A 72,089-nucleotide genomic window follows, 5' to 3' on the forward strand; every position below is an offset into this window, starting at 1 on the left:
CTCTCAGGGGTCTCCCATCGCTTGTCTTCTACATATAAAACAGGCACACACACACTTTTGTGTAGCACCATGGTAGGAAACCCATCTTATGGGAAGTGCACAGTGCATCAGTTTGGGGAGTCAATTCATCCATCCGTAACTGCCTCGGCTTATTACCTCACTTCAGTTAAAGAGTCTTTCCTTCTGGGGGCGCCTAGTTGGCTGGGTCGATTAAACCTCTGACTTCAGTTCAGGTCACGATCTCGCAGTTTGTGGGTTCGAGCCCCACGTCGGGCTCTGGGCTGACCCCTCAGAGCCTGGAACCTGCTTCCGAGTCTGTGTCTCCCTCTCTCTCTTCCCCTACCCCGCTCCCTCTCTCTCTCTCTCTCTCTCTCTGTCTCTCAAAAAAAAAATTTTTTTTAATATTTTAAAAAGAGTCTTTCCTTCTTTCTTTTATTGCACTCAATCCATCCTGCAGTTACTACCCCAATTATCAAACTTTATTTTATTTTATTATTTTTAAATATTTTTATTTATATTTAAGGAAGAGAGAGAGATAGCATGAGCAGGGGAGGGGCAGAGAGACAGGGAGACACAGAATCAGAAGCAGACTCCAGGCTCTGAGCTGACAGCACAGAGTCTGACGAGGGGCTTGAACCCACGAACCGTGAGATCATGACCTGAGCCGAGGTCGGACGCCTAGCCGGCTGAGCCACCCAGGTGCCCCATCAGACTTTATTTTAATCTCTACCTTTTCCTCTGCGTTTTCATTACCCCATGCCTCTTATTACAATTGCCCCTGAATGTCCTTCTTCTCTTAAACCCACATGTATTCATTAAAAATAAGTGTAGGCATTTGTCTACTTAATTATGCCCTCCAGACACAGGACAGCTGTGTCTGAACATATGCCTATTGAAATACGTGCTATATAATTTTAACTTAATTTCCATTTGTATCTCCCTTATATCCCAACTCAGAGTAATCACATGAATTTGACATTTTATTTGTTTCACACTGTTAGATATTAGCAACTTCGTATACCTCAACCAAGTACTATTATGGCATCATATCGGTTTTATTTTTTTAGCAATTATGTGGGTGCAGAATTAGAGTTCCAAGACTACCCTCACTTCTGATACCACCGGTAGAGTTCAGGGGTCCCCCAGACCACTCTCAGGTTCACCAGTTTACTGGGAGGACTCACAGAACCCACTGAAAGCTGTTATACTCACTGTTACAGGTTTTTTGGCTGTGTGTGTGTGTGTGTGTGTGTGTGTGTGTGTGTGTGTGTTTTACAGCAAAAGTATACAGATTAGCATCAGCCACTGAAAGAGCCACATGGGGCGGGGTCCAGGGGAGATATACACATGTAATTTCCCATTGTCCCCTCTGTGGAAGGGTGGACAGCTCGAACCGCCCCTACGGTGGCACTGTGGCAAGGTGTGTGCAGTACAGCCAACGGGGGAAACTCATCTGAGCTTGGGGTCCAGGATTTTTACTGGGGACAGTCACTGAGACATGCCTGACGCCTGTATGACTCTTGCCCTGGAGAGCATTTTGTTAAGCTCGGGTGCAGCTCTAAGTCTCCTGGTAAATAAAGACACTCTCACCAAGCAGGACATCCCGGGGGCTTAGAGCTTCTGTCCCAGACGCTGAGGGCAAACTCCAGACCATTGTTTAGGCAAGCTGTTTCTTTACCACACAATAGGATGCAGACATTTCAATTCAGCACGACAGTAAAGGGAACATCAAGCATGTTTGTTATGCAAAGACAACGTTGGTCTTGGGACGGGAGGGAGAAGCAGTGGGCAGAGGGGGTGCAGGGGATTATCACTGGCATGCCAGTCCTTGAGTCCTTGCTTACGGTGGCTGTGCTCCCCGCTTTCTCATCTCAGCCTCTCTCAAATTAATTGGTCTTGCGTGGCCTGGAGTTCACACCATGGAACTGTCAAAGTTCCATCCTGAAACCTCGCATGCGCACTGACTGATATGTAAGTACTCGCTAAGCTCCCCGTTTAGTCTTTCCCTCAACACAGAGAAATAACGGGTGTGCTCGCCTGAAGCATGGTGCTGGAGCCTTTCTTTTGCAGAGTCAGGAGCAAGTGTTTTCTGTGCAGATGTCCTAAGTTTCAGAGCGACAGCTCTGAATAAATTTTGTTCTTAATATAGATGATGGGCAACTTTATTCCCGCTTTATTTTTAGAAGTAAGCTCTATGCCCAGCGTGGGGCTCGAACTCATGACCCCGAGATCAAGAGTCACATGTCCCACAGACACAGCCAGCCGGGTGCCCCCAGCAGCAACAAATTTAAGACTATTAGTGATCACCATTTAGACTCGCTAGAATACACTGGATCCCATGAACTATCTGCCCAAGCCTAATGCATCTGTAGCGACTTGATTCTGCTACTCCAGAAAACATGAAACGGGTCTAACTCCATCAAATCTAGCGTGGATACAGTGTACAACGTGCACATGTTTGTAAGACAGCTGATGCTACGACTTATTATTTCTGGGTTGTCATATGTTGAGCTGTTATTTTTTTTAATTTTGCAAATGTTTTATAATAAATACGTATTGCTTCTAGAATTAAAAAAAAATAAGAACTGCCATTTTGCAAGAGAGACAGAGACATAATTAACTTGGTGGAAATGAGACCTCCCCCTAAACTGGGGCTTGGTTCCACAATTCATGTAGAATTCTGGAAAGTGCCAGAAGACATACTTTTTTTAAGTCTATTTATTTATTCTGAGAGAGAGAGAGAGAGAGAGAGAGAGAGAGAGAGAGAGAAAGAGAATGCACGGGTGGGGGAGGATTAGAGAGAGGGAGAGAGAGAATTCCAAGCAGGCTCTGTGCTAACAGCATGGATCCCGACATGGGGCACGATCTCACAAATCGTGAGACCGTGACCTGAGCGGAAACCATGAGTCGGACGCTTAACGGACCAAGCCACCTGGGAGCCCCTCTTTTGTTTACTTAAAGCATGTACTTCTCAGGTTTGTTCGCTGAAATATTTGAAAAGACAAGTCAGGCCAGTGGCAAAATGTGCCTGTCCCCCCTACAGGGAACCAGACTTCCTGGAGAAATAGGCAAGAAATGTCCAAATGTGTACAACTTTCCACTCGGGGCTTGGGCAGGAAGGGTTCAATATGAACGTGGGGCATCATGTTCTGCCAGAAAACAAGCTCCCAAAGACAAACTGACCCCAGATACAGGTGCTAACTTGGTGGGATTCTTGCTGCTAAATACAGCACACCTTGGCCAAGAGAAAGACTATGGTGGCCATGGATTGACAAGTTGGCCGTGTGTAAAATCTGGGGTAACTTCCGGTCTCAGCTCCAATATTTAAGGAGCCTGGACATTATGATTCCCATGGTTACAATGAGAAAAGCCAGACACTAAAAGTCACAGCTTCTTTGGGACCTTTCGGAGAACCAAGGTTGCAGGCCAGGCTACATCCTGAAATTACAGAGACAAACACATCTGGAAAGATAACTGCAGCCGAGACCTGCTTATCGAGAGCAGAACGTGCCAGAACCACAAACAGCTGGGAACACTGATGCGGAAATTTTGACCAATCCCTGGAGGTTGAGTGTGCACTCGTTTGAGGGAGAAAACCCCAGGGCCCCAGGCTCGTCTTCTACATTCAACGGGATCTCGCTCCATGAGCCCAACTCAGTTCCTACAGCCACAGCAAACATTGAACACAGCACCCACCAGCCAGATGTCCATCCCAGCTAAGGTCTATGTACCTCCGTTCCTATTACCTGGAAGGATGTGTCCAGCTTTCAGCAAAGAAATTATAAGGTGCACACAAAGACGAGAAACAACACAGTGTGAAGAGACCAAGCAATCATTAGAACCCATGATTGGGCTAGGGGTCCCTGGGTGGCTCAGTCCGTTAAACATTGGACTTCAGCCAGGTCATTATCTAAAGACTTCTGAGTTCGAGTCCCATGTCGGACTCTGTGCTGACAGCTCCGAGCCTGGAGCCTGCTTCAGATTCTGTGTCTCCCTCTCTCTGCCCGCCCCCACTTGTATTCCGTCTCTCTCTCCTTCAAAAATAAACATTAAAAAAGAAAAACCAAGATGGGCTATAATACAGATGTTGGGATTATGGAATTTAAAATACATAGGTTTACTGTCTCAATGATGCTAAGGGTAAAAGCAGACAATGCACTAAGAACTGATAGCTAATGGAAGCAGAGAAATGGAAATGATGAGAATCAGAAGGAAATTCTAGAAGCAACAGTTATAGTTACAGAAATGAAGAGTTCCCTTCTCAGTCTCATCAGCAGACTCCACGCCGCTGAGTCCAGAATCAGGGAACGTGAAAGTGGGTCAACAGAAAATTCCCAAATTGAAATGCAAAGACAAAAAACAATGCCAGAAAGAAAAAAAAAAAATCACAAGTCAGAACATCCAAGAAGAGTGGAAGAGTATAAAAAGCAGTAACACACATAATTGGAGAACACAAGGGTAAGAAAGAGAATGAAGCAAAATATTTGTAACGATGGCTAAGAGCTTTCCAAAAGAAATGAAGCCATCAAGAAACTAAAAAGGTCCAGAAGCTCACGGAACACAAAACAAGATAAATAAAAAAAACACCCCTAGGCCTATCTTACTCAACTGCAAACGAAACAAAACAAACCCATAGAGAAACAGAAAATCTTGAAAGGAAAAATAACAAAAAACCTTACTTATAGAGAAGCAAGGGTAAGAATTATAGCAGAAGCACATGAACGAGCAAGAATCCCTTGACCAATTTATATTCTAGATCCAGAGCCTGGAGCCTGCGTCCGATTCTGTCTCCTTCCCTCTCCCCCTCCCTAGTTTGTGCACTCTCTCTCTCAAAAATAAATAAACATTAAAAAAATTTTTTTAAACCTGTCAAGGTCATCAAAAACTGGGAAAGTCTGAGAAATAACCCCAGCCAGGAGGGGCCTAAGGAGACCCAACAACCAAATGTGGCATGGCATTTCGGATGGAGTCCCGGAACAGAAAAAGAGCCTTAAATTAAAAAGTAAGGAAATCTGAATATAGTACGGAATTCAGGTTATTAGGATGCATCAGTGTTGTTTCAGCTTTGTCACCCCGATGGAAGACACTAAGGATAAAGGGAACCAGAAGTGGGTAGGGAGATTCTCTCTGTCATCTGTGATGGGTATTGTCATGTCAACTTGGCTAGGCTCCGTTGTTCAAATGTCAGCCTCGGTATCGCTGTGAAGGTAAGCTGGAAATGGGTCAACACCTACGATCAGTCGACCGTCAGTAGAAGGGATCCCTCCCCACGTGAGGGTGGGCTAAAGGGCTTCAGAGCAAAATTGTACCCCCCTTCCCAATCCGTATCTTCTCTGGTCTAAATTAGGTCAAAAGATTCCCAATCCTGATCTGGGAATGACATATGTTTATCCCCAAACTACCTGATGCCTGATGTTATTTTTGTTTCCAGAACTCAAGTGCATTAAAAAAAAAAATCATAACAGATGTTTCCCTGAGGAAATTCTGCCTCAAGACTGCAGCGTGTCCTAGAGTTTTCAGCCTGCTGATCTGACCTACAGATTTTGGACTTGCTGGCCCCCACAATCACATGAACCAGTTCCTTGAAATAGATCTCTTGATGTAGATGATAGATGATAATAGACGATGGATAGATAGAGATAGATAGATAGATAGATAGATGATTGATGGATAGATAGATGATAGATATATAGATAGATAATAGATTATTGATGGATAGATGATAGATAGATAGATAGATAGATAATAGATGATTGATTGATGGATAGATAGATGATAGATAGATAGATAGATAGATAATAGATGATAGATAGATAGATAGATAATAGATAGATGATTGATTGATGGATAGATAGGTGATAGATGAATGATTGATATACAGATGATAGATGATAGATAGATAGATAGATAGATGATCACAGAATTCTAGAAATAGATGGTATAGATTACAGATCTTACTGATTCTGCTTTTCTGGAAAATACTGACACACTGTCTTCACAACTTTTCTGTAGGCCTCAGTATATTATAAAACAAAAAGCTTGTTTTAAAAATAAATCATGACAAAATGATATTTGGAAAATTTTTTTTGCTATTTGCCATTGGTAATTGATAGATGGCACCTCAATGCTCTAAAAAGGTAAAGTAATTGGAAAGAATTAAACTTTTATCTGTTTTTCAGAGTAGCCAACTGCTACATAAAAAATGGTTCTCTCTACCCCAAACTCCGACCAATGCATGCAGAACAAGTCACGGAATTAGAAAACCCTTTAGTCACCTCCCCTGGACGAAACAGGGCCGGTGGATGTGAAATTTTATGTTGGAAAGATCACACTGACACACGATGCTCTCGTGAATCTTAAGAATCCCTGCCAGGGAGACCATGTGGAATCAAATTCCCCATCACGTAACGTGACAGGATGCTCACGACACCATCTGTGAAGTACTGTGGCAAAAATTAATTGGAACGTGATCATCAGCCTGTGTCTTGCGACCCCGGTTGTAGGACACACAGCGAGAAAGAGAAATGGGCATAATGATGCCACGAAGAAGCGACTTATTGAAGTCACAATGCGGGGGTTCTACAGGGTAAGTGGTTCAGATCCTGTCCACCCCCCCCCGCCAAAAGAGCCAATGGGAAAATCTAAGAAGATATAAGAACCAAATACAATTTGTGGATATTGTCTGGATTCTAATTCAAAACATTCCACTGTGGAAAGATAGGGAGATAATCAAGGAAACGTGAGTATGGACCGTATATAATATGAAGAAATGGTTTAATTTTAGGAGTGTTAATGGCATGATAAATACATCAAGAGAAAGTAGATGGTAGCTGTGTGTAATGAAATATTTGCAGCTAAAATGGACTGATGGCCTGGGATCTGCTCTGAAAAATCCCCAAGTCACAAAACGGAAGGGGAAAGTGAGGGCAAGAGCCTGTCCCTGGGCTGATCCGATAGTTGCTGAAGATGATGATGGGAGCCGGGAGGGCCCTTACCCCACAACACCAGCTCTGGATATGTTTGAAGTTTGCCATAGCACAGAATCTGAAAAATTACCTCTGAAGCAGCTAGAATTATGTTCATGTTACGTCCCCTAGAAGAAACGAAAGAAACAAAGATGAAAAAACATCCTTAGTATTTATAAAGTTAATGCTGTGACCCATGACTTTTCTGAAGTGGCAACTTTTTTCTAAAAACATCGGGGCCACGGACAGACAGCGATCAGCCTGCGGCCCCCCACCCCCCACCCCACTGTGGGGTACACAGAGACTGTAAACACAAGAGGGAAGCAAAGGATAAAGAGAACAGAGGGCAGGAGAAAAGCGGGAGAGAATGAAGGCATAGGGCACGAAACCACTGGTGGAGAAGTTTCTTCTTGGGAAAGCGATGCCTCCCGCATTCAATGGTCTATCTATTTTTAAATCTTCCAAAGTCATTATTTTGCCTAGAAGCATCCTAGCAAGAGAGTCTTGCGAAATCACGGTTTCATTTGATTATTTCCTTGATGAGTCTGTACTTGGTAGAAAGTGCATGTAGCTGATGCTAAGAATAACCCTGCCAGTGCCCCACCCCGGCGACCGTCCGCCATCCACGTGGCAGAAATACCGTCAAGTGACGCATCGAAAGTGTAGTCTTCACAACTCTGGCCCCGATTTGATTGGAAAGAGGGGTGTTGGAATTTAACACAAGTGTAGAAGGAACATGGTACTTCGCTCTTCTGGGGAGAAGAAAGCCAGCCCCCCTCTCCGCAAAGGGCCTGCACCCACTGCGTCGCGAGAGTCCCACGTTAGCCAGCGCCCTGCAGGCTCTGAGGACTTCTGGAAGCTGGACCTCTGGAGACGCTGGCAAATTTGTGGCCAGTACGGGTTCATTTGCAAAATGAATTTGCAGAACATTTCACTTGCAAAAGTGATTTAGTTTTCGTTTTCGTTTTGCTTCGAATGGTGGTATTGGTGTTTAAATATATTTCTGCATAGGGGGTCCCCGGGGGGCTCAGTCAGTAAAGCGTCTGACTCTCGATTTCCGCTCACGTCATGAGCTCATGGTTTGTGGGTTGGAGCCCCGTGTCTGGCTCTCTCTCCATCTCTCTCTGCCCCTCCCCTACTCGCTCTCTCTCTCAAAAATAAAAGAAATAATTAACTTAAAAAATAAATGTATTTCCGCATAAAATATGGGTTGTTCGCTTTTCTGTTATTTAAATGTATTGCAGTTTTCTTTGCTACCTTTTTTTTTACTTCAACATAGCTTTAAACACTATACTTCACCCTGTTTGGGCGTGTGTGACAGATTAACTTTCTACTTGACCAAGAACTAGCTCCCTGACCACACTTCAGACAGACTTCCCTGAGCACATTCTGACGCTCATCCGTGGGCCCCGTCCCTGGGCTGCTGAGCCCAGTTTTAGCAAAGACTCTTGCTTAATCAGTTTATCAAGAAGCTCCCCCTGCCTTTGATGCCCCCTCAAGCTTGTCTTCCTCGATCCTTGATATCTAATGAGCCTCCCTCCCCTCTCACCTTCTTGCCCGAACTCTTGCTTGTGGCCACATTCCACGGCTGCCTGCTTCTTTCTCAGGGGGCGCTCACGGGTGCCGTGGGTGTCTTCACCGTGGAGAAGGTCTGTCTGCCCTTGAGTCATAAAGTCATGAGGAGGGGCTTCCCGAACCCCCCCTCCTTGCCCTCAGAACTTTGTTCAATGACCTTGCATGCTGCTCTGGAGAAATCTGGGGCCATTCTGGCTTCTCCTCCTGTTAAGTAACTTGCTTTGTCTGCCGGTGGTTGGGAGAAATCTCTGTTTCTTTCATTAAAATTCACTCACGTGAATAAGATAGGTCGCACTGTTGGTGATTCTATATCAATTTTCCTGGGGCCGGTTGTGCCTTTGTGAACTGTGTGTGCAATTTTTCCTTTGTTTCTGTAAAAATCATTTCATTATATCTCCCGGTAAAATTTTGCTTTCCTTTTGGGGCTTCTTTACTACAAAGACATGAATTACCTTAGGTTTAGATTATCTGTTTGTTCCCTAGAATACCTCGCTTTTCCTTTAACCACTTTAATTGGCTTGTTCCTTACTCTGCATTCATAGTGATTTTTTAAGTCCTCTTTTTCTAAGGCAGTGAGTTAATTCTGCGCTGTTCTCTTTTCTCTTTGCTATTGCTATTTTCTTCTTGTGTTCAATATATTGACTTTGTTTGTTTCTAATCTCTGCAGTCTCTAATTATAGGTACTTTTATTTTAATACCCCAAGCTTCTAGTCCTTTAAAAATAAGTTTATTATTTATAAATTCTTCTGTATAGAGCAAAATATTAGTGAATTATTAGCAATTAGCAAAATAGTTCTTATTAACTTGGATTTAGATTTTTTTCTTTTTTTTTTTTTTTTTTTTTTTTTTTTTTTTTTTTTTTAACATTTTTTAATTTATTTTTGGGACAGAGAGAGACAGAGCATGAACGGGGGAGGGGCAGAGAGAGAGGGAGACACAGAATCGGAAACAGGCTCCAGGCTCCGAGCCATCAGCCCAGAGCCTGACGCGGGGCTCGAACTCACGGACCGCGAGATCGTGACCTGGCTGAAGTCGGACGCTTAACCGACTGCGCCATCCAGGCGCCCCTAGATTTTTTTCTAATAAGATGTTTCATCTTTCTTTTTGTCGCTTTCCTTCCTTCATTTTTTCCTTCCTTCCTTCCCTCCCTCCTTCCTTCCTTCCTTCCTTCCTTCCTTCCTCCTCCCTCCCTCCCTCCTTTCCTTCTTTCCTTCCTTCTTTCCTTCCTTTTTTCCTTCCCTCCTCACTTCCTCCTTTCTCCCTCCCTCCTTTCCTTCTTCCTTCCTTCCTTCATTCCTTCCTTCCTTCCTTCCTTCCTTCCTTCCTTCCTTCCTTCCTCCTTCTTTCCCTCCCTCCCTCCTTTCCTTTCTTCCTTCCCTCCTCCCTTCCTCCTTCCTCCCTCTCTTCCTACTTTCCTTCCTTCCTTCTACCCCCTTGCCTACTCTCCTCCCTGTTCTTTATGTATCCATATTGCATAAATATCATGAAGTCAAAAATGGCCCATTCTTTCCAGAATGTGGTGGATTCTCCTGGACCGTCTCCTCACTCTGCACGGACCTGCGCCACTCTCCCAGCAAAGCAGTACGATGACTGCATGCTTAGAGCCTGCGGTTCCAGGTTGGGGGGGCCCTGGACTCAGAGAGCCCTGCACACAGTGACAGTGGTGTCCCTGCCCTCCTTGGTAGTCATCTTGGTGACCTTGAATTCATGGGAGAACATCCTATTCTGAGTTGCTCTGGAGCTGGTATTAGTCTCACTTGACCTTGCACCCTGTCTCTCTGGGATCAAAGCCCTGCACCTGCAGTCTCCATCCCCCCGGGCGGTCCCCCCACCCCCCCACCCCCGCTGTCTCCCTCTGTCATTGCTTCCCCTGCAGCACAACAGTGTGGCTGGGAGGCGGTTGGGTCCCCCTGCACCGAGCCCACAGAACGTCCCTGACACTGTGTGCGCGTTTCCCACTTACATTCCTGCGTCGGGCTCTGTGCTGACAGCTCAGAGCCTGGATCCTCCTTCGGATCCTCTGTCTCCCCCCTCTCTCTGCCCCTCCCCTGCTCATGCTCACTCTCTCTTAAAAATAAAGCATTTAAAAACTAAAAAAAAAAATAAACAAACAAGTATGTTTGCCTCCATTCAGCGTCACCCGAACATCCAAAAGTTGAGTCTGAGGAAACGCTAGGTTGGCCGGGCACTTCTGAGCCCAACTCACTCAGCGACACACTCTGAAAACGAGCCCTGCGCCTGCCTTGACCCGTCGGCCGGGTGGATGCGGGTCTGTGGGAGGAGGCACAGGAACGTGCGGGCAGTTCACTGGGAGGCTCTCGGCCGCCGGAGCAGGAGGCTGGCCTTCCTGCCTTTGGCAGAATGGAGAGACGGCCTGTGGTTCGCCGAGAGCACAGCCTTACCTTCAAATACGGAAGAGCTGCTCTTTCCCTTCAGCTCTTTGTCTTTCTTCCGCAGTAAGTTATGAAGTGTTATTTCCCAGTCTGCCTCTTCATTGTTATTTGAGCACATCCGATGACACCATCACGCCCGGCAGGCTTCTTAAGGGCAGGCACTATGTCAGAGACTTGATCAACACGGTCTCACGTCACGGGCGTAACAACCCTACGGAGGGGTGTTGGGCGTTTGGTTGTGACGAGGTCCAGCAGCAAGCCATCAGGTCACTGGCCTGGGTCCACGCAGCTCGCGTGGAAGCTGTGTGCCAGCCTGGGCTGACTTTGGAGACCACCACCTCCCCCCTGCGGGCTCTATTCCTAGAAGTCATAGCCCTCAGGACAGCGCGACACAGGTCGGGGCAGGGACAATTGAGGGAACAGGGTGGGATCCGAAGGCCTCGGGGGTCCCCGCCCACAACTCCAGCTGCACGAGATTCCAGCCCATCGTGGCTCCCCACGCCTGCTTTTCCTGGACGAGAAAAGGGACGGTGTGACCATTTTGCAGGGTCAGGGCACAAATTCCAGCCGTGATCTCTGCGGGGTGTCTGATTGTGCCCTGCATCTCCCCGATATTGGCTCATTGACTCTCCCTCTGTGTGGAATTTACGCTGTCTGCATTTTACAAAACTCACAAATTCCCCACCAAAACATCATTACGTGTTTTGCATATGCTACGCAAGGGCGGGTTAGCACCTGTGTGAGTAGAGCCAGCAGAAAATGTTTGCATGTATTTTTTCAGAATAATACTAGAACTTTAATGACACTCAAAAAGTAAAGATACATTAATGTTTTCAGATTGACCTGAACAATGAGTCATCAGCCCGCAGCTCTGGCTATCGATTAGCCGCCCGCAGCCTCTTCGTCCAGCCAAATTTCTAGCGGGTGGGAGCTGGGGATCTGTTCCCCGAGAGGATGAGTCACTTCTAAGCATTGGTGGGGTTTGGCCCCAGCTCTTCCCTTGCCCGTGCACCTAGGATCCTGCAGCGTCTGAGACTGTCCTGTCGGCCCCACCTATCGACAGCCTTCTGGTTAAATTGGGAAGGAAAAGCCCAATGGCCTCGACCACAAGGAACAAAGATGAGGCTCTCTGTTATGGAATGTCACCCCACAAGATGTCGAGATCTTACCCCCAGTACCTACGGACGTGACCTTCTCTGGGATAAGAATCTTTTTACAAATAACCGAGTTAAGATCAGGTCCTTAAGCACAGCCCTCATCCAATATGACCGGAGTCCTTCTGGAAAGAGGACACTTGAACACAGAGACAGACATGCGCACAGAGAGACGTCCTGTGGACAAAAAGGCAGAGGTCAGGGTGATGCACCCACAGCAGATCAAGGAACTCCGAGGGGTTGCCAGCAATCACCTGGAGCCGATTCTCTCCCAAGTCCTCAACAGGACCGGCCCTGCTGACCCCTCCGACTTGTGGCCTCCGGAACCGTGAGATGATACATTTCTGTGGTTTACGCCGTCCCGTGGGTAATACTTTGCTCAGCGGCCCCAGACGCTAATACACGGTCCTCGACAATGAGCTGAGTCTTCCCGCCGGTGTATCTCGTGGTCAGAGGCACTAACGTGCTGTGCCAGGCCCTGAGCTTCCGAAGACACGAAAAGCTTGGGCAGGTCTCAAATGGAGACACGGCAACGGAGCTGAAGGCCGGGGACGGAACTGTCGAGCGGATGGGCTGAGCACAGCAGCAGGGTCCTCCTCGAGCAGCTCCCGCTGACCCGTTCGTGGGGCTGAGAGCAAGGCAGACACCTTCCCCCTCACGCCTGCTCTTCCTGTGGATTAACCGGACTAGATCCGTACCCCATGCAGGAGCATGGGACATGCACAGGGAAGACGGTGCCCCGTTAAAGCCTCCTCTGAATGGCACCACGTCCTGCGTTAAGGTGGGCTTGGAGAAAATTGTGGCAGAGTCGGGCAGGTGGGTGGCCTTTTCCTGATGATGCTGGATTTTTTGTAGCCTTTGGAACATTTTCTCCCCCCAAAGCAGACATCGCTTTTCAAAACAATCAGCGGGAGTTTTTCTTCACACTGTATCCAAAAAACTTATTGCAAGGATAATAAGAGAGTGAGTATGAGCTTATAAAAGATACCTCGTCGGAAGGAAAGAAAACTTCGAATAGTACGGGCAGTGTTAAGGACACGGGTACAACACTGAAGGTAACACCCTGCAGGGAAAGAAAGAGGGAAACTAAGATTGATTGCTGGTAGCCAGGCTCCTGTATAGAATGATTTCTTGGATTTTCATAATAGGAAGAAAGATCCGATAATAGCGTAAGGTAGAATACCAAGAGAAGCATGAAATGTCCCTATTTTATCCCTATTTTATAAGCGAGAAACCTGAGGCTCACAGACCCCACGTGGTCTCCTCAGGTCACCACGCCAGGGAGATTCAAAATGGGACGTGGAACTCAGGCGAGTCTAACCTGAAAAGGCCAGGATTTCGGACCAGGAGGAAATCGTTTGAAAACGCATGACTCTCACCTTTGAGCCAATAAGTCACATTGCACTCCCAGTTCTGTGATTTCTGCCCGGGATATTTTTAGGGCTACACGTCCTGAAGTCCATTTTTGTGAGACAGATGAAATGTTTAAACATGAAGTTCAAAATACACACTGATTCCAAGCAAGTGAGTTCTGAGACATTTCCCAGGAGGGAAAACAAATCCATTCCACTCCAGATCTGACAGCACCTGCCTGTACATCTCCAGGGCGTCGGATGACCGAGTGTTTAAGGCAGGTGCCAGATCACGTGAATTTCAAAGGACATTTCAATCAGGAATAGGCTTCCAAGCATCTGTCATATAGTCAGTCAATGTGATCAGAAGCTGGGAAGGCAAGAGAAATGCCTTAATTCACAGAAAAACAACCTCAGGCTTACCAACGCCAGCGTGGCAAAATGGCGGTGGCCTGGAGACGGGCCAGGCGCGAGTGCATTAAGTCATGATAAAATCCATGGATGCAGTGATAACCATTTACCGAGCACTTTTATGCATGGAGCTGCAATCCTCAGGTCAACAATGGAAGGGGCAGGCTTCATTTATTACTCCCTCTACCTGGAGGAGAAGACTGTCTCAGCTATGAGTCACCTGCCCAAGGACAAACACAGTGCAGCAATCCTTGGGGTGAGGACTTTGGCTCAGCATGGAGACCCAGAGCCACGGAAATAGTAGCTTTAGGTGTCAGTCCACCGATGGCCCTTGGTCTTGGGGGAGCTGGCCTGTGGCAGAATTTCTGGGCTGCAGGTGGACACACAGGTGCCAGTGTCCTGCAGAGTAAAGGACAAATATGCTTTGCCTCGTGGAAATCTCAAGACAGAAGTGAAATGAAACGAAGTAGCACATACACGTGACCTGGCTTCCACAGCTATCAACTGGTGGCTAATCTCAAAGGATGGAGTTTTTAACCAAGAGAAAAATCTGGATGCTCCCGCTATACAGCTTTACAGTGGCCAGTGTTTTTAGGTGTAGATTTAAGGGCGAGAAACTGTTGATACAAGAAGGTAGCGCCTCCTGAAATGAGAGCTAAACTGGCCATTTGTTAGCTTGTAATTTGTTAACGGGGGCAAAAACCCAGAACATTTCCTAACTATGCACATTCCTTTGCTGTAGTTGGATCTGAGGCCAAAAATTGGACTTGTTTTCGGCAAAGAAAATGTCTTTCTGGTTATTTCTTCACTCAGGACTGCATGCATCCTCCTTGGCATCGCAACGAGGACACGGGGCATCAGTGGATCTCTCATCTCATCAAGGATCTCAAGCTGCAGAGTCCGGGACTGTCGGGCGAAGGGCACTGGGGATGTTCGGCGGCACAGGGGCGCGTGGGGACCGCGGCGTGTTGGGAACGCGTGCTTGTCTGGCAGTGTTCCGATTCCAAGCCAAACCCAGTGTGCGGGCTGACCTTGCCCTATCTGTTGCCAGCCCGAAACCCTGCCTTACCTTTATTGCCTCATTTGTTGCTCACGGCTGTGCAGGGCGTATGTTTGATCCTAGATCACAGATGTCCCAACGGAAGCTCGGCCTCAAAGTGGGTAACACGAGTCACGTGTCCTCCCCCTTCACGCCCGCCACCCCCAAGACTGCAGCCCAGGACTTGGGAGCAGCTGGCGTGGAATCACTCTGGCATCGCAACCTTCGTGGCTCCTGCCTCCTGCCCTCCCTCCGAGGATGTGTGTCCGCAGCCTCAGACCTTCGGGTCTTCGGTTATTGACTCATGACTGCATTTACCTCCGAGGCACAGATCCAAGGGTGCCCAACTGTCTTTCCTCAGAGCCTGACTCACACCTTGTCAACTTTGTCCCATGCTGGGCATCTGTTGAGCATCTGGCAGAGTGTCGTGTGACCGGGTGGTTTGGTGGCTGGAGTGACGCCCTCCGTGGTCTCCGACCCCAGCAGATAAGCCAGTCTTGGTGGTCATCCACTCCTCTCTCCCTGGCCACTTCTGGTGGCATTTGAAGACCGGCTGAGGTTAAGTTCATCTTTCGCCCCCCATGCCAGCCCATGACTTTGTCTCTTATTTTCTAGAGGAAACAGGAAAGCTCTTCCTCCTCTTGCCGTCCCTGGCACAAATACAATGCAACACATCACAATACGCCTGCCCTCCCTTTCCTCCAGCCCAGGGGCGCTCTCGGGCTCTCCCTCTGCTCGCACTCTGGGTCTACATGTCCCTTACCCTCTCAAGGACAGCCTTCTACCGAGGAGACCCTCATGCCTGATCTTCAACCCCTCCCTCAATTCCACTCTTTCCTTGCAAGTTCCGTTCCTGTTGTGTTTTGTGGGATTTTGATCAATAAAAGTCCTTTCTCTGTTCCGTGGTTCTTGCGTCTCGACCCATCTCTCTCAGACCCCTACCAAAGGACAGGCAGAACGGTGGCTCCTCAAAAATGTCTATGCCTTCATCCCCCAAACCTGATGAAACAGTAAATTATTTGCCTCGCTGCTGCTATCGAATGCCTGCATTTAACTAGCACAATAGCCGAAAACTGCAATAATTAAATCATTGGCCCTGAGTCTCCTCTTTAGTCTCATCGGAGAGAGGACTTATGTAGCTTTAGGATTAAAGCCTTTTTATTTGATTTGTCACTGTGAGAGCCAGAAAAAGCGGCATCATTCTTTGATTTATTTCTTGGATATATTTCTAATATAATGGTAGACTCTGTTTGTCCTGAGTCCTTTAAACCTGAACCCTGGGCTCATTTCTAGCCAGAACTTCACGAAGCCAAGCACAATCCTTACTTTGAAAAAAAAATGATGACTTTGAGATCCAGTGGAGCTCAAAGTAAGCATCTCACACTAAATACTGTTAGAAATAAAGTGAGGTGCGATTTCGCATATGTTAACTTTTATGGTTGTGGTTGTTAACAGACTATTTGCAGTGATCTTCCAGGTTCGCAGCAAACTCATGCACCAAGTGCAGAGATTTCCCATAAGCCTTCTGCTTCCTCCACCCCTCCCTGACCCCGGCTTTTCGGCATCAACGTCCCCACCACATGGTGCATTTGTTACAGTCCATGAACCTACATGGACACGTCATCAGGGAAGTCCGCAGTTCACATTAGGGGTCACTCTTGGTGGGGTATATCCTGTGGGTCTGGACACATGTATCAGGGTACTTATCCACCATTCTAGTGTCCTACAGAACATTCCCACTGTCCCAGAAACCCTCTGAGCTCTGCCTACGCATCCCTCCCTATCAACCCTGATGACCCCTCAATTTCTACTGTCTCTATAGTTTTGCCTTTTCCGGAATGTCATAGGGCTGGAATCCTATAGTCTGTACCCTTTTCAGATTGGCTTCTTTCCCTTGGTTCTGTGCATTTAAGGTTCCTCCGTGCCTTTTCATAGATTGATAGCTCATTTCTTTTTTAGCGGTGAACGTTATTCCGTCGCCTTGATGGACCACAGTTCCGTTCACCCACCGAACGACGTTCTGGTTGCTCCCAAATGCAGACAATTATGAAAAAAGCGGCTGTAAACATCGCGTGCAGAATTTTGCGTGGACATACATACGTTACCTTTTGAAAAAAAATAGATGAAACCCTTTAGCTTCGTAAGACAAATTGCAGTTACATGATACAGTGTGGATAGGTAGGGAAGCAACGTGGGGGAACTTTTGCTTCAGTTATGACTCACTGGAATCAAGTTCATTGACTATATAAGAACACAAAGATTTGGAACTATACGTAAAAGAAGAAATAGTAAAACAAACAGCAAAAAAACAAACAGAAACCTCGCGGGTCATGATTGAAGGGACTATCTTATTCAGAACTCCTGCCTTTCTGGTACCGGCATATTTCAGGTAAGCAGAGAGTGGCAGTTGCTGAGGGGCAGTTTTTCTATAGATGAATCCAGAGAAGAATTGCGGAGGAAATTGTAGGGGGGAGAGTCGCCACCTTGCATCCTTATCTGACATGCCTCATTGAGGTGACGGTCACCTGACACTGACCAGGGCCTCAGATGACGCTTGACGAAGAGACGCGGTGCCACCACTCCATCCACACGTGGTCCCTGACATCCCTTGAGAGAGGAGATGAGCCAGACGCCTCCCTGCCTCCACGCAGCCTGCATACCCTACCCCACCCGGAAGGTGTTCTTGGCCAAAGTGCTGAACCTGGATGTGATAAAACCTCCAGGAAGCTTCCAGGGACAGGCTGCACAGGGGGCAGTGGAAAAACTTAAGTGATGGCTTGAGGAAAGAAGGCACATCCAGCTCTCACGATATCCTCGAGAACAGTGGACCCAGGTTTTCAGCAAATCAACCTCATAAAATGAGGCAGGAGAAAGAAGCTCGGTTGGAGAATCAAGAGGTTAAACCAAAGGCAATGTGTGTGACTTCTTTTGGTTCACTTGTTGTCATTTTAGTCCACACTTGAAAAAAAAAAAGAGGGGCGCCTGGGTGGCTCAGTCGGTTGAGCGTCCCACTTCGGCTCAGGTCGTGGTCTCACAGTTTGTAAACTCAAGTCCCAGGTTGGGCTCGGAGCCTGGGGTCTGCTTCCGAGTCTGTGTCTCCCCCTCTCTCTGTCCTTCCCCCACTCACACTCTCTGTCTCAAAAATAAATAAAAAATAAATAAAAATTTAAAAAGGAAACGTATGTAGGAAGATAGTTTTGATAGGAAGTCATCTGAGATACGTGTCTATGGAGCTATTCTTATAAGTTGCTCAGAAATTCATATTAATTTCAAACGCTGTAAAGGCGTTGACATTACGAGTTTTCAGAAAAATTTTTTTTTGCCTTTTGAAATACAAGGTGAAGTCTGGCAGGGGTGAGATGACACGAGGTCTTGGTTTTGCTTTAAACTTCAACAATAAGAAATGAACAAACTAGGGGTAAATGAGGCAGGTGGTGCCATATCTTGATTGCCATTAGGTCTGGGGGTGTATGTGGGAAAGTTTTCACCATAGCAACCATATATGGTGTGCAGGATATAGAAAAGCTGGAAATACAATGAACCCGAAAACAACATACCTTAGTTCCCATTGAAAAAAATTGTCCTAAACATGCTCAGATGAGCTACTGAATCCCCCGCCTCTGCCCTCAGGGAATGAGGCTGGGATCATGACCTGAGCCAAAATTAAGAGTCAGACACTCAACCGACTGAGCCACCCAGGCACCCCCTTCCTTAAATGTTTGCTAAAGTTGCCCGTCAGACCATTTAGTCCTAGGCCTTTCTTCATTGTGAGATATTTGATTACTGACTCAGTTGTCTTACTAGTAATTTAGATTTTCTATTTCTTCCTGATTCAGTCTTGGTAAGTAGTGTATTTCTAAGAATTTTTCCATTTCTTCTAGGTTATCTAGTGGTTGGCAGAAAGTTGTTCATAGTGGCCTCTCGGTGTCTTTTGAGGTCATGCTGTACCAGTTGTAATGTCTACTAATTGTATTGAATTGAGTCCTTTCTCTTTTTTCCTTGGTTAGTGTAGTTAAGAGCTTGTCAAGTTTGTTTATCTTTTCAAAGAACCAACTCTCAGCTCTTTGATATTTTTCTACTGCCTTTCTGTTCCCTATGTTACTGATTCCCCTTCTAATCTTTATTATTTCCTTTCCTCTGCTAACTTTGGGCTTAGTTTTTTCTTTTTTTTTCTAGTCTGTTGAATAGAGAGATTCATTGCGTATTTGGTATATTTCTTGCTTCTTAATGGAGGCATTTATTGTTACGGACTTACTTCTCAGAACTGCCCTTCCTGCATTCTAATGTTCTGTATGTCGTGTTTCTATTTTTGTTGGTCTCAAGATACTTTCTTCTTTCCCATTTAACTTATTCTTTGATCCATTGGTTTTCCAGTACAGTCTATCTATCTATCTATCTATTTATCTATCTAATCTATCATCTATCTATCTATTTAATTTTTTTGTTTTTGTTGAATTTTCATGTGTTCAAGAATTTTCCAGTTTTCCTCTTGCTATTGCCATTGTGGTCAGAGAAGATGCTTGGCATGATTTCAGTCTTCTTGAATTTGCTAAAACTTGTTTTGTAGCCCAACATATGGTCTCTGATAGAAAATGTTTCCTGTGTGCTTGAGAAGAATGTGTATTCTGCCAGTGCATAGAATGTTCTGACTATGTCTATTAGGTCCATGTGGTCTGGGATGTAGTTCAAATCTGCTGTTTCCTTAATGATTCTCTGTCTGGATGCTGAGAGTGTTGTGTTAAAGTCCCCAGCTGTTATCACATTACTGTTTATTTCTCTTTTTAGCTCTGTTAGTTTTTGCTTTCTGCATTATATGCTCCAATATTGGGCATGATAAATACTTAAAATTATTATAATCTTCTTCGTGTATTGATCCCTTTATTATTATATAATGACCTTTCTTATCTCATTTTATCATTTTTAGTTGAAAGTCTGTTTGTCTGATGTAAGTATATCTACCCATGCTATTTTTTGGTTATCGTTTGTTTGAAATGTCTGTTTCCATCCCTTAACTCTCAGTTCGCATGTGTCTTTAAAGTAAGTCTCTGGTAGGCCCTATATATATATATATATATATATATATATATATATATATATAGTTTTATTTTTTATTTTTTTAATTAATTTATTTTTAGAGTACATTATTTATTTATTTATTTATTTATTTTTATTTTTTAAATTTACATCCAAGTTAGTTAGCATATAGTGCAACAATGATTTCAGGAGTAGATTCCTTAGTGCCCCTTACCCATTTAGGCCATCGTCCCTCCCACAACCCCTCCAGTAACCCTCAGTTTGTTCTCCATATGTATGAGCCTCTTCTGTTTTGTCTCCCACCCTGTTGTTATATTATTTTTGTTTCCCTTCCCTTATGTTCATCTGTTTTGTCTCTTAAAGTCCCTAAATGAGTGAAGTCATATGATATTTGTCTTTCTCTGACTGACTAATTTCACTTAGCATAATAGCCTCCAGTTCTGTCCACATAGTTGCAAATGGCAAGGTGTCATTCTTTTTGATTGCCGAGTAATACTCCATTGTATATATATACCACGTCTTCTTTATCCATTCATCCATCAATGGACATCTGGGGTCTTCCCATACTTTGGCTATTGTTGATAGTGCTGCTATAAACATTGGGGTGCATGTGTCCCTTCGAAACAGCACACCTGTATCCCATGGATAAATGCCTAGTGGTGCAATTGCTGGGTCGTAGGGTAGTTCTATTTTTAGTTTTTTGAGGAACCTCCACACTGTTTCCCAGAGTGGCTGCACCAGTTTGCATTCTCAGCAACAGTGCAAGAGGGTTCCTATTTCTCCACATTCTTGCCAGCATCTATAGTCTCCTGATTTGTTCATTTTAGCCATTCTGACAGGTGTGAGGTTGTATCTCATTGTGGTTTTGAATTGTATTTTCCCTGATGATGAGTGATGTGGAGCAGTTTTTCATGTGTCGGTTGGCCATCTGGATGTCTTCTTTGGAGAAGTGTCTATTCGTGACTTTTGCCCATGTCTTCACTGGATTATTTGTTTTTTGGGTGTTGAATTTGATAAGTTCTTTGTAGATTTTGGATACTAACCCTTTATCTGATATGTCCTTTGCAAATATCTTCACCCATTCTGTCGGGGGCCTTTTAGTGGTAGGCAGTATATTTAGATCTTTAAAAATCACTCAGTCATTCTATGTCTTTGTGTGTGTGTGTGTGTGTGTGTGTGTGTGTGTATAATGTTTATTTATTTTTGAGAGAGACAGAGCGCAAGTGGGGGAGGGGCAGAGACAGAGGGAGACACAGAACCCGAAGCAGGCTCCAGGTTCCGAATGAGATCATGACCTGAGTGGGAGTCAGACACTTAACCGACTGAGCCACCCAGGTGCCCCTGTAATACTCTGTTTTAAACTGATAACAACTTCAATAGAATTTGTAGAATTTATAGGTTTCCTTCTCCTTCTGCTCACATTTTAGGTTATTGCTGTTACAATTTAGAGATTTATATTGTATTACCCACAACAAGTTATTGTGGATTATATTTTCCCCACTGGAGGAACAAGAGGCTGAGGTGAGACCTCTTGGTGTGGTGCTGTGCTGGCCTGGGGAGGGATGATGTGGTCATCAGTAGCCGCGTCTCTTGCCCTCCCAATGCCATCTGTCTTTGTCTCAGTGGCACAAGGGGTGCTTGACCATCAGCCCTGTGTTCTAGAATTCCTTCGGTGCTGTCTTGTTCTTGAATAGTTGTTCATGGTTATTGTGAGGGGCAGTGGAGCCAGGGATAGTCTTTGTCACCATCTTGGCAATGTCCCAAAGTCCAGACTCAACCAGCTAGGGAGTAAGTATCAACGAGGAAAAGAGGAAGGCCAGGGACAGGTCCCTCAATTACTGAAACATGTAGAGATTGGGCACAGGAAGAGGACCCACTAAAGACGGGGCAGTGTTCTGTGGACAGGAGGAAATCCAGGAGGAACAAGAACGTCGTGAAGAAATCATTCCGAAGAGGACGCGGCTAACTACGTCACATGAACCTGAGAGGCTTGTTAAGATGAGAACTGAGAAGTAGCCGTTCAATTAAGCTAATAAAGAATTTTTTTTCCTCCAAATCCAGTGCCACTCTTCTCCGAAACTTAATCTGCAACCTGCCTAGGAAATGTCACTTCCCCACGGCCCACAGCTCTAGCTGCGTTCTGGTGAGCCCCGAGACCCTATCTCCAGGTTCAGCATCCCTTCCACACATCTGCCCAGACGTAGCATCAGATCTTCGAGCTTAGTGTGGCCAGAGCTGTATCATCCTCTCTGTCTCTTCATTTTTATGCCCTCTAATTCTTGGTGTCTGTTAACAGATGACCCCTTCCCTTCCAGATTAGAAACCCCGGCATCATCCTGCCTCCCTCCTTTGATCCCCCTCCCAAATCTGGCAGTTATTTACCAGATCTTCTCCGTCCTACACCCTGAAAAGAACTCAATGCTTGAGTTCCAACACTTATCTTCTCTTGCTTATATTCTTATAAGAGGCCCTTAAATGATTTCTCTATCACTATTCCCTTCTCACTCTGGTTTATCCGATGCATTGAGATCAGGGTTATACTGATTAAAGGGAGAAGAGCTCACACCTGGTGGGCTTATAATTAAAATCTCTAGGATAAATCTTAATCCCTGAAAATTGTGTGCCTAACCAATTAAGTAACATTTTTAGAAGATGAATTTTGTAGAGGATAACAATTTTAAGTCGTTAGCTTGTTTATGTGAGGTGCCTTACGATCCAGCCTGTCTTACCTCTAACATCATCTCCAGCCTCACTGTCTCTGTTCTTCCCCACATGTCTGTGACCCTGACCCAGTTATGGAAAGAAAAGAGGTGATCTTTACTTAAAGATCTCTGTCTTAAAGTCCCTTATTCTCTCTCTAATTGCTTGGTAACTTGCTTCTCCTCCTTATAAACTCAGCTGGAACAATAGCTCACTTGCCTCCCCCCATGCCTCCGAGTAACTAATTACTCTGTCTTTGTTGTTACGACAATATGGCGACACCTTACTTTGACCACATTCACTTAAGAAGTTGCTCCTTAACACTTCTGCACACTTCATCCTGTCCTCAATGGATGGCAGTAGTTTCGTATTGTCCATCCTTGTTTCCCAATGAAGGCCACAGGTCCTCAATATTATTTACTCATTGAGTGTAATGTCCGTGAATGATATATCTTCTAATGAGTAATAACTATGACATGAGATTCTGAACTCAGCACACACTAGTGATTAGTAGCCCTGAAGGCTAAGTGTAAGGTAGGGACTGACCTTATACAAGCATTCAGTTCATCACTGCTCTTCAACAACAACCCACAAAAGCAGAAACAGCGACATAAGCAAGGCCGCCATACCACTCTGTGGTTCTCAGCAAATCCCAGGTCTGCCTGAGCATCTCATGTCAATACTTGCCTGGATGGCTGGACGCCTGTTTTCCTTCTGGACTCTTTCGTGCCCCTTTAGGGCACGAAATCTTTCGAGGGAATGACAAAATTGTGCCAAACTGTTACCTAACCGTTGTTAGACTTTGACTCTGAAGATAGGGACTGGCCATGAGAAGGTCACTCTTCCTTCCTACGAATTCTTACTCATGACTTTTATTGTAAACTATGTATTTTAATACCATAGTAGGATCAAAGTCAATAGAAATGCAAGGTTGGTCCTTTCATGACAAGATCATTATCATCATGACTGATATATGCTAAACTAATTTTTGGCATATTATTAATTAGTGTTTTGTTAATTATTTCATTTAATCAAATACCAATATGGCCTAATGGTCTAATATCGCATACACACACAAAGATAGGGAAACACACATGGGCATATACGTTGATGGCATTGGTTATGTTGACACTGGTCTATGTCTGAGGTGGGACACAGGATTCCAGCAAGAACCCCCTTCGGTAGGAAGAGTGGTCAGCCTCGGAGAGGAAAGCTCTACATTAGAACATAGACGTTATATGAAACCTCTATATGGAACCTCCTTATATGGAGAGGTTCAGAAAGATGCATAGTCATTGTGCAGATTTAACAAATCCAATGAAATAGGTACATGGTTCCAGATGCGGTGCTCTAACACTTCTTGAAGTTTGGTAACCCTCTCGGCCCATCTCATAAAGTAAGCCTGGGAAGCCTGAAGTGCAACTAATATATGCTTCATTTAACTCTTGGATATTATTAATTCCTTGGTTAATTCTTTCATTTAATCAAAAACGAATCATGTAACGGTTACAAACCAGGCACTGGGGAAACAGGAAGAACGTAACAGAGGCGTCTGTTCCTGCCTTCGTTGCTCCTATGTTCTGGTAAGACGATCTAGATACAGCAACATGCAAATATATGATATATTAGAAAGTGGTAAGTGCTATACAGAACAATAAAAAACCAGCCTGCGTAAGGCAGGAAGGTGAATTCTCGGTGCTACTTGGCCCCGGTCTGGTCAGAGAGAAAATTCAACAAGTTCTCGATAAAACCCGTGATCAGCACCATGATGGGGAGTTGGAGGGGGTGGTGGGCCCCCCACACAGGGACACTCTTCTGAGTGTCCATGGGGTCTACACAGGGGACAGTATTCAGTGGAGACCTGAGGATAAACACACATTAATTAAGAGAAGGGAAGGGCATTGTGGGAAGTCACAGCAGCAGGAAGGAGTCTGTGCCTCCCAGCTGAGCCTGACCATGTTTGGGTATCTGGTGAGATAAAACAAGGAGGTTTCGGTCCACTTGAAAGGGCCTACAAGAGATGAGAACCAGAAGGAAGCCTGGCATGGAGCCATGTTTTGGGAGACAAGGGCATGGGCTAGATGGAGTGCTTCCCAGGGAAGGCATGATGTGTGAGAGGAGGAGAGGAACCAGCCAACCCATGAGTCAGCCCAGCATGTGTGGACAGGAAGCAGTCTCGGCAGAGAAGTCTGATAAAGGGTCAGATAAAGGTCTGATAAAGTGGCAAAAAGCAAACCAGGAGAGTGACTTTACAAGAATACTTGTAGAAGGAGGGAGGTCGGCATTGCCCCATGCTTCTTGGAAGTTAAGTAAGCAACGGAACAGGAAATATCCATGGCATTTACCCCAGCCGGGTCTTTGGTCACCTTGAGGAAAGAGCTGTCTGGATTGACAAGCGCAGTGAAAGCCAGACAACCATTTTAGTGGAAGCTGGGCTCTGAGAAATGGAGCAGACGTCATGCTTCCAAGAAGCGAGGGATGAAGCAGAAGGACAGGGTGGGCAAAGAGGCCAGGGAGCACCAGGGACAGAACACGGGAGCACGGCCCGTAAGATCCCACTCCTCTCTGCGCCGTGCTAATGTAAACATACAACGTATTCTACCCGGGTTGACCAGTCAGATAAGTTCATGTTATCTCTATGCCACGCAATTTACCAAGAAGAAAATTCACTTCAGATGATGGTTAGCTGTTGAATGTCTAACCTAAACGTAATTGTAAAAAACAAGTAATTGAAACAAATGCAAATCAAAGTTTATCCTAAGTTAAACCAAATAACGGATATTCGAGTATCTAAATCGCTTTTATTATTTTTATTTGTTTTAAATTTATTTGTTGATTTTGAGAAAGAGAGAGTGAGTGGGGGAGGGGCGGAGAGTGAGGGAGAGAAAGAGTCCCAAGCAGGCTCTGTGCTGTCAGGGAAGAGCCCAACTCAGGGCTCAATCTTATGAACCAAATGGTGAGATCATGACCTGAGCTGAAATCAAGAGTTGGGTGCTTAACCCACTGAGCCACCCAGGCACCCTTCTGAATTATTTTTAAATCAAATAACATGCTGAGACAAAATAAATGTGTTAAACATATGTGTAAACTTATCTACTTTTGATGTCTTAATTTTTACAGACAGACAAAAGATATTTTGATCTATTAATAAATGACTTTTGCTACATTAAAAAATGTACTATAAAAACATGTCTCTCAAAAGTTTAAGTTTTTCTAACTATGTGTTTATAAATGATGCTAATCTGCTCAGTAATGTGCTGGTTCAAAACTACAGTTTAATTTTCCCTCTGCTAAAAAAAAACCAAAAACCCAAAACCCTCAAATTATTGGTCTACTTTTAGTAAACTATTAAACAAGGTTTTTCTTCTTTAATGGACTCTGCCCAGGAAACAAACATTCTGTGTCTTATGAAAATATTTCCTGTCCTTCATGTTGTCCTTACCCGGTCTTGGATTACTTGGAAAAACTGAGTCATATCAATATAAAAAAAAGCTGAAGCTTTTACAACTCTATTTGCCTTTGAGAACTTTCATTGTCACTTTCATTGAATGGGTGACTAACCATTGTTTGCCAGTGACCTATGCTCCTGTTTGATCGAGTATTTGAAACCTTTGGACACTTTTTACAAACTTCTTAAAAATCAAATTTCGAATGAAGTCTTTTGGACGTTGAACTAAGTTTGGGAACTCCAGAAGGTCTCCAGAAGAGCTTAAAGGATTAACTTCCTCTTATAAAAAGAGAAATGTGTAGTTAGGCTTATTGGATGGGTTAAATGGCATGGAAAACGTCAAATACAAATTAACGTTTAACCTTCTTAGATCATATTTATATGAAATATATATCATGAAAATAAGTAACTCGGAAATTATGAAATTCTTCAAAATCTGTCACGTCCTGGTCTAATGTTATCGGGCTTGATTCCCCGTGTTACCTTAAAATATTGTATGTCACGAAAATAACCAAATTGACTTGACAATTGCATCATTGTCTGTGGGTTTTACTCCAATGCTTTTGATGCCTTTGCAAAAGTTTCCTGCAAAAACGTTCCCACTTCAAAGAGATTTATGGAGAAGACCCCGACAAGTGCCTCAGAACACAAGTTTCTGATAACCCTGGGATCGCAACACTGAACGGGATAAGAATTCCTAAACCTTTAATAGAATACTGATTGATTCAGAAAGCTGCCAACCCAAGAGGAAGGAAAACAAGAATTAATTGCAGGATATTGAATGAACTGACAAAGAATATTATAATTTCTGCAACTTCATTAAATACATTGCTGGATCTTTAATATTTCCTCCCAAATTTAAAGAAACTTTTCTCTTTCAAGCACACTACAAATTACAGCAATTTGGTAAAATGTATGTTTGCAAACAAGGCTGAAACATTTATCTTTTTCTCCCTCTCTTTCAAAATTCTGAAACTCTGATTCAATATTTTTGTTTTTCATGATAATATACATATTATATAAGTTTAACGAGAATCTGTTTTCCTTGTAACGGGACATAATTGGACAAGTCTTTAGTTTGGGTTCTTAGCCTAAAGAGACTTTATAGGTCACGATTAGGCCTTATTACCAGGTAATTTTAAAGAACTCGGGTTGACTTTGTGGAACCAAGAAAGCCCCTGCATATGACCAAGCTTTGGCTTGAAATGTCGTATCTTAGAATATGCAAAACATCACCATTTTATTACACTTTTATACATGACGAGGCCAAGTTTAACAAGGCTAGACTTATATTACAAGCAATAAATATTACAAACAAGTATTTCACTGTAAATATCCTTGATAAAACTGGGATGTCTAGAAACAAGCTTTGTGTTTCAATAGAAATTATAGTGCATCCGTGATCGGATTCTAGTCCTATAAATCCCTCTTGTAAACTTCAGGGAAATCACTGCACAGGCTATGCGTGGTCATCCGTTATGTCTGCCACTATGTGTGTTACTCAAGGAAGTTCAACGGGACACTGGAGGGGCATCTTCAAAGACAGCCAAAGTGCAAACCAGGATGTTCATCGGACGGACTGCTGCCCTCACTCCACCTTCTACACACGCCTTGAACCCACCTCTCGAAATCTCAACGGGCTGCTCTCCAAACTCAGAAACTGAGTTTATAATTAGCTTCCACTATTGACCTTTGTTTTGCTTTTGTTTCCATAGGAATGTTTCTCATTAAATTACCTGATTGCTCACACCCTGCTGAGGCCTCTTGCCAGGCCCCATGCCTCCTGAGACGCAACATCCTCTCATTCCTCTTGTCCCGAGCGATCCTGAGGCTGTGTGATTGCTTCTCCATCATGTAAATAATTCAAAAAAACAAAAACAAAAAAAAAAACAAACCCTGAAACCCAATCACACGTTACCCTCCAAAACTGTAGATTGACTCAGAAAGGTAAAACTCCAAATCTGATTATAACCCATTTGATTTATTCGATTGGTTGAATCTTGGCTCCTGGGGATCTCTGCTCTTGGGAAGTTTTCAATCCTTGGCTAGTCTTCTCCTTACAGCTAGCATAGTAATCTCTCTCGCGTGTCGTGCACTCTCGAAGGTTTTACATGCCTGTTGGCAACCCCTCAGACATGGAATGGTAATCCATCAGGATCAGACACTGGGGGGAACGCGCCCATGAGGACACCCTTGTCTGTGATGACCAGCCAACTGTCGGCCACAGCGACTCCGTGACGCTCTGTCCTGAGGACTCAACGTTGGTGACAGTGAATGTGTCCCCGCGACACAGTCCACGGGAACCGAGAGTAATGCTCTACCAGTCTGTCTCACTTGGCAGGCTGAAAGAGTGGCCGATGGGGGGAGATTGTTAAAAATTAATAAAATTAATTAAGCAGACAAAACCATTTAAACCTCAGAAGCAAAACCAAATCTAGTTTATTTCATGAACGTGAGTGGAACGTAACTTGGGTTATATTTTATAAGTGCCTCTGAAATCATAAGAGGCACTTAAGTCATTGTCTTAAAAATGATATGAGAGGGGCACCTGGGTGACCCAGTTGGCTGAGCGTCTGACTCTTGCTTTCAGCTCAGGTCACGGTTCCAGGGTTATGGGATCGAGCCCCGAGTCAAGCTCCACACTGAGCGTGGAGTCTGCTTGAGATTCTCTCCCTTTCTCTGTCCCTCGCCCCACCCCACCCCTAAAAAAATTTTTTTAATGGCATGAGATCATAACCCTTAGCCAATTCCCTGCCACATGAAAACCCCTACTGTGAAAAGCAGTCATTGTAAGCCTAAAACTCTCTTGTTTTTACTTACTAAACCACCCCGAAACGCCAGGCCCTTCTACTGCATATCACTTTTGAATTTGGAAGCTACAAGTTCACAGACTATTTTTATACTCATAGTAAATACCTATTAAATACTACGTATTGATTTGGTGGTTTTAGTTTTGCTCTATCTGGATTCCTGACCGAGGGGGAGTCCCCAGGCCTAGGTCTGGACCAGCCTCTGGAACGGGCTTGTCCTTTGAATTCTGGCAATCCCATGCCTCCCCTTACCCGGTTTTCCTAACTGGAAAACGAGGAGGGTTGACTAGCTGATCGTTCATGTTCCTTTTGGCCTCAAAATTCGGTGAAGATGTCATTGTGTTACAGCACCTAAGCAACACCAGTACAGAACCACTCAGTCTTCTCAGAAAGATAAGTGAGAACCCATTGCTTGCACTTCAGAAGTGCTTTAAAAAATATGCTTCCAGAGAATTTGAGAGGAGGCAGAACTGGGTGTGTACATGCGTGTTTGTGTGTGTGTTTTAGGAAGACTGGAATTGGGAAGAATAGAGAAAAGATCAAATTAAGATATCAAAAGACACCCATGGAAACATAATTTAGAATAAAATAAAGTAGCAAAGGGGTGCCTGGGTGGCTCAGTTGGCTAAGCGTCCGTCCAACTCTTGGCTCAGGATACGATCTCGCCGTTCCTGAGTTCGAGCCCTGTGTCGTGCTCTGCACGACCCTGTGGCGTCTGCTTGGGATTCTCTCTCTCTCCCTCTCTCTCTCTCTCTGCCCCTCTCCTGCTCGTCCCCTCTCTCTTTCTCTCAAAATAAATAAATAAGTTAAAAAAAAATAAAGTAGCAAAATAAGCTATTGGGCAAATATTCCAATTTCTATAATTTGATTCACTTGTACCTATTTAAGGATATATCGGCTCTGAACGTGAAATATAATTACCAACGCACAGAAGTTCCTTAAAACATTGCATGAGTCTTTGCCGCGGCAAAAACTTATATGTAATAATTTAGCTTACTCTTCTAAGAAAAACAAAAAGCACAGTCTCTAAGATGCATCGATAAGGTGATATTTCTCATCCAAACTTTGTATTGCCTCAGCATTCCAAATGCTCAACACAGGTATTCAATAGTTATTAAGCTTTGATCACTACAAGGTATTTGTAACATAGACAAAAAGCTATTAATATGGTCCAGAACTTCAGGATACAGAATTTTGTAGCCTAACCATGTTTTAACGGTTTTGGGTATTTTTTGTTATCAAAATGGCTGTGGCCTGTTTTAACGGTTTTGGGTATTTTTTGTTATCAAAATGGCTGTGGCCACCAGGGTGGGGAGTGTCACTTAGAAGCATTATTATCTACTGACATGGAGTCCTAGTACAAAGGCCAAGCCCAGTCAGGAGTCCCTGGGGTTTGGGAAGCCTTGCCATCCTGCATGGCAGCAGTCCGTGTGGGGAGGAATTACTTCCACAGCCACGCACACAGTAGGGAGACTGACTAGCGGTCCCAGGTGTCTGAGACCCAGGGGACAATCCATAAGAAGAAGTGAGAACGGTCTGACCAGGTATTATAGAGATTTCTCAAGTTTCAGATGTAAACCTAAATCTCTTGATGTGCAAGTGGAGAACAAGGTCTAACTCTGAGTTCCAGTGCAGTCTTTGGGGCAGGGACACAAGTTCATTGTCATTAGTTCCTCTTAAGTCTCTATAGTGTTCATAGAACGTTTAATCAAGAGTTTATGCCAGGAGCGCCTGGGTGGCTCAGTCGGTTGGGCGTCCGACTTCAGCTCAGGTCAGGATCTCACAGTTCCTGAGTTCAAGCCCCACGTCGGGCTCTGTGCTGACAGCTCGGAGCCTGGAGCCTGCTTCGGCTTCTGTGTCTCCTTCTCTCTCTGCCTCTCCCCCACGCATTCTCTCTCTCTCTCGATATAAGTAAACATTCAAAATCATTTTTAAAAAAATACATAAATAAAAGAGCCTGGCATACACCAAGTCCTCAACAAATGTTAGCGCCTGTCGTGAGCAGGGCTTTGCGATGATTTCTTTTTTTGTTTTGTTTGTATGTTTGCTTTGCTCTGCTTGCTTTTTAGGGACTCATTGTTGTTCCTTTTAAAAAAGATATTCATTAGCTGCAGACCCCTGTGTGGGCATGGTATTCTGGAGATGGACGAAACACCCTTTTCTCCAAAGCATGCAGATATGTCTCTAACTTCCTCTAGCATTGGGTAAACGCTAATGCGATGGACCTCGAGGGCAACCTGTCTTTATCTCCACTTAGGGCGTTCGTTCCATGATGGAAATGTTTGCTTTGGGTAATCTTGAATTGCAGGAAGTTGAACAGGTTGCATTGCGGGATTAATCCTTGTGTTAGAGAAAAATTTGGTTCTACATTTCCATGCGTCGAGGAAATTTTCTTGCTTTCATTTTTAAATACTTTTCTTGGGACACCTGGGTGGCTCGGTCAGTTGCGCATCTGACTCTTGATTTTGGCTCAGGTCATGATCTCACGGCTCGTGGGTTCGAGCCCAGAGTTGGGTTCTGGGCTGACAGTGCAGAGCCTGCTTGAGATTCTCTCTCTCTCCCTCTCTCTCTGCCCCTCCCCTGCTCATTCCCTCTCTCTCTCAAAATAAATAAATAAGTAAACTTAAAAATATAAAATAAACTTAAAAAAAATAAGAATAAAACAATAAGTAAATACTTTTCTTCTCCCAGCATGGTCCTCTGGTGCACGGACCCCTATTGCCCTGCCATTAGGCCCATTTCGGTGTTTGGGGATCTTCCATTTTGTTATCTTGTCAATGCTTCACTTTCTGTCTTTTCCCTTTTCTGCGTGTCGCTGATCCCATTCCCAGGAATGTTCGGTTTGCCCTTTGCGATTTTAAATGCTGGTGGTCAGCGTGTCTCCGTAGCTCCCCGTGATCCTTGGAAGGTCATTCTGTAAATTGTCGCATGGCCCGCAAACCCTCTCGTTCACCGAATCTTTGCTCTCATGAGACTGCTCTCCAGGCTGAAGCCGGGCAGGGGACTCGTTTCACTTCCTCAGGTACGAAGTTCCTGGGATCCAGTCTCCCCTTTGCTGTGTTCTCCTGCGTCCCCTGCCTGCCTCCGGGGCCGTGTAGTCAGGATGCGACTTTCTGGTCACAGCCAGGCGGGGCGTCGGGCTGGCGACCGCTGACCTGGCTTCCTTCATGCTTTTCCCTCCGACTCCCAAGTTCCAGATGCTTTTCTGAGGCCCGAGGAAATGAGGGTGGGGTGAGGAGAGCATAATGGGGGATTTTCATTCCTTTAATTTTGTTTCCTTCACTCTGCAGAAGCTTTGTGTCTTGATGGGGTTCCAATAGTTCATTTTTGCTTTTATTTCCCTGGCCTCAGGTAAGAAGTTGCTGCAGCCAAGGTCAAAGGGACTGCTGCCTCTTTTCTCCTGCAGGGTTCTGACGTCTCACATTTGAGGTCTTTCATCCATTTTGAGTTTGTTGTTGTGTCTGGGGTAAGAAAGTGGTCCAGGTTCATTCTTCTGCATGTTGCTGTCCGGTTCTCCCAGCCTCATTTGCTAAAGAGACTGTCTCTTTTCCATTAAGTACTCTTTCCTGCTTTGTTGAAGATGAGTTGGCCATATGTTTGCGGGTCCAGTTCTGGAGTCTCTATTCTATTCCATTGGTCTACGTGTCTGTTTTTGTGCCAATACCATGTGGTCTTGATGATGACAGCTTTGTAGTAGAGGCTAAAGTCTGGGATTGTGATGCCTCCTGCTTTGGTTTTCTTTTTCAACATTACTTTGGATACTGGGGCCCTTTTGTGGTTCCATGCAAATTTTAGGTTTGTTTGTTCTAGCTCTGCAAAGAATGTTGGTGCTACTTTGGTAGGAGTTGCGTTAAATGTGTTGATTGCTTTGGGTAGTATCGACATTTTAACGATATTTGTTCTTCCAACCCATGAGCACGGAATGTTCTTCCATTGTTTTGTGTCTTCTTCAGTTTCTTTCGTAAGCTTCCTATGCCCTGCGCGTCTGCCCAGTGGCGTCTCTAGAACACTCTTTCAACCATCTCTTAAATGTAACAAATGCTAAAGATGTCAGTGGTGTTCTTCTGTTACTAGTGCAGAGAAAGGCGGGCAGTTTCTGTTTCCTGAGAAGACCGAATGGTGGCAGGGAGGGCTGCAGCCGCTGTCGACATCAGCAAAGAAGTTATTTAAAGCCCCTCACGTCCTTTTAAAAACATGTTGGTGTAACTTTTCAAAAAGTTCCATTTCACGTAGCCGAATGAAGTGCTTTTGTCTTTCTACATACCTTTATTTATTTAAAAAAAATTTTTTTTTAACGTTCATTTTTGAGACAGAGACAGACAGAGTGTGAATAGGGGAGCGTCAGAGAGAGAGGGAGACACAGAATCTGAAACAGGCTCCAGGCTCTGAGCCGTCAGCACAGAGCCCGACGCGGGGCTTGAACTCACAGACTGCGAGATCATGACCTGAGCCGCAGTCGGGCGCTCAACCGACTGAGCCACCCAGGCGCCCTCTACATACCTTTATAGCTCTTGACTTCTAGGATTGAAGGGGCTGGAAGAGTTCTGGGGAAAAGCACTTTTCATTACTTAATGCGGGTTCTTGAGAGAAACCCTACCGGGCTCTCCGTTTTAATGGAGCACACGTCTTTCGCCTCAGAGCAAGAATCTGTCAGGGTTAGAACCGGGATGTTATTTACATCTAAAGAGAAAAACGCATAAAGCTTAAGCAAATGTCATTTTACAAGAGTAAGTGTAAAATGTCCACACCGAGGGTCATCAGGGAGCTTTGGGGAAAGCGGGAGGAGGGGACGGAGCAGGCAGGGCCCTGGAGAGCTCGCTTGTGGCCCCAGCACAGCGGGGGTGGGCTAAGAAGCAGTACAGCCCCTGAACCCCAGCGCTGTGCAGCAGGAGGAGGTGGGCTCAAGGCCACAGCTGCCCCCATGGGTGTCTTGTCCCCAGCCCCTGGGCCTGCTGGTGCCCAGCACGGGCAGCTCCCCCTGAGCGTTCTGTCCTGCTGGAGGATGGCCTCCGGACCCGGGACGGCGCTCCAGGAATGTCCGGGTGCGGTGGTCCTGTGTGTTCTCTGCTGTCCCCAGAGCCTGCTGGTGAGTAAGGGAGGGCCTCCCGCGCCCTCTTGGGCTCCCGTCTCTAACGCAGTTGCTGCTGCTGGCTGCAAAGGCACAGATTTGTGCCCACAGGGTGGTTGGATGCGTGGACAGCAACGGAGCGCAAACTTGGCGGCTGCTCGTGGGCCACTTTGAAAAGCAGCAGGCGGGCACAGAAAACCGCCTCCCTGGCCGACGGCCGTGTGCGACGTAGCAGTGGGGAAGAAGCGGGGTCCCTCACGGCAGAGAGTTTTCCGCGGAGCTGGGAGGCCAGTGACGAGGTGGGCTTAATGTACCTCCTCTCCCGAGGAACCCAGAACCTGTGACCCAGGCCAAAGTGCGAGCCCTCTGGGGACGCAGCCCAACACTGCCACTTGCAACAGGAAAGGCTGGGCTCTCGGTCAGCGGGAGCCTCAGCCAGCAGCTGTGGTCCTTGTCTGATGCTTTGATCCCCACGCGGGTTCCTGCGTGCCCGTGGCCTCCTGACAATGTGGGGTTGACCGCGGAACCCTTGGCAGGGCCCTGGCTCCGACAGCCCGCCTGACCCTGACGTCCCTGAGCAGCGCCCTCCCTCCCTCCCTCCCTCGCCTCGCTGCCCACCCGCCCCCCCCCCTCCCCCAGCCTGATCTGCGTTTCCTCTCCGGTTCTTTCCTGGGAGATTTCTCCTTCTTTCCTCCAGCTTCCCTTCAGCCTCCACCTTGTTCTCCTCCCTGGCACCCAGGGTGAAGAGGCCAGGCTGCCATGAGAAGACTGCGGGTCTTTTCCGAGTCCGGCTGTCACAGTGACTGCAGTGTCGGCGTGTTTTCAGCCACGTAGCATTCAAAACCCGAGCTGCTATTTCTACTAGATTCCTATCTTTTTTTATGTCACAAAGCCCTTGGGCGTTGTGCCAGCGGCCCCATCTTTCCACTCGCTCCCCGGGCTTTCGGGAGTGATCGCGCAGAGGGTGGTGAACGTTAGCGCAGTGCGTGTGGCAGGCCCTACCGCAGAACCGAGAGTGGACACGAACCCGTGTAGTAGCTAATAAGAAACGGCAAGGGCTATAAAACAATAATACTTTGGGGACTGCTTTTCACGTAAAGCATGGACCTTTAGGAATTGCCGAGGAAGCTACCAAGATGGAATTAGAACAGATGTGAGAGCCTTGATATCGTGAAGCACCACGCACACTGCGGACTCACGCGGACACGAGATGGCTTCTTGACGTTAAACCCGGAGGATGCCAGTGGTGCAGGGACGGAGCTCTTCTCTGATGACACTCAGCTCAAGCGTCACACGTGCCACCCAGCCTTTCGGGAGGCAGACAAAGCTAACGCCAGTAAACGGCAGAAGAGTACGTTTGTTTTATACACACCAATGCGTCTTTTAGCCTTCGAGCACAGCGCATTTATAAGTCCTCATTCCAAAATATAGGCTCAGCCCAGTCATCCCCCATTAATAGATTTGCTCCCAAATACTTACAAATATTGTCAAAGATCCCTGTCTGACATTCTGAATGAGCAGAGCTTTTTTTTAGAATGCTGCCTTAACATGTTTATCTTTTTCATTTTTTTCTGCCTTCCCGTTTTTTTAATGTTTATTTATTATTGAGAGACGGAGAATGAACGGGGGGAGGATCAGAGAGAGGGAGACTCAGAATCGGAAGCAGTTTCCAGGCTCTGAGCTCTCAGCGCAGAGCCCGATGCGGGGCTCGAACTCAGGAACCGTGAGATCATGACCTGAGCCGAAGTAGGACGCTTAACCGACCGAGCCACCCAGGCGCCCCACTGCCTTCACATTTTTATTTTAGCAAGGTACGTGTCTCCAGATCGCATATTTGTGTGCCCACGTACGTGTACGTTTATTTGCGAGCATGTGTCTACTCACAAACGCACACACAAAGCTGTGTGTCTTTTAGGATCTGAATCAGCTACGTAAAGAGAGTTTGCCGTTTCGTTTGCTGTCCTTGTAATTGCGTGGCTTGGCTTTTCTTGATGAGGGGCTCTCTGAACACAGCAGGGCTGCGAGGGAATGCCCCGGGGGGTCTAGCGCCTCTGAAGTTCATCAGACCTTGCCCGTCACTCCAGAGAAATCATCCAGCGACGGCAACACGGCTGCTGTACGGACGGGGTGTCAGGACCGTCCCCCTGACTCCCGCGGCCGCCTGGCTCACGAAGCCCTTCCTAGAGATTCCCGAGCCCTCGTGTGACGTGCTATTGAGTGATATTTGAAGAGTACTTCCTATCGTGCAGATTGTGCTCATGCACCGTGGCCTTCTGAATTCTGAGCGCTGTCTTACGAGGCAGGTTGTTACCAACACCAATTCACGGCTGAAAACGCTTAACCCTTGGAAGACAAGCACGCATTTGCGGGCAGATCGTGAGCGGATATCCGGATGTCCTCGTGGTCTTATGAGTTCTCTTCAATACGTAAGGGTACCCAGTTCCCTCGTTTTAAGATGACCTCGGAATGTAAAAGTAGGAAGGATGGGCGTAGAAGGGGATCTTTCCCGGGGCCCCTTAGTAAGGGAAGCAGGCAGTCTGGCGGAAAACAGCTGTGAGCCACGACCCCTTGAGACATTACCTTTACCAGAATCACGTCAGTCTCCGAGTGACGGGAATGATGCTGATTTCTTCCACTTACAAATATACGGGGGTTGCCAGCCGCAAAAGAAAGAATGAACAGTGGCAGTGCCTCTGTAGCCTTGACACTGGTGGTGCGGCCGGCGGGCACCTGCCGGCAAGGGCCGATTCCTTCCTATCGTACAACTAGCAGCAGCCTGAAGTGGGCCACAGAGAAGTGCATCAGGAAAATCTAGGAATCTCACAGATCAGTGCTTTTTTTCTTTTTCTTCCTTTCAGGAGAGATGGTTCCCCAGAGAAACCCCGGACCCGGGCGGCAGCCGGCTCTGTCCTGCAGACCCCACGCTTAGAGGTTGCAGCTCAGGCCTTCCTCCAGTTCTGTGGCCCCCGCGGGCCAGGCATCGGTGGCCCAACAGCACGCGCCTCTCCCAGGTCCCTCTCCAGGGCACCCAGGGCCCCGGGCTTCTCAACCCAAAGGCGCAAGCCCGCTTCCTGTGTCCCCTGCAATCCCTCCCTGGCGTGGGTCCTTTGGAAGACTGAGGGGGTCCTTTTCCTTAAAATGGCACACTCTGTTAGAGCCGCGCATTTGAACTGGCATTAAATGATTTTCTGAGTTAAAAGGAAGAAAATGACCAAGGCTCAGTCGGTAGAGCGTGCGACTCTTGATCTTGGGGTCGTGAGTTCAAACCTCATGTTGGGTGCAGAGATAAATAATAATAATAACAATAAATAACTAAATAATCTTTAAAAAACAATACACATACCTCTCTTGCATGATGTAAACAAAATTGAAACCAAAAAAAAAAAAAAAAAGTAAAAAAGATCACTTACCAGAACGGTGGAAAAGCATATGATTCTATATTCACACACATACACACACATATACGATATATAGATACAGAGACGCCACCCATAAAGATCATTATACTGAAAACCAGTGATAAGCCTGTTTCCTTATAACCTTATCGCATTGGGTGTATTTAATACACTGTCCAAGTGGAGTCGGGCACAGTATGTTACGTTCACCAGGAAGCGTTTTCCCCCCTTGTGAATAACGCCTCCGTTAACAAGGAAAAGGTGTGCACCTGGGGTGGGGCTGATACTCAGGGGGCTGGGCCACCCATTGGGAGGCCACCCTTTGCGTATCAATAATGACAAAGGATGGAGACACCAGAGGCCTCCTTGCTGCCCTTACTTGGAGCCTGCCTCCCAAGTTTTGGTTCTTCCAATTCCTAGGATGTTGAAATTTCCAGATATCCCTCCATGACTGCGTCCAGATCTTGTTAGATTTCGGTGGCTTGCCTGCCCTGGGTGACCCTCTCCTTCTTCCCACACTTCTTTTAGGGCAGGAGACACATAAAGTCTTGACACGGCACCCCTTCAAGTCAAGTCTGCCACTGCCAATCGGGGTTCCACTCACTTACGATATATGTCCCTTCCAGAAGTTTCCATATAATTAAAATGTAGAATGTGTGCGTGTATCACCACCAGTTTCTCACAATAAACAACTTAGGGACCCTGAGTGGCTCACAAGGCCTTTGACCTGTCTGTTTCTTCTCCTGTATCTTAGTTATGCAATTTGCCAGGCCCCTGTCTCCTCTTGCCTACTCCAGTTTATTTTCATTTTGGTGATGCGTTAGGTAGATATCTCCTCTTCAATTCTTTATTACTGTTATTAGTCTTCCTCTTCTTCTTCTTTATTCTCCCTGCCTGTCCCCTTTCTTATTTGAATAGAGCAAACTTGTTATGGTTTCCTTCATCACGTGGGTGAGTTGAATTCTTCAACTCTCAGGATGAAGCATTATTTCCGCACATATACTAGGTACTCAGGGCTGTTGACATTCATGCATGCTGTCACACGTTTGAATTTTGTGTGTGCAAAGGACAGAGAAATTCCACTGCGAACAAACGCAGAACAGAAACGCATCCCCTTTGGCAAAACCCGGGGCCGAATTCAATTTTCCAGGACAAATGATCCATACTTTTATCAATTACCATGTTTTCTTGCAAGGGCAGGATCTCTGTCTTACTGTGTCTTCTTTTCTCTGTGTGTCGCCCACTCCTGCCCAACTTCAGGGATCAGATGGACGTTTTCGTCTTCAAGGCACCTGGTGATTATATTTCTATTTGACACTCAGCCACATTCTCCTCCAAGGTGTCTCTTGTGAGCTTGTATGAACTTTTACTTGCTTTCGAGGCGGTCTCCTTGTTCCCCCAGCCAGACTGTGTCATGAGGTCAGCAAATTTGTATTACCTTTTTATAAATTTATCTATCTATCTATCTATCTATCCATATATTTTTAATCTGAGAGAGAGAGAAAGAGCATGAGGAGGGGAGAGGGGCAGAGGGAAAGAGATGAGAATCCCAAGGAGGATCCACACTCAGCTCAGCGCCGGATGTGGGACTCAATCCCACGACCCCAGGATCGTGACCTGGGCCAAAATCCAGAGTCTGACGCTCAACCGACTGAGCCACCCAGGTGTCCCCAAATCAGGTATATTAATAGAATGGGATTCTTTCTTATTTGTGAACTGTGACCAGTTAGTCTCTGCTTTTCAATTTTTTTTTCCCCAAAACTTGTTTGGATTTAGGCAGATATTTTAAATATAACCAACAGCTTTGCCTGGGCGTTTCTTCTAGCTAATAACTTTTTCCCTCTGGCCTTACTTCTGTCACTTTTGGGGGTTACAGTTTCTACTTCCAAGGCTTCCTTTTTCTCTCGCTTTTGTTCAATTTGTTTTCTCTCACTTTCATGACACGTACATTTTTAAATCCAAGTGACCCGGAGGTAAAGCATAAAAGGAAGGGCAGAGATTTACCAACAAATATTATGAATTCTTGAAATTCGCTAACCGCACCAGTTTGTCAAGTGTTTGGACTCTTAACCGACTGAGCCACCCAGGTGCCCCAGTCTTACTATATCTGTAGGGCTTAACCCTCTGCTGTGTGCGAGGTGGTTTTATTTGGCAAAAGAACACGTGATGGTAGGGGACAGAATAAGCAACGAAGCTTTTCTGAATAAGTCAATGGTAGGTCCTCTGCAAATACACCCCGACCGACCGAGCCGCTCCTGGGATCACAGCGTGCCCGTCAGAGTCATAAGTGAGTGGTTCGTCGAGGGCGGCTATAGCAAGTCTGGACGTCATTTCAAAGCCCATGTAGACCTAGGCCCCTCGGAGATTTCACTGTAACCGAGGACTGGGGGAATGAGGAGGCTCCTTGGGTGCTCCTCCCTCTACTCAGGCTCCTTGTCATCAGAAACAACTAGCTGAGACCACCATGGATGTGTAGACCTGGGGGGACCTCAGGGATTGTTCAGCGCTTCCCGCATCGGCGAAAGGAAGCGGGTCCACACGCCGGTGCCTGGGCCCCCGCCTGGAAAGTCTGACGGAGGTGGCCTTCGGGTCGGGGCTCGGTGAGTTAGGTGAGTTTCGTTAGGTGAGTTTAAGACGCGGGGATGGAGCCTCACCCCCAGTGCCACGGCAAGTGACGCCGTGGACACCGACATTAGCCCCTGGGGGCGAAGACCGCGTGCCTCCTAGAACTCCTGGCTCTCAGGACTGCGTGACGAGGAAGGTGGCTCTGCCGTGCCAACGCTCGGCAAGCTTTGTTGTGTCACTGTAATTACAGGGTGAGCGCGGCTCCACCCCCCGGTGCAAAGAAAGGCGTCAGAGCCCTCTCTGAGGCAATTGTTCCCCATTAGGGAAATGTTAGGTTTCTTCTAATGGAGAAAGGCACGCCACAACGTGTAATTCCTGTAGCTGTGACACAACATACCCAAGCCAGGAACGCCACTCTCCCGTCAGCCATGTCTTCAGATCCAAATGGTTCCTCTTTATCTTCCGCTCACATGCGCTCACCGTTCTTCTGCCCGGGAGAAGCTGAACCACAACAGAGCCTTCTGGCCTCACCTTCTTCCTAACGCTTAGCGACACTCACATGGGGTGGGGGGGGGGGGGGACACAGCACGGGGTTACGCTTAGTTGCATAGATAGAAAAAACTGTATTCTTTTCTGAACCGTTTTCACCGAAACCTTTAAGTGTTATGGAATATTCTAGCCCTCGAGGTTCTGTAGACGTGATCGGAAAATTTTCCATCTAAACCTTTTAGTTTGTGGGTAATTACAGTTCTGGGGCTCCAGTAGGAAGGTTCACCTACACACAGCGCTTCTCTGCCTCTCTCTGCAATTTCTGTTTTGCTACATGCTCGCTTTCAGGGCATTATCCCCGCCCCCCCCTCCCCAACCAAAGATGCAGGCCTATTATCTTCACACAGATGCTTCCAAAAAATAACCAGTCGACGTGGTAAATGTTGTCAAAAGTTGAGAAATGACCGAAGTTAAAACCAGTGAGTCACCGCAGTAGCAATTAGTAAAAGTTTATCAGGCACACACCAAAAAGGCAGTTTGCCAACCGGGAGCCTTCAAACCCGAACGTGGTGTGAGCTCGGGGGTAGATTGTTATAAAGCAGCTCGTATGGTGAGAAGGCAGTGGCTGTGTGTTCTTCCCCGGGGATTGGTCCTAATGCTAGAATTTTCTGAAATACTATGGAACCGGTCAATGTAGGTACCTTGGGAAACAGTTGAAGTTTTGCTTGTGACTTCCAGAGGCACAAAGGAATGACCCGGGTCAAGCGAGCCTTGCCGGAGAAGCTAAATTCGGCTTTATTTGCAGGACCAGATGAGTTCTGTCGGCTCAGGGAATTTTCAAAGCTTTGTCTTTTCTTTTAACAACGTGAGGGTAAGTTACCGGCAACCTAAGGCAGCCTGAGTGTGGAGAGATGCAAAATTGTACGATAGCATACAGCCTTGGTTTATGTTTATGTTCAAACGTGTCGTAATACATTAGGCGGGCCAGCAGGGAGAGCTGTAGAAAGGGGAGGAAAAAGTAGGCTTAGCACCACCCCCCCTCCCACGGGTCTCAGCCAGCTACCTGCTTTGGTCAGGTTTGTACCCAATCCTGGGTGCTGACTGATGTATCACGGGCTGGTGTGGGGGACTCACCTCCCACTGAAGCCGGTGTTACCATTTCACGTTGTGCTGGTCTATGAGAATCGCGGCAGGGGCTGTCGTCCTCAGATTTGCAGAGAAAATTGTTTTTGAAAGGCCTTACTATCCGAGAAATTGCTTTCAAAGAGGGTTGTCTCGTCATTTGCCTTGGTAAGTGCGGGTTGGAGGTTGTCATTTGGGGTACAGAAAGGGTATCTTTTGCTTAGATTGCTCTCCAACCCGAGCCCAGGTTGTTTCCAGTGCGATCAGTCCGATGAAGGAGTGATTGCGAACAAAAGGTCTTTTTATCAGACCCTTCTGAACACTGAGAGCCCAAAATTGGTGCGGGCAGCCATGCAGGGAGCTATAGACAACCCCGGGCATGGGGAGGTGGGGGCAGACAGATAGAAATGCTGATCTGGTGGCAAACATTAGGGAAATGATGGCTCTGGGGTCTTCACTGGTCACTGGCAGGTAACGACCAGTCTCTAAGAGTCTGGAGGGTATGCCCTTGGGATTTCCAGAGCTACCTGAGGGACAGTAAGGCTCCTTCAAGGAGACTGGGAGCAAAGCCAGAGATATATTATTTCGACACACCAAACTGCTATGTCATGAAAACTGTTGGCCTATTTTTGAAAAACTTAGATTTTCCACGTTGCATTAAATACAAAACATTTTCTGCAGGAAATAAGAGTTATTTCAGAAATATTTACCAAGGGTCGTGTTGTGTGTATCCTGTCTGTTTTGGGTTTTAAAGATTATTGGGGCGCCTGGGTGGCTCAGTCAGTTAAGCGTCCGACTTCAGCTCAGGTCACGATCTCGAGGTCTGTGAGTTCGAGCCCCACGTCGGGCTCTGGACTGATGGCTCAGAGCCTGGAGCCTGCTTCTGATTCTGTCTCCCTCTCTCTCTGCCCCTCCCCCATTCATGCTCTGTGTCTCTCTGTCTCAAAAATAAATAAACTTAAAAAAATTTTATAAAGATTACTATGTACTAACTTACCTGATTTTTATTCAGTTCTGTCTTAGAATTCTTCTGTAAATCTTTTTCCATGCTTATTTATTTTTGAGACAGAGAAAGAGCACGAATGGGGGAGGGGCAGAGAGAGAGGGAGACACAGAATCGGAAGCAGGCTCCAGGCTCTGAGCCGTCAGCGCGGAGCCCGACGCAGGGCTCAAACCTACGAGCTGTGAGATCATGACCCGAGCCGAAGTCGGACACTTAACCGACTGAGCCACCCAGGCCCCCCATCTTAGAATTCTTCTCCAATTACTTAAGATAACTTGCTACATTTGCAAAACGTGTATTTTATCCATACAAGGCAGTAGCAAAATCTTAAAAAAAAAAAGTAAAACAAGGCAAAACAAAACGACACCTTCTATGAGCAGTGGATAGAGCACACATTTCAGAGACTCGAGGATTATTTACTACTGATGCTCGTCACCTCCTTGTCCCAAACACACACACACACACACACACACACACACACACACAACTTAGAAAGTCTTCCAGGAACTTTTCCCAAACATTGTGTGTGTGTCTGTGAGTCTTAGATTTTCGTTTTAAGTTATTTTCCTCTGATACTGCATTTCCTAAAATGGAGTTGATCTGGATGGATTCCAACCTCAGCGCACTGTCTGCTGTAGACTGTCTCCCCACCAAACTCCTGTGTTGAAACCACACCCCAGTGTGATGATATGAGGTGGGTGGGGCCGCCAAGAGGCGCGTAGGTCAGGAAGGGGGAGACCTCCCCGATGGGATTAGGGCCCTTATAACAGACACCCCGGGGAGGTCTTGCCTCTTCCACCGCCTGAGGACCCAGGGAGAAGATGGCCTTCTGGGCACCAGGGGCCTGTCACCAAATACTACCTGTGCCAGCACCTTGGTCCTGGACTTCAGATGAGGAGAGCTCTGTTCCTGGCCTGAGGCGCTGCTCTCTTTCCACCCTGCGTCTCTGGCTTGTCCTCTTCTGTGTCCTTGGATGAGTCTCTTCCTCTGGGTTCTGTCCATGTGGAACCACAGCGCCCGTGCCCAGGACTGACTCTGCCTGTCATCTCCCAGAACGACCTCATTTATTCCCGTGGTTGCAAATGTCTTCTCCGTGCTGACAACTTTTAAATTCATGCGAGTTAGTTATGATTGTATTAATCCTTGTAACAATGTAACAAAAAAAAAATGACGTTTTGAGTGCTCTTTCGGGGGCGCTCCACTTGTAAACGTAGAATCTATAGACAGACATTAATCAAATAAAGCTAAATCAGATGGAGAATTGCCAGATGGAGAAGGCCTGTAATAAGAGGCCATGGTTCCCTGAAAACACGTAATTGGGGCATTTGATTCTGAAAAGTAGGCTGGAGGAGGAGGGGGCTTTCCTGAGGTTCTGACGATGAATTTGGAATCTGAAGGAGGAAACAGAATTGACTGGGAGGAAGTGCGCAAGCTCGGTGGGTGGGACCGCGGTGGAAGGCCCCGCGGGGTGGGAGGGTGTGCTGTTGCACACGGCTGGAGGGGAACTCGAGGGCAGCCCTACACCGTCTGGCTGCCTGGTGCCGTGTCACGTTTCCCCAACAGCAACATCAATAGGGAGCCATGGGTGTTTTGATGGGAATGGCAGGAGGGCGGGCAAACCGATAGGGTAGAGTTTGCATTTCAGAAAGTTCAGCGTGAAGGAGGCGAGACTTTGAGCAGCAGCCCATCCTGGTGGACCATTTGGGGGAGTGATGCTCGGTGACAGGAAGGCGTCTTGCCAGGGTCTGCCCTTCTGCGTGTTGTCTGCCCAGAGCCTGACGCGGGGCTCGAACTCACAAACCGTGAGATCCCGACGTGAGCCGATATCAAGAGTCAGGTGCTTAACCCACTGAGCCCCCCAGGCACCCCTTTGGTTTTGAATTTTTTACTCGTAACGCTTCAACGTGTTTGTTGTTTCTCTTGGCTCATTTTTTCCCCCTCCTCCCCAGAAAATCCTCACCGTGGAGGCAAGAAGGCTATACTTTTTCAGGCACCACAGTATTGCTGAGCACAAGTGACATCTGGGACACGTGGACACTCAGTGGTATTTCTGTCACCAATGAGCAGAGACAAGCACATTCTGGAGACGGTAAGGAGGTTAGCTTGCCGAAGTCAGCCTGGGATTGGCCGCGGGGGCGGAGGAAGGCGCCGGGGGTCACCTCCAGGCTTCTCGTTTCCATCACGGCGGAAAGGAAGAGAAAAGATCATGGGGGGGATAAAAGGCAGTAAGTGTTCGGAATGAATGGATGAATAAAGGCCTGAAAAGTGAGTTGATATTTGTTCCTCATGGCAGAGCAAGGACTGATTAACGGCTGTGAGCCCTGCTCTGGGCCAACGGTTTTGGATTACGTTCCAGTTCCAGTGACTTGGCTGAGCAAGCGAGGCTCACATGTGCCATCTCGCCGCTGCGTCTGGGCCCCGGTCTGGCCCGCGCGGCCCCCTGGAAATGACCCCGGCGAAGTCTATCTTTGTTCTCACGCAGCCAGGCCTCAGAAGCCCTGGATTCTGGAACATCTCATTCTTGCTGATTAAATTGTGCCGCCTGCAGAACAGCTGGGTTGTCTGTAGCAAATGCTTCCTTGGAAATACAATAGGGAAGAAAAAGGCTCTGCTGTCCTGCGCCCTGAGGGAAAGGAAATACTGTTGAGTCACAGATGAATGAAAAGAGAGAGTTGTTTGAATTTTCCCTCAGGGAGCGTTCAACAGACGCATTTGCCTAGTTTTTTGTTTTTTGGGGTTTTTTCTCTCCTAAACCTTCAGGCTACCTGGAGGGGAGAAGCCCTGCTCCCTTCTGCTAGGATCCGCCTCCCTTTGGAAACGGCACTCTCTCCTCTGGACGGCAAAGATCGGCCTTGACGTTTGTCTGGAGACATTTGCTTTGTGGTCACTGGAAACTGGGGAGAAATACGAGACAAGAAAAACGTATCCAATGGAATACCGAAGGTCTGCTGGTCTAAAAGCAAAGTCTTTAAAATTCTCATTCAATTGCATGAGAAAGAGGAAAAGGGACCGATCAAAATGTGGTGAAAATGAGAAGTTTGGCCCCGCTGGTGGGGGTGGAAGCCACTGAAAAGAGCACGACGGAACTTTCTGGAGGGATGTAGAGTTCTGCCTGTGGATGGGGGTTTGCATTATATAGGTGTATGCGTTTGTCGCAACACTAAAAGGTCCTCTTAAGATTTGTGATTTTTATTCTATGTAACCTTTACTGCAAATAACACAGAACAGACAACAAATAGTGAACTCAGTGACGACAGAAGCCCCAAAGGATTTAGGGGTGAAGGGGAGTGAGGTCTGCAACTTGTTTGGAAATGCATCAAAAAAACGTGGTGTACCGGATGCCTGGGTGGCTCTGTGTCTGAAGTGTCTGACTTGGGCTCAGGTCATAATCTCACAGTTCGTGGGTTCGAGCCCCGCATCGGGCTCCGTGCTGACAGCTCAGAGCCTGGAGCCCGCTTCGGATTCTGTGTCTCCCTCTGTCTCTGCCCCTCCCCCGCTCTCTTGCTCTCTCTCAAAAATAAACATTTAAAAATTTTTTTTAAATAAAATAAAAATTAAAAAAAAAAAAAGAAACGTGGTGTTCTGATGGCTGGACAGACAGACAGAAGCGTGGATGAACAGGTGCTCCCAAAAGCCAGTGTAGTAAAGGCTAATGGTGGAGGCGGGGTGGAGGTTACATAAGCATTCACTCTGCAATTCTTTTCACTTCTCTGTGTTCGACTATTTTCAAACTAAGGCGATGGGGGAAAATGCATGCTTTAGGACTGTGTGAAATGATCATTTCCTGCAAAAGGCTAAATCTCTCTTTTCTTTTCAGAAATGTAGGATTATGATCACAAAAAGTCTTCCTCCCTAGGGTGCTGCCTAGAAAATGTGCGTGTTACCGCAAACCCAGGGGCACGATGCCAAGGGCAGGGTCAGGACCTTACCGCGAAGGGACGTTATCGTCAGCCAGTCTCCAGCACCAGGTGTGCCCGCCAGCACCCCGGAGCTCACCGCTTCAGCCCCGTCCTGGTCCCCGACGGTGTGGTCACCCTCACCCACATACAAGGTCTTCAAGCACCGGTGTCCACGGCAGGACCCAAGGCTTTGTTTTCGTGAAGATACGTTCCAAAGAGTCGTGCACATACCCGGCAGTTCCAAGACGTTCTTTTGGCTGTCTCCAATTTTCTAGATTCATTTACATAATTCGTTTAATCTCGTTTCTAATTAAGTATAATGATACTTTTCAGCGACAGAGCATGCATCACGAAGATGCATCGATACAATTACCCTGGAGACATTCACATGCATCAATATAATTCATGCTTATAATTTTATGTTTGCAACCCTGACTGGCCCAGAGTCGCCCTAAAACATCAATCTTTTCTCGCCCTCCTTCCTTCCACGGCTATTCTCCTGGTCAAAGTTTCTCACCGTCAGAAACGCAGGGTCTCACTGTACAGGGTTTCGGCCACAGTGTGTGCAAAATGACTGCAGAGGCACAGCAATTAAAGCGAGCGGTGATGGAGAGAGTGTCTCTGCCGATGTCTGAGCCGAGGTGTTGGGATGAGAACGGGGTACCAGTCCGTCCCGCCGGCGTGAGGAAGCCGCACGTCCATCGGTTGGAGAGAAGGGGCTGGTGATGCAGCTCTGGAATCAGCCCTTTCCCTGCAAGGAAGGAGCCATGCAGGTGTCCACACGGCGCCCCGGAGGGATGTTCAAATATTCCAGCGCCCAGCTGGCACCCTCCGAATACAACCGGCGGAGGCAGGGACAGCTTTCCCCAGCTTGCATTCAGCAGGCCACTCCTGGCAGGGCAGTCCCGAGGCTTTTGGGTTAAGGTGCCCCTGCCATTAGCCTCATGTAATTCATAATTTTTCTCTGCACTTGTATTTTTTTTTTTATTTATTTTTTAATGTTTACTTATTTTTGAGAGAGAGAGAGAGACAGAGACAGAGAGCAAGCGGTGGAGGGGCAGAGAGAGAAGATCCACAGCAGGCTCCAGGCTCTGAGCCGTCAGGACAGAGCCCGACGCGGGGCTCGAACCCACGAACTGCGAGATCGTGACCTGAGCTAAAGTCGGACGCTTAACCGACTGAGCCACCCAGGCGTCCCTGCACTTGTGTTTTTTAAGTGAAATCTGGAGATGTGTGTGGGCAGAGGGTGGCTCCGCCTTGTTTTGCCGGAGGCAGTCCCGCAGTCCCCAGAGCCTGGGGCTGGGATCCTGGCTTGCTTTGTTGGTGGCGACTGAGACAGCGGCAGAGACCCTGGGAGAGGGAGGGGATCCTCACAGGGGCAGCACGGACCCGGAACAGGCCCTTCCCGGCTCAGGCTGTGGATTTTGCGGGGAAACCACTGCAGATCAGAAGTATACTCGTGGACAATTGTGCTAAAGCATTCAGGGGAGTCCCAGGGTTTCTTCCAAGAGTTTCGAATCCATAGTTCGAAGACGGGCTATGACATTGCACAGCAAATACCCACAGGCTTAGCAGTGGAGGTGAAGTGTAAACATCATCGCACCGAATGGAGTGCTCTTCATAAGAAGCTTCTGCAGGACCACTTACGATCAAGGACCACAATTAGAGAATTAAGTTTTCCTTACAACTGAAGACACACTGATAGGAGGCGCAAACAGCCACTTGAACTATATACAAATCCGTGAAGCCAGACCTCCACCTGCCCCACAGACGGTCTGAGAACACAGTCAAAGGCCCCTGCATTCACATTCACCCGCAGCATCACACACACCATTGGCGTGGGGGGTTCCTTACACCCGTTGGGAAAATAGGTTCCGCATCCGTCATTAGGTCTGGATGGAAGTAAAAATTTACCTTTCGAAATCTTTTATCAGAAATGTATCCCAATGTTGCTTCGGCCTCTAAAGCGCTCTGGACAACCCCCAAACCGTTTCTGTAACAAAGATCCTCCTCAAACTTAAACAATCATGGAAAATTATTTTGCATTTGCCAGTAGTGACTGACCTTACCATCACCTCTGTCAATGGTCAGTCAGTTGCTAGCAGGATGCATTTTGATGACATCAGTAAATCGATTTCAGAAAACAAAAAGCCAGAAAACTCTCATGGTAAATCAACTCCCATTGATAAAATATGATTTATGGTGTTATATTAAATTATGACACCGTTTCATCTATTCCTATACTCATTTATCTACCCATACATGTATATACAAGCACATGTATCATTAGGGGGTAAATTTGTAGGTAAGTTTTTGTTGTTATTTGGGTATCACCCCTGCCCTGTGGGGCTTAATTTTAATCATCAACTCGACTGGGGCCACTGGGTGCCCAGATATTTGGTTAAATGTGATTCGGGGCATGTCTGTGATGTGTTTTGGGGTCCGGACATTTGGACGTGCGCACTGAGTAAAGGAGATTGCCCTCTGCACTGTGGGCAGGGCTCAGCCAGTCCTCAGGGAAACACAAAGCCAAGGAAGAGAGAACCCCCTCCCTGCCCGTCTTCCAGCTGGTGTATCAGTCTGCTGCCTTCGGGCTCCGACTCAGGCCAGAACCCACCATGTCAGCTCCCCTCCCCGGTCACCAGGTAGCAGATGGCAGGTTATGGGACATCTCATAACACCATGGTTTCCTGAGAAGCCTCTCCTCGGGGACCTGTGACTTCTTGCCTCTCCTTAGCCCTCCCAACAGCTACACCCCACCCTGGCCTCCACCTCTTCTCTGCTAAGTCTCTTTTATTCCTCTTTATGCAGTTACTTGCCGAGTTGGCCTGGGACCGTAGGCAGGGCTCGTGTACCCTGAGGCTGTGGAACCAGCCTGGGCAGAGGCCCCTTGGTTTGGTTGAGAATCAGCGAAGATGACTGAAAATACTTAGAAGATGAGGATTAAATTCTGGAAGATTCCGTGCTGCTGTGATGAAATATCACCCTCCCCCTTGCCTCACCCCTGCCTCCAGTGGCTTCATCAGAAGCCTCCCTCCTCCCACCAAATGTGTCTCCTTCCATCTCAGCGGCCTCCAAATGCTCCCCCTGGTCTGGATAGGTCTGGGCGAGAAGCACAGAACCCAAGGAAGATTGTCCTACGACATCCGTGCTGAGCTGGGAGACTCCTTCCCGGGATGGTGCGTAAAGTGCTCCATCTATTGCGACACCTGCATTTCTCGGTTTCCAGTTTGAAGACAAAGTGTCCGTGAATGTTATTTCTAAGGATTTTCCTTGGCCCGAATCATCTTGACATAGGTGGGTTTTGTGGGCAAAACCTTCTGCCCCAAACAGCAGGTGCAGGGCTCCAGTTTGTTTTCCTACCTAAATGTCATCTGTCGCTTTGCACCCGGACAACTCTACCCTCATAATCCTCACCACCGTTCCCTTCTGTTTTTCAAACCTACCAGCACCATGGGGGAGAATTTCTCAGGCAGCACCCACTGTTCCAAAGCTATTTTGGGGTGCGGTGCTACTCCCCATCGTAGTCCGTGGTTACCAGGGGCTTCCCTGGGCAGGGCCCTAGCGACTGGCAGCTGGTTCACACTCATCCGTCTTTGAGGCCTGTGTTTCTCCATCCTGTGTCTGGACTGTGGCAGCAGAAAGAGGCTCAGGGCGACGGCATCCACGGCGACCCTCGGTGCGACCTCTGGGGAAGCTTCCGGCTCTGCACTGTTTTCTTAGCGGAGCAACCACCTCTCACGGCCCGGCCACACCCACGTGAGTGCCGCTGAGGGTGGCTGCGAGATAACTTGCTCTCTGCCTTGTACCTGGCTCTTCTGTGCTGCTGGGCCTCTGCCAGCCAACCAGCTGATATTGGGTCCAGCTGCTTCCTTGCAAAACGACCCTCGCCCCAGCACAGAGCTCAGGGTGTTCTGGGGTCCAGGGGACCCCACTGTGGACAGGCCTCAAAGCACGTTATTTCACAGACAGCCACTTGGCACCTTCCCCAATTAATCTTTTGTTTAGTCCCTTTTGTTCATTACTGTGAAGTCAGTGCCTGACCTGGCCTTGAAACCCGTTATGGCCCAGAAACCCCCTCTGCTGTTCCGCCTTTGATGTGTGCAAGGCGGGAGGGGGCTTTGCTGCCACACAAAGAACGGGCACACTGTAACAAAGGGAGACAGATGGTGGGTGGAAAGGCCATAAAGATAATGATGCCCTCAGGCCAGGAGCTGCTCAGATTCCAGAGCAACTTGGGAATTTCCTCAATCAGAGCCGATGTGTTTGTGCAGGGGAAGCAGCAGACGCTGTGGGTGACGCAGGGCTGGAGAGCAGGTGCACACGCCTGCCCGATACCGGGGGTGTGTGTGGGGGGCGGGGGGGGCGGTTCAGTGGAATAAATAACCACGGCTTGGAGCACATGAATGAGATCAAAGATGTTGGTAGAAAAGCCACTTTGAGTAATAATTGAGAGGAATTTCAACGATTCCAAATGGAAGACTAGAAAGGCCAGAGCAGGGCCCGCTGAGTCCTGGGGAGCACAGGAGCAGGCCCCCCGGGGGGAAGGGAAGCAGGCCGGCAGGTCCCTGATTGCCAACAACGTGTAAGTTATTGTCAGAGAGTGAGTTCCTGCGTCACTGCCTCAGCCCATCACCTCTGCCCGTTAGTGTTTCCCAATGGATGAGGGATGGTCACGGTATTTAAAGCAAATGAGTGCCCTTTCCCTCTGGATGCAATCTTGCAGGGTTTTTACGTGTGAAGACACAAAACAGAGCTACTGCTGGGGACAGAAAGGGGGTCGGTGGGGGCGAGGGGATGGAGTCTGCCTTGGACCCACATAGCAACCCCTAAGACAAAAGAGGTTTGTGTGCATGTGTGGTCGTGTGTGTCATGTGTGTATGTGTGCGTGCATGCATGTGAATGTGCGTACGTGTGTGGTGTGCGTGTGTGGGTGTGGTGTGTGTATGTGTGTGCATATGTGTGGGTAAGGTGTGCATGCGTGTGCACATACGTACATGTGAGTGTGCATATGTGTGGGTGAGGTGTGTGTGCGTGTACACGTGAGTATGTGCATATGCGTGGGTGTGGTGTGCGTGCGCGTGTCCGTGTGTGCGTGTGCGTACACGTGAGTGTGTGCATATGCGTGCGTGTGGTGTGCGTGTCCATGTCCGTGTGTGCATGTGCGTACACGTGAGTGTGTGCATATGCGTGGGTGTGGTGTGCGTGCGCGTGTCCGTGTGTGCGTGTGCGTACACGTGAGTGTGTGCATATGCATGGGTGTGGTGTGTGTGCGTGTGTCCGTGTGCATACACGTGAGTGTGTGCATACGCGTGGGTGTGCTGTGCATGCGTGTGTGTACGTGTGTACACGTGGAGGCAACTGGTTATCACTAGGTTTCCCATCTCTTTTCGGACTTGCGGTATCAAACGTTAGCACTAAGCCTCAGAGTCCAGTTTCCTGAAAGACAGTCATGTCGTGTGTGTTCCTTTTCTTGTTATTTTGCTTGATGGTAACAATTTCTTCACTTTCCTTCTGCCGTTCTTGCGCATCTATGCACTTTTTGTTGCGTGTTGTGCATTTTTAGGAGCGTATAGCATTTAATAACATTTCCTGGAGATGAGGATTGTAGAAGCTTCGTTTGTAACACTCACAGCCTTTCAAATACTCTTTGAGCTCAGAAGTACAACTGTGTGTGAACCCCTACGACCGCGGGTTATTCCCGACGGCGTCCGCGGGTCCTCAGCCTTGCCCGCCGCCCCCGCTGACGCCACAGGAGGCAGAGAACAGTGGCACCGCCCGGTTCCTGATCCGCGAATGAAGAGCAGATACAATGCCTGTTGTTTTACACGATTGAGCTTCAGCCGCTTTGTTGTGCCGAGAGACAAAACTGGAAGACTGTAAGAGACCGTCGAGGGGCAGTGCATGCTGGGGTTTGGGGGGCCGCACTTCCTGGGGGGACGGGGACTGAAACGCAGAGGGCTCCGGCAGAGTGGGCATCAGCCTGAGCCCACGGCATAGAAGGCGCAGGCTGCTTCTTGGTGCTTCTGCAGAGGTGGGAAGGGGCACGTTCTCACACACACCGAAGCGAACCGTGAGGAATCCAGGCAGCGAGTGCCGACAAAGCCCTGCGATTGGCCTTGGGGATGATGGTGTCCCCGGCCTTCCTTGGAGCCCCCTCAGCTCGGCAGGATCGCCCACCCGTCCGCACCGGCTCTCAGTCTGGGGGAAAACAACCTCAGGTTTGCCGGAGGTGAGGCACAGGCACCAGTTTTGCTCTTTTGTGATGATTCGGTAGCAAGATTCTGTGACAAGCAATTACCAGATGCACATTAAGGTGCAAACAGGAGTCGGGGCGGGGGTGGCCCCTGGGGTTTCTTTTGCTAAGGAACGTATGATTTGGGAATTGGTTACAAGAGAGATGGAGATTTCCTTTAGGGGTTCCGTACGGAGCACAGCGTCCCCAAACAACTTTAGGACCAGAGGTTCTTGCTGACAGAGCTCGGATCTACTCACAGACGTCGTCCCCATACTGCGCCATCAGGACGAGACAAGTGTCCGGAGTCCGTGCAGCTCGGGGCGTGTGTTTGCGGGTGCAAGTCGAGGGGGATGTCCTCTTTCCCATACACCCACCCCCGCTGGTGGCCTGACTTGTGAAGCCAAACATCACAGAGACAACTTGCTTACAGGAACCGCTGTGTTCGGGGCGGCGGCCCGAATCCAGCCCTCAGCTTCTCTCTCTGCAGGTGCAATCCCAAGCCTGCGAGCGGAGACTAGGCATGAATGGACTTTCCAGTCTCAAGACAGAAATGATGCCATTTGGCACCTTTCCTGACCACCGAGCTTCTGAACACAGAAGGGAGTTTGCACCAGCAGGTCACGGGGACGGGGGCAGAGACAGTCAGCCCACTGCGAGGACGCAGCCCAGAAGCTTACTTCCATCCAGCCCGCGGGAACAGGTATCACTGAGGATTCACCCAAAGCCTGGCGTGTCTTTTTAATTAAGAAATTCAGCGGGAAACAATGCACTGAATTGTCCAATGTGCTGTGGGGCACACTCCTACCTTTTGTGATTTTTATCTCTTACGGCACAATTGCCTTCCGGCCCATTAGTTACGCGGCAAAAATGGTTTTGGCAAAAATGCTTGTGGCAACTGTGTGTACGGAGAAACTACTCAGAACCATCGCCATTAGCTGTGATGATGATTTTAGGGCACATTGATTTTCTAATTTTGCAGGATACAGCCTATTTGTCGGAGGATGAATGTTTTCATCTATGACTAAGACTGTCCTCTACTTGATTTCGGGCCAGTGGACTCTTGATTTCGGGTCATGATCCCAGGGTCGTGGGATCGAGCCCCACTTCTGACTCCGTGCCGAGCATGGAGCCTGTTTGGGATTCTCTCTCCCCCTCTCTCTCTCCCTCCCAAATGAAAAACTGTTCCAATAAAACAAATTTTTAAAGTTTAAGAAGAGATTCTCCTCTACTGGTCCCTGGGATGGAACGGTCGCGCCCATTCCCCTCTGTTGAAGTGGAGGGGGAAGGAGACACCCCCACACTCACGCACGCTAATCCATTTACTCGTTCAACAACGTGTGACCTGTCCCTGCCGCGGCCCAGGTCCTGCTTTAGGCGGGGTGATACAGCAGCTGGTAAAGGAGTCGTGAGGTCATGAACCGCTAGAGTAATGGGGCCATCATGAGGTTTTTGTACTCACTTTGTGTGAGGTGGGAAGACGGGGCTGGGTTTAAGTGGAGAAATGACCGTGGAGGCAGACTGCCGACGTCTGAGGTTTGCCGTATTTCAGAGTTAGCCAGTGGTCCTGACGCAGCGTTACCCGCGTGTGCTCGCCGAGACACTGTCACTCGCGGCAAAGTCAGCAGGTGCGAAGCGCCCTGGGCTGGCTCCGCCGGGCCCAGACCTCGGGACGGGTGGCGGGAGGGTTTCTAAATCTCTCCGGAGGGTCACACTAGGTGTAGAGTCAAAAGCTGTTTGCTATTCAAGCCTGCCCCCCGAGGCCTAAACTTTGCAGAAACACCGGACACCCCAGGAGAACCGTTTCCAGCCACGAAGTGACGGGACTTGTGTCCTTGCCTTCTGGCTGTTTGGGTCTCACTCCGGCCGGCCGTACTGAGCTATGATTGACAGACAAAAATTGTACCGCCAGGGGCATCCGTTGGGCTTTCAGACCCATTGGCTCCTGGAATCACCTAAGAAGTATACACTTTCTGAGAAATAGTTATCGGTCTGTTGTTGGTCATTGGTAAGTCCTGAGCACAGGGCCCATGGCTGTAAAATAATCTAGAAAGTAAGACGACCTAAATGTATACAATAAGAGCCCACCCCCCTATTTTGACGTGTGTGCGGGCAGAAGCCTCACGTGGCTGAGTGAATCTTTCACCAGGAAGCAGTAAAAGACTAGGAAGTGATCTTTCCAGCAGCAGGAAAGACCCAGGCGAGGCAGGCAGGGTCTCAGTGTTCCTGATGCCTCCCCGGCCTCTTGTCCAAGGAGATGGTGACCCCACTTGGTGCAGTGAGGGCTGGGACATAGACCACCGCCCCCCGCCCCCAAGTCCCATACACAGGCCTGCGTCGCCGATGGCTCCCCCTATTAACTTCTGCCGGCCCACCTTGAGAGCAACCTGTCTGTGACCGAGCGTGGAAAGGAGCGCCCTGCACGGTGGCACGGACAGCCCACCGGACAAAGTGGCTCCGCTGTGTTTTCGGACCGTGCTGTCCGGGCCCTTCAAGACCACGTCTGTTTCCCGTTCACGTTTCTTGAACCCATGGCATTGGACACCAGCCCGATCATGCTCCGTATCCACCGACAGCAGCTGGGGGAATGTTTCCATAAACAATGAAATTTAGTGAGTGGTTTCTAAAAAAAGACAAAATAATCCCATCCCGGCTGCACATCTCCAGTGACCAGAGTGGGGACTTAGCTCCACGGTTTGCCGCAAAGGAACTTGTTGTTTGCGCTGTGTGCTTGACCAGACCGTCTGCCCCTTCTTCTGCTGTAGGCTCTCCATTCACAGTCGCTGACACCTTGACCTCCCTGGGGGCCCCACAACGGCCTTCCATCCCCTTCCAGGCCTTTCTAAGGGCTCAGATACATAGGAGACCAAAGAGCCATGAAGAAAACAAAATCTGAGAGTTTTCAGAAACCCACTTAAAAATCTTTTCAGCATTCAAAATGTGGTGCTGAGCAATTATCAAATATGATGCTTTTTTTCTAGTTAAGCAATATAAAAATGTTTTTCTAGGGGCGCCTGTGTCGCTCAGTCAGTGAAGCGTCCGACTTTGGCTCAGGTCGTGATCTCCCGGTCCGTGAGTTCCAGCCCCGCGTTGGGATCTCTTGCTGTCGGCACAGAGCCTGTGTCGGGTCCTCTGTCTCCCTCTCCCTCCTCCCCTCCCCTGCTCGTTCTCTTTCTCTCTCTTAAATGAATTGAAAACTGAAAAAAATGTTTTTCTATAAAAATACTTTTGTCCCTCTTACATACAACCCTTCCAGACAAGAACTCTAGATAAAAATAAGAAGCGAAGTTGGACACTTAAGAAAGTTTTGGTTGCTAAATAAGGACACGACAAACAGAGCTGACACCTAGGACGGCCTTGAGAAGGAGGAGACACTACCGATCTTTGTTTTGGTCGAAACTACTCCCGAAAGCTCTCCCCTCCTCCCTGCCGCCCGAGTCCCTGAGATGCAGGCTGAGGGCCGAGCCCGTGGTCCCGCTGGCATCCTGCTGGTAACGTCGATGACGAGAAGGAGAGACGCCCAGCGCCTGCGCCCACCCCCAAAAATCACCTCTACCTGCTGGCTACACCCATCGGGTACAGCGACCGATGTCACCGACAGAACAGGTCAAAGCTGCCCGCCCCAGGGAGCACCTCTGAAACCACAGCTTGAATTATCCAAGCTGGACCAACAGGCCTGGAGGGGAGACTCCGTTCTCAACCTGCTACCAATTACTATGCGCCCTACCTAGGGGACCCTGACATCGCCAACTCTCCCCAAGACAGGACTCACAAGTGCCCTATGGGATTGGCTCCTAGTGTTCGGAGCTGTCAGGACATCACCTCTGCCTGGAGACATGCCGTCAGCCCTAAGCCCCCTGCCCTGCACAGGCAGGGCCCAAATGAGTGCCTTGGGCCGGGTGGAAAGGCTCACACAAACATTAATTTTTTTTTCATGTATATTTATTTTTGAGAGAGAGAGAGACAGAGAGACAGAGAGTGGGAGTAGGGGAAGGGCAGAGAGAGAGGGAGACACAGAAGCTGAAGCAGCTCCAAGCTGCCAGCACGGAGCCCGATGCGGGGCTTAAACTCAGGAACGGTGAGATCATGACCTGAGCCAAAGTCGGACATTTAACTGCCTGAGCCACCTAGATGTTCCGCAAGCAAACATCTTTAAAAGCTGCCGAACGCTTGTAAAGTAGACCCGGAGAGACTAGGAGGCCTCTTTTCCCGACTTGGTAAGTGGGAGACTCTTACCTGCTGCAGACACTCAACCCTCCAGGTAGGCCTACTCCTCTCCTCAGTGGTTTTGACCAAAGCCATGAGCCTTGTGGTCTCAAACTCATTTTCGGGTCTCGACACGGCCCTTCAAAGTCTAGCCCACTCAAGTCTGTGATAGAATAGTCTGTTTTTCACTTGGGTCCTAAGAAAATCAGGGAGTAGAGTGGAAGAGTCCTGCTCCAGGCCCAAATCCTGCATGTGGCTTCCCAGGCTTGATCATGGCCACCACAGGGCTTTACCTGGCAGGTGTCACAGGCACAGGGTGCATCAAGGGTGCTGCCATCTTTGAGGGAGTTGTAGTCAAGGACTCAGGGCCACCCCTCCAATCAGACATGCTTTCACACATGTCTACACCCCAGCTCAAGTGGATTCCTTTGGAGGCCATCTGAGGTGGCTTCCTGAAGGGTGCCTGCAAAGACTTCCTTGTGGGGCCACAGGGGAAACTTGAAGACAATTTTCTCCTCTCTGACTTTTGACCCCCAGTACTTCCTGCTCTCCCTGCCCTTGACCCTGGTTCGTAACACTGCGGGAGCCTTTTCTGGGCAAGGAGATGGCTTCCATCTGTGCTGAACCTCTTGACCCCGATGGTGGTCCATTGCATGGGAGGAAGCCAAGTAGAGAGAGACACTGTCTCTATTTACAGATGACATGACTATCTACATAGACAATTCCAAGGCTTACACACACACACACACACACACACACACACACACAAACTTGAGTTGCAAGATACAAAGTCAACACACAGACGTCAATCATCTTGTTGTATACTAGCAATGGAGAGCTGGAAACAGAAATCAAAACACTATGCCATTTACAACTACTAAAAAATAAAGAAGGAAATAACTGAAGTCTAGATCTAACAAAACTGTTAGGGGCTGTAGAGTGAAAACTTGGAAAATGTTAACTGAGTAAATCAAGGAAGGTCTACATAAGTGGACAATTCTCCTCCAACTAATCCAGGTGGTGGCCTGTCATCTAACCTTATTCCTTTCTAACGCCGAATCCCATGGCATCGTGCAGACACATCACGTAGTGTTTAGCCACACAGCTGTTGACGGGCACTTGGGTTGGGTCCACCTTTGGGCCTTTGCGGATGTGCTGCTTGGAACATTTGTGGTTAAGAATCTGTCTGACAGCTGTTTTCAGATCTTTTGAGCATACACCTCACTGTGAAATTGCTGGGTCATATGGTCATCCTGTGTCTAACTTTTTGAGGAACTGAACATCTTATTGGCAGCGACTGCATCATTTTACGTTCCAACCAACAGTGTTGGTTGGAACCAATCTCAAAACCTTGTCAGGACTTATTTTACTTTTTTATTTTATTTTATTTTATTTTATTTTAATTCAATTTAATTTAATTTAATTTAATTTAATTTTATTTTATTTTATTATTTTATTTATTGTAGTACTTTATTTTACTTTACTTTAAATTTACTTTACTTTACTTGAATTAGAGCCATCCTAGTAGATGTGTGGTTTTGATTTGCATCCCCCTAATGACTACCCTTTTCGTGTGCTCGTTGGCTATTTGTATACATTCTTTGGGGAGACTTCTATGCAAGTTCTTTGTGCAGCTTTTAGCTGAATTATTTGCCTTTTTGTTGTTGAGTTGTAAAAGATTCTGTGTAGTCTGGTTATTAAACCCGTATCAGACATGGGCTTTGCAAACATCTTCCCCCATTCTGTGGTTTGTCTTTTCACTCTCATGAGAGTACTCTTTGATGTACACAAGCTTTTAATTTTAATGAAATGCAACTAATCTTTCTTTTCCTGCCTGTGATTTTAGTGTCATCGTTAAGAAACTACTGTCCGATCCAAGGACATAAAGGTTTGCCTGGGTGTTTTCTTCTAAGTCTTTTCTACTTTGAGCCCTTAAACTTAGATCTTTCTTTTTCTTCTATTTTGAGCTACTTTTGTACATGGTGTAAGGTAAAGGATCTTCGGGGATATTCAGTTTTCCCAGCACCATTTCTTGAAGACATTGTTCTTTCCCCCATTGAATTGTCTTAAAATCAATTAAACTCTTTTCTGTGGTCAAGATACATATACTTTTGTCAATTTGGTTAATATTTTTCAAAGAGCCAGTTTTGGTTTTGTTGATTTTCTGTATTGTCTTTTTAATCCTCTATGTCATTTATTTCTGTTCTAATCTTTATTTTTTCCCCTTTCTTCTGTTAGCTTTGAATTTACTTTGCTTTTATTTATTTATTTACTTACTTACTTACTTATTTACTTGCTTATTTTCTTCTCTTAAGGTGGAGGGATAGGTTATTGGTTTGAGATTTTCCTTATTTTTAAAATATAACTGTTAACAGCTACACATTTCCCTCTAAGCCCTGCTTTAGCTACGTCTCAAATTGTAGCATGCTGTGCATTATTTTTGATTCATATCAAAATATTTTCTAATTTCCATTTTTATTTCCTCTTAACTCATTGGTTAGTGAGTACTGAGTGGTTAATGCCCGCAACCTTTGGGAGTATTTCATAGTTCTTCTATCATTCATTTCTAGCTTTATTCCATTGCGACCAGAGAAGATGCTTTGTATTACTTCAGTCTTTTAAATGTATTGAGGCTTATTTTATGGCTGAATATATGGTCAGTCCTAGAGAACATTCCATGAGCATTTGAGGAAAATGTCTGTTCTTCTGTGGTTAGGTGGAGAATTCTGAAAATGTCTGTTAAGTCTAGTTGGTATGTAGTGTTGTTCAGGTCTGCTCTTTCCTTCTTGTTCTTCTGGTTAATCATTCTACCCATTGTTAATAACGTAGCACTGAGTTCTCCAAATCTTGTGAAATTGTCTATTTCTCCCTTCAATTCCACCAATTTTGACTTCATAGATTTTGGGGCTCTGTTTTCAGATTCATATATGTTGGTAATTGATACATCTTTCTGATGAACTTTTCCTTTTGTCATTATAAAATGTCTTTCTTTAGCTTAAGTAATGTTTTTTGTTTTAGGTGATTTTGTCTGATACGTGTAGCCACGCCAGCTTTCTTATGATTAATATTTTTATTTGCTTGCTTTTCCCCCTCAATCCACTTTTTTATTTTCATCATATATGCATCTTTGAATGTAATCGTTTTCTTGTAGACCAAATATAGTTGGATCATGTGTTTTTTTTTTTTTTTTTTTTGGATCATGTGTTTTTTTAATTGAATCTATTTAGACTTAATGGAATTGCTTTTAAAGTATGTTTTGCGCCTGCCATTTTGGAATTTGTTTTCTACATGTTTTATATCTATTTTTGTTCCTTTATACTCGGCTATTGTCTTGTTTCTTATTAAATAGGTATTTTCTAGTTACCATTTATTTCTATTGATATTTCTTTTACTATATATATATCTATAATTTTTTTAATGTTTATTTTTGAGAGAGAGAGAAAGAGACAGAGACAGAGCACAAGTCGGGGAGGAGTAGAGAGAAAGAGGGAGACACAGAATCCAAAGCAGGCTCCAGGCTCTGGGCTGTCAGCACAGAGCCTGATGTGGGGTTCGAACCCAGGAACCATGAGATCATGACCTGAGTCGAAGTCAGATGCTTAACCGACTGAGTCACCCAGGCGCCCCTCTTTAACTATGTATGTTGTTCAATTTATATTCTTATTGGTTGCTTTGAGGATGACAATGAGCATCTTAATTTATAACAATCTCCTTTTCAATAATGCCAACATACTATAAGTACATACTAGCTTTGCTCCTATATATACTTTCTCTTCCCTTTCTTTGTGCTACTATCATTATACAAATGAGCTCTTTATACACTGTAAGTTTATCAACACAGTTTTATAATATTGTTTCCTTCAATTGTCTTTTAAATTAGGCAGGAGAAAAAAGTTACAAACCGAATGTATCTATACAATACTGCCCTTTGTATTTACCTGTGTAGTTATCGTTACCAGTCTTCTTAATTTCTTCATATGGATTTGAGTTACTGGCTAGTGCCCTTGCATTTGAGCATGAAAGACTTCCTTTACTATTTTTTATAAAGCACATTGTCTATGTTTGTTATCCTCAGTATTTCTTTGTCTGAGAATGTCTGGAATTCTTTATTTTTTAAAGGGCAGTTTTGGTGAAAACAGAATTCTTGGTTGCCTTCTTCTTTCAGCACTTTGCATATGCCTTCCATCACTTTCTGGCCCCCATAGTTTCCAGTGAATCATCACTGATTAACTTTATTGAGGCTCCTTCTGTGTGGTGGGTCACTTCTCTTCTGCTGCTTTCAAGATCCTCTCTTTTCTTTGTCTTTAAACAGTTGGATTATGCTGTGTCTTTGTGCCAGGCTCTTCGTTTATCCTATCAGCTCACTGAGCTTCTGGGATGTGTAGATTAACATTTTTCATCAAATTTTCAATCATTATTTTTTTTAGCTATTCCTCTCATCCTTTTCCCCCCTCTTTTTTCATTTCAAGACTCCCATTATGTGAATGTTGGTAAGTTTGAGAGTATCCCACTGGTCTCTGGGGCTCTTTGTATTTTTCTTTGTTGTTTTCTTTTTATCTCTAGAACATATATTTGACTGAAAGTACCCTATCTTTGTGTTTGCTTATTCTTTCTTCTGTCAACTTAAAGCTGCTAAGTGAGCCTCTCTAGAATTTCTTTGTTATTTTTTTTTTAATTTCACTTTATTGATATTCTCTGTCTGTTGAAATTATTCACTTTTTTTAAGTTTATTTATTTATTTTGAGAGAGAGAGTGAGGGAGAGAAAGTGTGAGTGGGGGAGGGGCAGAGAGAGGGAGAGAGAATTCCAGGCAGGTTCGATGCTGTTAGTTCAGAGCTTGATGTGGGGATCCATCCCACAAACAGTGAGATCATGACCTGAACGGAAATTAAGAGTTGAATGATTAACCGACTGAGCCCCCCAGGCTCCCCTGGTGAGATGATTCTTCTTCTTTTTAATCTTTTTAATGGTTATTTATTTATTTATTTATACTCAACTTTTAAAAAATGTTGATTCATTTTTGAGAGAGACAGAGACAGAGCATGAGTGGGGGAGGAGCAAAAAGAGAGGGAGACAGAATCCGAAGCAGGCTCCAGGCTCCAAGCTGTCAGCACAGAGCCCAATGTGGGCTTGAACTCACAAACTGTGAGATCATGACCTGAGCCAAAGTCGGATGCTTAACTGACTGAGCCACCCAGGCGGCCCAATGTTTATTTATTTTTGAGAGCACAAGCAGGGGAGTGGCAAAGAGAGAGAAGGAGACACAGAATCTGAAGCAGGCTCCAGGCCCTGAGCTGTCAGCACAGAGCCCAACGTGGGACTCAAACTCACAAACCACAAGATCATGACCAGAACTGACTGAGCCACTCAGGCTCCCCAAAATGGGGAGTGTTTTTGAGTTGATGGAACAGTTGCAGTCATCATGAATCTATATATGCTATAATATTTCACATGCTGTTCTCCCCAACAAATAGTGCCTGTAAAAACTAGTGAAATGTGAATATGATCTGTATTGGATTTCATTGGATTTCACTAATACCAACTTATTTTAATGATATGCTACAGTTACAGATATATTATCATTAGGGGAAGCTGGGAGAACGTTGGTGGGAAGTTGAGCTGTTAGCTTGGCTCTAATCTCTCTCTCTTTTTTTAAATTTAGGGAGGCAGAGCTGACTTTTTAAAAAAGAATTTTTTTAATGTTTATTTATTTTTGTGTGAGAGAGAGAGAGAGACAAGGGGAGGGGCAGAGAGCAAGGGAGACACAGAATCCGAAGCAGGCTTCAGGCTCCGAGCCATCAGCACAGAGCCCAATGCGGGGCTTGAACTCACAAACTGTGAGATCGTGACCTGAGCTGAAATCAGACGCTCAACTGACTGAGCCACCCAGGTGCCCCCAGAGCCGACTTAAAGTAGTCCCTGCCTGGCCTCTGCCCTATCCTCCTTGGCGGCCGAACGAAGGGGGATTCCTTGGCAGGTGCCCACTCTCGGCTCACATCACACATCTGTGTGCCCACGGCCGGGCCAGTGGACGTGCCCTTGGAGATTCTTCAGGCTCATTCCAGCAATGCCAGCTCATGCTTGGCATCACAAGGATTTAATCAGCTCCAAATGGTTTCTTCCAATTTGTCCCAAAATGTTATTGTAGCAGATGCAGTGTGCTTTGAAGTTGGTATGCGGTTATAGTCATCTCCTAGTCAAAATAGAGGAAGCTGTCTTCTCCAAAATTCATTTAAAGAGATTTGTAATTCCGTATTTGTGTTCATATCTTTTCTGGAAGGTCTGAAGCCAATTCTTTATCCCTGGCTATAATGACAATCTTGATTGTCGCCTGTGCTTGGTGAATGGATTTTCCAGTAGTGTTACTATGTATCTATTCTAGGATTATTTGTAACCGTCAGGCTTAAATGGGGGTGGATTGTCTATTGTCCTATGGTTAATGGAGAAATCTGTAACTTTGCAAGTTTCTGTGTGGGCAAGAGAGTCTCCCAAGTGGCTTAAACAATCAGACGTCTGAGTGGATCCAGTCTGGGCTGGAGATGGAATGCGTGTGCTCCTATGGGCAAAGTTAAGGAAGGTTCAGGAAAGTTCTGGAAGCAGAGAGGCACTGGGGCAAGGGCAGGGCAGGCAGGAGCGGAGAGAAGAGGCTAATGCCAGGGGAAGGAGAGTCACAGAAAGGGCCTGGGAACTTGGAGGTGTGATGAAGAGGGAAAGAATCTAAGGTCATGGAGGGCTGGTGTGAGATCAAAGCATGGGGGAAGGGTGGGAGGAAGGGGAAGAAGGACAGAGACAAGGGACAGGAACAAGGGATTTAGTGAGGGAGCAGGGGGTGGACAGAGGCAATTTGGGCTGCTGCTAGAACATTCTCTCCAAGCACACCTCACTCTACAAGGAGCTTCTTTCCTTTTCAGGGCACACCGAGCCCCCCGTTATAACTTCGCATCGATACTTGGTCAGTAAACAACCTGACCCCAAAGCGTCTTATGCCAGGAGCAGCGAAGCGTACAAACAGTAATGAATAAGTTGGATGAAGCAAAACAAAACAAAACACAAATCTATTGTGGTCTTAAATTTTAAAAATAATTTATCTTTAATTCCTAAGGACTATTTAAGTGTCGCCTACCTATTATTATAAAGTAGTATTTTAGCCAGTTTTTCTAAAATGTTCCTAAGAAAGTGAAGTCCTTGGGCAGCTCAGCCACCCATCAGGAAGGTCACCTCCCGGTACAGAACAGGATCAGCTAGAGGTGGAAGATTCTAGAGCCAGTCCTCTTGGACACCTGCATGTTTCCTCTCCCTCTGTGTCCCCCGAGCTGCAGGACACAAGAGGGGGCTCCAGGAGAGTGGCCGGGCCGAAGTCGGCCCCCCTGAGCTCGGTTCCATCCAGATGCAAGCTTCCTCAAACAGAGTGGGCAATAGGCGGGTGGCTGATCAGGGTGGTCAGCTCCATCAGGGCCAGGATGCTCCCCACCCGCGTCTTAACCGGTCAAAACTGTGCAGAGGAGGCTGGGTCACCTTACCGAGTCTGACTGTGGGCAGCAGGTAGGGGCTGCTTCGAGCTCTGTTGAGAAGTTTAAGGCCAAGTCAGGGCCCAAAGAGTGCGGCCATCAGTCCATGACGTGAGTTGTGGGCTGTATGTTATTAGTCTCAAGACACGTGCTTCACCGTCTTAACTTTGTGAAACGCTTCCATTTAGAGTAGCTTAACGAAAATAAAATTACATCGGGACTGAGATCAACAGTGAGAAAGAGAAAAATGCTTTAAAACTTGAACGTAAGACAAAAATATAAAGGCTGGGCCTCTTGATCCCATTTGGAGGCAGTTTTAACAGGCCCAGCCAGGCATTTCGTGAGGAGTGGGCTTTGGTCACAGCTAGCTAAGGGTCACAGACTTCACGAGACCACTGTTTACTTGTACATATCTGACCTCTAGAGATGCCCATGGTCTGTCTGCTAGAGAAAACGACCCCCAAGAGTATAGTTTACTGACCAGTAAGGTGTTAATGAGTCTCATATCTAACGCCACATCTCAGACTAACTGCCTTCGCCAAATGGCCTTTGAAAAGCCTGCTCTTCAAAGAGAAAGCTAGGTCTTTGAACCAGCTTTGCAATCTTATCAGGTCCCTCATTAACCGGTAGGTTGAATAAAATCTTTGACATGCATGCATTTTATGTTTGCGGCCGGGCAGCCATGATTTTTCTTTTGAAAGTTATTCTTTAACATGAACAGGATATCTAACTGTGCCTGGATGTTTGTGATTCTCTGCGTCTCCCTTAAAACTCCACTTCAGAAAGCTTTTACAAACACTTCGATGACTGTTAATTATTTTAGTAATTTAATCTTTCAGCTGAAGCATAATCAGTGACTTAACGTTTCCTTTCTTTGATTGCTCCTAGGAGAAGTCGGGCTGTTGATCGGGCGGGTTATAAATATACTTCTAAGAGAATAAGTTGTAGATTTTTAATAGCTGGCCTTATAAACTTTACAAGAAAAGGAAAAACATCCAGTTGGGATGACTAGCGGACAAACTAAAAAGTTAAAAGCATATGCTTTTTAAAGAAAATGTAAATACATTAGTTGCAGAAATGTGCCTGTCTTGCTTCTGGAGGCTGACAAGCTATCTTGTCATTGTTGGTTGATGGTAATAGGTGTTGAAAGTGTCCCTGAACCCACAGCTGTACTCTGTGTGAGGGTCTCGGGGTTTTGAGACATTGGAATCATGGGAAGAGCTTTTGAAATGCTGATGCCTGGGTCCCATCTCCTGAAATCCTTTTTTTTTTTTTTTTTAAGTTTATTTATTTATTCAGAGAGGAAGAGAGAGCATGGAAAGGGCAGAAAGAGAGGGAGAGAGAGAATCCCAAGCAGGCTCCACACTGTCAGTGCAGAGCCCGATGCAGGGCTTGAACCCATGAACGCTGAGGTCATGACCTGGGCAGATATCAAGAGTTGGAGCCACCCAGGCACCCCCATTTCCTGAAATTGTAGTTTCACTGGTTTGGAGTGTGGCCTGACCATCGGTCTCTTTAAGTGCTACCCGGTAAACACCAACTTTGAGAACCCCGTTGACCTTGGCAATCATGCGGACCTCATTCAAAACAAAAATTCTTGGTTCCTGCCACTCAGAGGTTCTGATTCAGATGGTTTGAAGTGGGGACCAACAGCCCCAAGTGTTGACGTCGATCAGGTCTGGCAACCACCAGCTAAAATCATTTATTTTGGTAATTATTGGTCATACAATCACATCTACTGGAAACTCTAACCATTGTCCTGAGCTGGCTTTGCTTATTCACATGTTTGTGACTTAGTATTCAGTATTTAGTAGGGAAATCTTGTTTTGAGAAAGAACAAGGTTCAGCTTTGAAGAAAGTCAAGGCACTTTCACAAGGGGAAATGCAAATAATTCTATGACTAAAGCCTGAAAGGTAGATCTTATTAAACTTCTGTCATTTTCACGGACAAATATTTGTCAATTAGGGACACATTTAATCGCGAGTGGGTAAAAATCGTTTCTCGGTGTTCTAACTTGAAATCTGCCAAAAATACCAAAGCTTGATAAAACCTTGGCCCCAATACACTATCACGACGCAGCCTGGAGCTGCACTGGAAAATTATAAATATCTCCCTGAAATGCCCATAAAACTTTCAACAAAGGAACCTGCTGGTGCTCTAAATCGGGCAGGAAGAACACTCCAGCTGGCAAGAGGTGAGCCCCCTCCGCCTCTCTCCCCACCTGCACCACCGCTGACCCCCAAGAGGGTGAACATCAAAGGGTGCCTTTAGGGGCAATGAACACTGATTGAACGTACTCCCCTTTTTAATTGTACACTCCTGAAAAAAAATGGAAAGAACGTTGTAGTTGCGCATTCTGACAGAGATATTGGTTAGGAAAATCCACTTTACTGCTAAAATCCAGACAGAAGAGAGAATTGTCAAACTGAAAGGTACTTGTCTTTCATTAGCTCTGGAACATTTTCGGATATTATTGATAGAAATATTGTTCTTTCTCGACCAGAGCTACATTGCCCCTTTTCTTCTACCCCCTATGCCTCCTGACTTTTATTATTTATAATTCGTCTCTGACGAAACAAGGCAGTTTTCACAGATCTATTTCTTGTTCTATGAGTTCCTCCTTCGGACATGTAAGCTGCTATTTAGAGTGTCCATTTTCTTTTTAAGTGTCATTTTATTTTTCTGGGCAGAAGTGACCACTGTACTCTTGCTTTTTCTCCCACTGGCCTCATCTGGTGTGACAGGGCCATGGGGCTACAGGCAGGGGACACTGGAAGGGCCTCCCTGCACCAGAGCCAGTGAGGGAGCGGACACCTGGAGCCCTGTGATCTTCTAGCACTAGACGAAGCCAGTGACAGACCATCAGGAAAATAAAATAAGCAGAAAAAAAGTAGAATACTTAACACAGATGAAAGCCAAAAATAAGGAAATAGTAGAGAAAATGAAGAGAGTTTTATTTAAAAATATAAAGTTTAGGGGCGGGCCTGGGTGGCTCGGTTGGTTGAGCATCTGACTCTTGATTTCGGCTCAGGTCATGATCGCATGGTTTATGGGATCGAACCCCACATCAAGCTCTGTTTTCCCAGCGTGGAGCCTGCTTGGGTTTCTCTCTCTCCCTCTCTTTCTCTCGAAATAAAATACATAAACTTAAAAAAATAAAAGCATACGTTTCATTTGTTTGAAATGATTAAGTACAAAGAGGAAACCTTTGACGATCCATTTAAAAAGAAAAGAAAAAAACTTCAGAAATAATAAAGGTCATTCTTTATGGCGCAATCAAATTGTAAGACAATGAGATTTTTTGACAACTGTAGGAATAAGTTCGCAAATCTATGCGAAATAGATGCTTTGTCACAAAGCATGCTGTCCAAGTTAACCCAAAGGTAGAGGGGTAAATAGTTAATAGCCACATGGGACGATATAGTTTATGTGAATACAAACTGACCAATGTGGTTAAAGCCCATGATGTCATCAAGAGAGGAAAGGACGGTTGTTGGGGAGGGGTCCCCCGTGGAGAGAGAGGAGCCAGGAATGGGGTCGGTTAAGAGATGTCGCCAGCAGTAACTGTACTGTCTTTAAGAGAAAGCAAGGAGGGAAGTGGGACAAAGTGTTGGCTATTCTTGCTGGGGGAGAACTGGGGCCATCCACGTCCGTGTTACTGTTCCCTGTGAGGGATTACTCAGCCCCAACTCCATGCGGGGTTAAAAAGAAGCCTTGTTAAGTTTCTGTAAGGATGTGAAAACCATTTGGTAAAATGCAGCATCCCTTTATGACAAGCACTTCTTAAATGGGGGATAGAAAGAGATCTCTTAAGGAAGCACGCAGACAACTTGGTCTTAACAGGCAGATGATAGAAACATTCCCGGCAAAAGAAGAAACACGAAGTCCAACATCACCACTTCAATTTTGGCTTTTACTTATTTCCCAAAGACGGCCAACGGCACCGCACATTTGGAAGAATCTGCTCCAACTTTCCTTAAGATGATTTCACCGAATCTATGTAAACCCAAGAACGGAGCCCATGTTGATGTGCAAGACAGTGCGGTTCTCTCCCTCCTCCTGCTCGTTTTTCTCTTCGTCGTTGTGGATTTCGTTTTTCTCTTCGTCGTTGTGGATTCCTCCGTCATCCAGCCCCGTAACACAGTGAAGCTGGGGGCCAAGAAAAATGCGTGTAATAAGTCTGACTTATTAATAGCAACTGTAAATCAGAGATAAAAATACTACTCAGAACAATGAGAGTTTCCGCATGACGATAATGATTACAATAGCTCTGCACTGATGGATTAGTTGTCATTGTTATGACTCCAGTAATTAAGATTTAGGGACTCATTTTATGTAGGCAAACTGGTGAATGAGGAAAGTCCATGAAGATCCGGGGAGTGCACGTCTAGAGATTTGTCAAGGATAAGGCTTTCTGCAAAAAAGGATTTCACAGCCAAAAACCCCCACAAAAGCCAAAAAACAAAAAACCCCAGAGCAGCAAGAAATATAAGCATTGTTTACTGTGTACCATGTATTAGGCAGATAACGTGACCGTTCTACTTTTCATTCTCGCAAAAGACATATGAAAAAATTCTTCGATTATTCCCATTCTCCAGAGGAAGCTGTTGAGGCACAGTGAGATTAAATACTTTGCCCAACGTCTCACAGGTAATAAATTAGCTGCAAATCGCGGGCTCAACTCCAGGGATGCACGTCCCCTGAGAAACCAGTGTGACATTTGTATACCTCAAGTGACACGAAACAAGTACTATTTCAATGCATGTGACACTGCGGACACAGGAGAGCAGTCCAGGAGACGTCCGTGAAAATCAGGGCGCAGGCTCACTTGCAGAAACAGAGGGTCTGGTCAGCTAGAGAAGCAAAGCTCTGATTTCCCGTAACATGTTCCCGCATGCCCACCGTCCGTGTGTCAGAGAGGTGCTAACGAGAAGTGTCTGAAAGGGCATTTCTTTGATCTCCAGCCAGGGTTATGTCTGCTTTGCCGTGAACTTGACGAAGGCCAGCTAATCATGCATCTGGCATCCCATGGAACTAAACGTGTGCGCACGAGGACCCGTATCTGCGCAATTAGCCATGACACTTTATGATCAGCTGGGACACAAAATGGAAATTCCGGGTCTGTCGTGTGTCAGAATAGAACATTCCTCTTCCCATTTCAGGTCCCAAAATAACTCTTCAGGTGATCGTTTTTGCTGAAGAGGAACCCTATAGAATTCCAAACTGTACAGACAAATATCATTGCAAGTAGTTTGGAGACAGTGTCTTCCTGTCCTATGGCAATCAAGATGTTTGAAAAATTCTCTGACATGTGTTGGGGTTCCTCCCTCACTCCTCCCCTCAGATTCTGACAAGTGAACAAACACGTGCAAATGTCAAGGATTAAAATATCTGCTCCACAGCTGGTGGAGTGAAGCTGGAGAACTCACTTTGGATCCAACGCAAAAATGAGATCCTTTCTATTTCCCACGCGCGTTGGACTCACAGGGCAGAGATGTCCTCCCAGGTGAGCTGGCCGCAGTCCACACCAGCAGCCCAGAGAACACCCCCCCCGGGACAGGGCCGGAACGCCAGGGACGGTACCCCGGTTAGCGCACCGCCACCCACGCGGGAAGTGACGATCCGCAGAGAGAATGGCAGATGTCGGTTCCCCTACACTAGTGGGTGGGTGCGAATCCGATTTCGTGGGAGGAGAAGCTTCTCTAGAATGTGAAAATCCGGTTCTACAGCAAACAGATGCGCTGGCATTGGAAAGCATGGCATGGTGTCTCTCCACCTACTTACCGGGTCGCTCTCCCCCTGCAAAGGTGTGGCCTCTGGCTCCTCATCGTGGGCACCGTGCAGGACTGAAAACATGACCCTTCTTTGGAGAACTTTCTCTCTAAGAGAGGGAGATGTTGGTGCACACACACATTGGACTCAACACGATCAGCCATACCGCAACCCACCAGCTGCCCTCAAGAAGCAGAGAAGATTCCATCGCATCCGACTAGGGAGCAGGTGAGGACGTGAGGAGGGGCGGTGGGGCTGGCAGAGAGCAGGGGGTGGGATGGGTGTTTGAGGGAGTCTTTGTGGATAAATGAGAGCAGAATGTTTTAAAGTCCCGGGGGGGCTGTTGAGCCAGAGCTTCCTGAGTTGGGAGAGAGAGCTAACTGAGGGACTGAGAGAGAAGAGCCCACGCAGGAGGTGACGAAATCGTGAACCACAGCAGGGGAAACAGGAATAGAACCCACGGGGTAGAGCTGAGAAGCCTCACACAGGTGGCTTCCACAAGCTTCCATTCCCTTCAGAGGCTGATGCACACGGAGATGGTGAACGACGCAGGAAAAACGTCCCAAGGGACCTACGGGCACAGCCTCTCTGTCCCAGAGCGAACGTGACATGGGAGCCTCCAAGGTCAAGGCCACACTCGGTGCTGCCCATATTGGTTGGAACCCGGTGTGCGTTCTGATGACTCAGTTCATCTGGGACAAGTTAACCTGACCTGAGTGACGGCAGTCTATCTGTGCAGTGAGTGGCCCTCAGAAAAGGGCACAGCACGGGGCGTGCCTCACACGGAAAGGGGGTTCCGTGTTTATGGAGTAAGGACGGCATGCAAAGGCAGTGAGTGATCTCAACATCAGAGGGTTCCAGGGACAAATCTTGGCTTTCATCCGTCCTCACCAGGTCACCACGAATAGACAGATACAGTTTCTGTGAGTTCGGGAAGTGGTGCAAACAACCCTTTCTGTGAGTTGTTTCGAAAACCAAATACTGTGATGCAAAGTGCCCGGAATAAAGCGTCGCTCGACTGTCACCCAGTGAACGATGGTTCACTTCTGAAGGGCTCTTCCACAGGTTCCACGAGTTGATGCCACTTTTGGTCTAGGTGACCTTGCTGGTCCCGTCTTCATGTCCGAGCACGCCAGCTCGGTTTAGATGCCCACACGCTTACTGAACTCACACGGTAGGGCAGGGGTAGTGGAGGGGGGGGGGGTCCAGCACACGGAGTAGAGTGCAGCCCGGCCCGTGCTTTCCCGGAGGTGAAATCCAGTCGTGGCGACAGGCGTGGAAACAGTCAGCGGAGTAGCGCTGACCGTGCCAGGCAGGTGTGTAGACAGAGTTACACAACAGCACAGATCCGGGGAGTCTCGTCACCGGTGTCTAATGAGCCCGAGCAGCGGAGCGATGGGTGCAGTTTCCGGAGAGGGAGCGAGCGGGGGAAATGCTCGAGAGAAGACGGTGATGGTGACGCATGTTCCAGATACATAAACCTGGAGAAGTGGCATTCGCTGACCTCTGCCACCATCATATCCTGTACGAGGGGCCCTCAAAACATACTCTCAGGGCCAAATGTAAAAGCGAGGGGTATCGGTATTGAGCACTGGGTCAGGCACTGTTTGGGATGCTTTATGCATGTTCGTATTTCACCTAAAGAATGGGAAACTGGGGGCGCCTGGGTGGCTCAGTCCGTTGGGCGTCCGACTTGGGCTCAGGTCACGATCTCGCGGTCTGTGAGTTCGAGCCCCGCGTCGGGCTCTGGGCTGACGGCTCGGAGCCTGGAGCCTGCTTCCGATTCTGTGGCTCTCTCTCTCTCTGCCCCTCCCCCGTTCATGCTCTGTCTCTGTCTCAAAAATAAATTAAAAAAAGAAACGTTAAAAAAAAATTTAACAAGAATGGGAAACTGATTCAGAGAGGTGAGGTGAGTTAGCCAATGTTATATAAATAGAAAACGATAC

The sequence above is a fragment of the Neofelis nebulosa genome, chromosome 12, assembly GCF_028018385.1.
Source record: "Neofelis nebulosa isolate mNeoNeb1 chromosome 12, mNeoNeb1.pri, whole genome shotgun sequence".
In the NCBI taxonomy this organism is placed as follows: domain Eukaryota; kingdom Metazoa; phylum Chordata; class Mammalia; order Carnivora; family Felidae; genus Neofelis; species Neofelis nebulosa.